Source organism: Sorex fumeus, unplaced genomic scaffold (assembly GCF_029834395.1).
Source record: "Sorex fumeus unplaced genomic scaffold, SorFum_2.1 ptg000035l, whole genome shotgun sequence".
NCBI lineage: Eukaryota > Metazoa > Chordata > Mammalia > Eulipotyphla > Soricidae > Sorex > Sorex fumeus.
Genome location: NW_026606092.1, coordinates 20,853,566 through 20,925,654, shown reverse-complemented (window position 1 = coordinate 20,925,654; position 72,089 = coordinate 20,853,566).

The following is a 72,089-nucleotide window of genomic DNA, read 5'->3' as shown; positions in this document are numbered from 1 at the left end:
TGGATTAATGCATAGTCCTTTCACTTTTCTGCTCCAAGCTGCTGGGTTCTGCATTAAGTCCTTGTGCTTCTGGGGCTGTGGCCGTGCTGGAGAGCCGCTCGTGGGGGGCAACTGGTGACCTCGGTAGGGCGTGAAGGACGGACCGGAACGCCCCCCTTCCCATGAGGTTTTAGTTGCCCCCACACCCCCGGCTCATACCTGCTGTCCACTAGGCTCCCATATGGCCGCCATCTTTCCTTCCAGAGGGAGGAGGGCGGAAGGGAGCAACACCCTTTCCCCTCTGGCAGACTTGATGGCCTGGATTAATGCATAGTCCGTTCACTTTTCTGCTCCAAGCTGCTGGGTTCTGCATTAAGTCCTTGTGCTTCTGGGGCTGTGGCTGTGCTGGAGAGCCGCTCTTGTGGGGCAACTGGTGGCCACAGTAGGGCGTGAATGACAGACCGGAACGCCCCCCTTCCCATGAGGTTTTAGTCGCCCCCACACCCCCAGCTCGTACCTGCTGTCCACAAGGCTCCCATGCGGCCGCCATCTTTCTTTCCAGAGAAGAGAGGGCGAATGGGACAACACCCTTTCCCCTCTGGGCAGACATGATGGCCTGGATTAACACTTAGTCCATTCACTTTTCTGCTCCAAGCTGCTGGGTTCTGCATTAAGTCCTTGTGTTTCTGGGGCTGTGGCCGTGCTCCAAACTTAATTCTGATTTTCAGGGAGAAAGGTTGGGTGGTTTACTTCCCATTGATCACTTTGTATATAGAGAGATGTCGCGCGGCTGCTTATGCGGCCGCGCGGTTTCGAGGAAAAGTCCTAGTTTCCGCATACTCGAGCTGCGCTTGTAGAGGCTTCTGGTCACTGGGGTTCCATCTGGGGGAGGCGGGATGCGGTACCTACCCCATCTGGGACTTCCCGGTGATCTCGGCTCTTTTTGGAACCTGTTTTTTTTTTTTCCTCCAGGATCTGATCTGTGGTTACCACCCTCCATGTGGTCCTTCTTTTTGGCTGTATGTCTAAGTAGGTTTTATGAATATGTTTAAACTCCTAAATTTAATGTTAATCTATGGATACATTATTTATATTTTGATTTATTTTATTCTGTGATAGTTCTAGTTTTTAAAAATCAACTCTGAGACCTTGGACTCCAAGCTCAATGTATCTGGGGACAGAGATACTCTGCCTGCTCCCACCAAACACAGGTGACAAAGGGATAAAAACCAGGGCCCCACCCTAGCCTTCCCTGTCTGCTTCCACCAACCTCCTGCGACCCAGGGATTGAATTACACACAGAAGACCCACCCTACGAGTACCAGATAAATACCTCACCAGCAGACCTCCACAACCTCCACTACCTAGCTACTACCTCGCTCCAGGACACTTTCCAGACATTAAGTGTCATAAGACACTTAATACCCATCTTCTAGGATTGCCGCACCACATTTGATAGGGTTCAAATATGGTTTGAACCATGGGACACCTACAAAGACGATTAGAGGCCACCCCAAAAGACTCTATCCCTCTCAGAGAGCCTGGCAAGCTACTGAGAGTACCCGGCCTGCACAGCAGAGCCTGGCAAGCTATCCGTGGCATATTCCATATGCCAAAAACAGTAAATACAAAAGGTCTCATTCCCCTGATCCTGAAGGAGTGACCAATATGGTAGCATTGAGAAGAATGTAGAAGGAGAGGCTGATAAAATCTCAAGGCTGAACTAGGTAGCCAAAATGAAGAAAGACAAAAATGATTGTCTGTACTTTCAATGCATGTATGCTGGCATCAGATGCATCCATCGAGGACCTGATGGTACAAGCATGAAAGATCAAGCAAGAAATCATTGGTCTGACTTAGAAAAGAAGGCATAAATAACATTATGTTGTTTTCGACACTGGAGAAAAACTGTTCCTCGAAACATGCGAGAAAAAGAAAAGAGGTGTTGGAAGTGTCGGTGTCCTTATCAACACAAACTTAGCCATGAGCATTGATTCATTCGAATGCCTAACAACCCGAATTGAACGAATACACTTGAATAGATGTGGGTCACTGCCAGAAATTTCTGTCTTCGTTGTCTACACACCAACATTCAATTATGATGAAGGAGATATTGAGAAGTTCTACATGGAGCGGGGGAAGGTTTTTAAAGAAGACCACACTTTTACAAGATCATGTAGAAGGTGATTTTAATGCCAAGATAGAACCAAGATTAGCTGAAAAACTCCACATCAGGACCCATGGCCTAGAATGGAATGAAAATGTGAGAGACTGTCTGAGTTCATCATGTCGACCAAGACCATCCATGGTAACTCACAGTTCCAGAAGGTTGAATCTAAACGTTGAACATGGGAGTCTCCTGGTGGATGGTTCCACAATGAAATTGACCACATCATAATCAATAGATGTTCTTCCCTGACAGATGTGTCTGTTGTCCCAAAATTCCAAATGGGATCTCCTTCGTGCAAAATTCTACTTCACAGAATGGGGAGAAAGGGCTGCAAAGATTAAGAACAGAACTCCCAGAACGACCAGAAATTGGGAGCTCTTTGGCACTATTTCGGCAACATGGAAAAATGCTGTCATTGACAATATTACAAGGAATACGATCAACTGGTTCAGCACCTACATGATTGTGCAAGGAACGCCAAGGGAGAGATAGCCATAAAAAAATTGCCTGTCTTCGAAAACTCTCGAGCTCATTCGCCAATGTGGCTTGGTGCATGCTTCAGGCAACCACAAGCAAACGTCTGAGCTCACAAAGCAGTGCAGAGATGTGATAAAGGAGGACCTCAAAGAGAGAAAAGCAGAAGTGCTGGTAAAAAGTGCGGCAGAAGCCAGGAAAAACATTTGTAATGCCCACCTGCCCTTCACCAACTACAAGACCAAGATGACTTCCCTCTGACGTCCTGATGGAGTTATCACATCTTCCAGAAGGGCAATGGAGAAGATTATTCATGACTTCTACTCAGATCTCTTTGATAGCCCTGTCCGTGTCCACCTGCCCACGTACCAAATTCCTCAGGGTGGATATGTCCTTCCCAATGTTCTCCCTTTTGAAATCTGACACGCCGTTTCATCAGTAAAGAAACAAAGAGCACCTGGCCCAGGCAAGGTCAAAACTGAACACCTGAAGAACCTGCCATCAGTACTCATCAATACACTGGCTTGACTCTTCACATGCCTGTCTGAATGCAAGGTTCTGTCCCAATGGAAAACAGCAGGACTGTACTTCTGTACAAGAAGGGAGACATCCACAACATTGGCAACTATAACCTGATCTGCCTCTTGTCTGTCATCTGCAAGCTGTTCACTCTAGTCGACCTGAATAGGATTGGCAGAACACTAGATGAAGGGCAACCATGTGAGCATGCCGGGTTCCGCAAAGGATTCAGCACAATGGACCATATCCACACGATAAAAAGCTCATTGAGGTTTCCCGGAAGTTCAAGATGCTGCTTTGTCTAACATTCATTGATTTAAAGAAGGCCCTTGATTCTGCTGAGATGGAAGTGGTCATTAAAGCCCTAGCCAAACAGGGCGTTCAAACTCAATACATCAGGATCCTCCATGAATTATATTACTGATTCCCTATCAGGATCTCACCATTCTACAAAGATTGATCATTGATGTCAAGAGAGGGATTAGGCAGGGTGATACCATTTCTTTTTTTTTTTTTATAATTTATTTCTTTATTGAATCACTGTGGGAAAAGTTACAGAGTTTTCGGGTTTAGGTCTCAGTCATGTAAATATCAAACACATTTCCCTTTACCAGTACTTATTTTTAACCGCGAACCCCAATAGAACCCCATCTCCTACCACTCCCAATTCCTGTGAGGCAGATGAGTTCTAGTTAATACTCTATCTACTTTGACTAGATACATTATTTCGATAGAAGATGCACCATTATTGTTTAGAGTTTACGACCCCCCCCACCCCCAATCAGACATGCTGAGACAGCGTTGTGAAATGATTTGCTTTCTACAGCTGGGTTCAAGAATTAAATGTTGGTTTTGGATTTCTGCTATTTTACCTATTAACCCTGGAAGTATTTCTATTAAAAGTTAGATAGTTAAGAGATTGGTTTCTGTGCTCTGGAGTCGTGGCCATGCCGGAGAGCTGCTCGTGGGGGGCAGCTGGTGAACTCGGTCAGGCGTGAAGGACGGCCCAGAATGCCCCCCTTCCCATGAGGTCCCTGCCGCCCCCACCCGAGGCTCAAACCTGCTGTCCACAAGGCTCCCGTGCGGCCGCCATCTTTCTTTCCAGAGAGGATTGGGCGAATGGGGCAACACCCTTTCCCCTCCGGGCAGGCATGCTGGCGCGGTTAAACACATAGTCCATTTGCTTTTCTCAGGGTGTTACCATTTCATCGAAACTCTTTAGTGCCACCCTTGAGAACATCATGCAATGACTGGAATGGGAAGGAATGGGAGTGAAGATAGACGGACGGCAACTAGACTACCTCCACTTTGCTGATGACATCATTCTAATAACATCAAACATTAGCCAAGCGGCACAAATGCTGGCAGTTTTTGACCTTGAGTGTAGAAAGTTCAGACTACAGCTGAAGCTCACAAAGACAATGTTTATGAGAAACAGTCTTGTTCCTGATGCTCCATTCACTCTCAATGGAACATTCATCTCCAAATGCAACAGTTATGTGTACCTAGGTTGAGAAATCAACATGATGAATGACCTGGCACCTGAGTTGTGCAGGAGGAAGAGAGCAGCTTGGAATGCCTTCAAGAGCTTTAAATAAATAGCTAAGAGGACAAAGAACCTTCGGCTCCGGGCACATCTCTTCGATTCCACTGATCTTCCTGCATTAAGATATGCTTCAGAGACCTGGGTCTTGCAAAAACAGGATGAGAATGCTATTTGGGTCTCCCAAAGAGGAATTGAAAGAGCTATGCTTGGAGTATCACGCTTCACTAAAGTGAGAGAAGGAATCCGGAGTTCCGACCTCCACCAGTGATTGAGAATCAGGGATGCTTTTTTGTTTGCCAAGGTGTCAAAAATCAGACGGACTGGACATGTAATGGATTTTGAAGATGACCCTGGACTAGAGCCGTCACTGACTGGATTCCATGGGATGTCAAAAGACTGAAAGGCCGCCCACCTATGAGATGGTCAGAGTTCTTCGTCAAGACCCTTAATGATTGGTTTGAGGCTCTTCATGTTCCTAGAACTAACAGACACCATCGCCTACACTAGCATATGACAGGGACGAATGGAGACGTTACTGGCACCCACTCAAGCAAATTCATGAGTAATGGGACATCAAGTGATCAAAACTCAACTAATCTTGTTATCTTATTTTGTCATACTAAATAAGTTGAAGCCTGTGGCATTGATGCACAAAACTACTGCACCTCAATACTACCAATGTTTTCATGACCTTACACCAGTGTCTCTATTTCACCCATAGCATATATACCCCATACCCCCACTGTTTTTTCATTTTTTTTGTAATCCAAAGTCAAAATTCCAATATTGTTTAATACTGTCTATTCCATTGTCTCATCTTTCCACATTTCAAAGATGAATAAGATCATGCAATATTTGTTCTTCTACCTCTACTTATTCAGTTAAAATGATACCCTCCAGTTCTATAGACATTGCTGTGTACTGTGTGATTCCTTTATTTCTTATAGCTGTATAGTATTCCATCATGTATATTTACCACAACATGAGATTTATGTCAGATTAACATAAATGCAATATTCTTTCACAAAATGAACTCTAATTAGCATAAAATAGAGTTCATTTTGTGAAAGAATATTGCATTAGTTATTTCATCATCAATGGTAGGGGAGGAGGACTCAGCCTGCTGAGTTATGACTAGTAGAACTGCAGAGGTTCAGAATTCAACTGCAGGGAGCCATGTGAGTGTTTCCCTGCTTAGTGAGAGATCACTGGAGTCCTGAAAACTTGAGTGTCCCTAAGGTCTTGTCCCTCCTCCTGCTTAATCTACAACCATGCTGCCAACTGCTGGAGGGTGTGGCTAGAGCTACCCCCTTACTACTCCTACTCTGTTAGTATGAAAGTCTTTTGAATAACTACCTTCAAAATGATAATAATTGGATGGATTATTTGGTCTCCTGGTATTGAGTAGACCTAAGTTTTTTAAGATATATAGTTGAATTCCAGTTTCATTTAAAGTAATTTTTTTCTTAATCTAGTCCATCATTCCAACATTGATTTATAAAACAACAATAATCTAAAAGTCAATTCTAAAAATAGCAATGTCAGTTATTTTAATTTTTAAAAATGTATTCAGTATAGCCTTTGCTATTTCAATCTCTGACAAGGTTAGACCTCTCAAGCACTTCAAAATGACACTCATTCGGCAAGTTCTATCCTGTTTTGGAAACTTAAATAATGATTTTGACCCTCCCCCGCCTTTTATTCTTACCAACTCACACATCTGTGGCCCATTCACATTTTATCCTAGAGGTATAATATTATAACTAAACTCAATAAAATGCTATAATAATATTTTACCATATATAGATTTTTAATTTCTTCATTCTTCTCTACATAACTTTAGTGGTGTTTAAATTAGGATGTTTTTCTCCATAATTTTCCAATTTTCTTAGTTTTCCCATTTACCTTCTTTTATTTTTATATTTTTACATTCCTCATTACTTATATCAGGGTTTAAAATATATTTTATTTTGCAACACTTAAAATATAACTATAAATATGGACTGGAGCGATAGCATAGCAGAGAGTTTGCCTTGCACGTGATTGACCCAGATTCGATTCCTCTATCCCTCTAGGAGAGCCCGGCAAGCTACCAAGAGTATCCTGCCCACACGGCAAAGCCTGGCAAGCTCCCTGGGGCATATTCGATATGCCAAAAACAGTAAAAACAAGTCTCACAATGGAGACGTTACTGGTGACCGCTTGAACAAATCGATGAACAATGGGAGGACAGTGCTACAGTGCTGTAATTATACCATGTATTCCTGATAAGTGAGACTTCTTAAGGTGTGAATTCAAGAGACTAATAATAAAATCACACCTTAACTACTGTACTGTTGATATTATTTTTACCTCTATTGTTTTAAAGTATCAGTTGTTAGATGAAGGAAAATGCACATTTATTTCCAGATGTTTTAATATTTGGATCTCTACGAATAATTTTGGTACCATACTAAGTGGTTCTCACCATGAATTGTGTTAGATAGATCAGGTTGAAGCACAACGCATGACCTCATCATTATAACAATAGTTTGAGTAGTTAAGAAACCCAAGGACCAACAAGTGAGAATTTAATTCTCCGTCAAGATTGCCAGCTGTTTCTTCGTGTTTGGAGACCAAGATGAAGACCTCAAGAATCGGTGGCAGATTGTCAAAGCAATGATGCAGAAGGCCACTATTACCAATACGAGCCACTAGAGGTACAATTGTGTTTCCTGAGATTACAAAATCCTAGGTGATCTCATTCTAATCTAGGGTATAATTAGTTTGTGAACATTTCTGAAATTCAAAATTGTTCCAGAAGAATTATATGAATATATTCTAAATGAAACAGTGTCTATCCCTATGAAAGAAAATTGGAATAGAAAAATCATTTGCACAGTTTTCTTGCTGGCTCAAATATTCCTAATTTGATTCGTGGGTTACATGGTAGAATTGGTAGGGGACACACTGAAAAAAACATTTGGTTAATAAAGTTTTTTTTTCTTTAAAGGGATTTACTTTGGAGATGAATGTCTTTATGTCATTTTCTTCTGGCAAAATTAACATGGTATAAACATATCCTATTTTTTGTTTTCAAATTTTCTTCCTTTCAAAGCAGTTTTAAAGATCATTAAAGTAATTTGAAACTTAAATTATATGCAGATCTGTTTAAGCCTGACATATTTATGCTAATTCTAGGAGAGAGATATTATCACACTTATTTATCTTACCTTAGTATCTTTTAGTGAATTAGCCCCTTTTATTAAAAAAACCATTCCTTCCAAAATGACAAAACCCTTGCTTAAGGTGAATAGATGTTAAAATAACTTTTGTATAAGCACTAGAATTATACATATTATTCCTTACCTTATGCTCCTAAAATAGTTTTTCTAGAATCTACTAGATGATTCAGTATGTGGTTCTAACAGAATGGTTATATAGGAGGCAATATTGGAAATAAACTTGCAACTGCACAGAATGAGCTCAAACACTAATACTCAGTGTTTTTAGCTATCTTAGAAGAAAAATTATGGATTATTCAGGTAAAATATAAATACATTAATATTGAGGTGGTTGAGAGAATTACATATGATGAACTCCACACATTTATTGATGTACTGCCTAATGTTCAAGCATTCATGAAATATAAATATTTGCAATCAGAATGCTTTTCAGGTCCTGAGTTGGTCTGGCTTACTGTGGTCTCTCAGAGTTCGTAAAACATAAATAAAGGTGAGAGGGAGATAAGTAAGAGTGAGAGTTTATAAGAAGCTTCTGCACCTCCAAAGAAACAGTGACCAAAATACAAAGACTGTATACAGAATGGGAAAGGATATTCGCCGAATACACATATGACAAGGGGTTAATATCAAGGATATATAAAGTACTGGTTGAACTCCAAAAAGAAAACATGCAACCCCATCAAAAAATGGGGCAATGATATGAACAGAAACTTTCTCAAAGAAGAAATCCGAATGGCAAAAAAGCACATGAGAAAATGCTCTATATTACTAATTATCAGGGAGATGCAGATCAAAACCACAATGAGATACCATCTCACACCTCAGAGACTGGCCCACATCCAAAAGAACAAAAGCAACCATTGCTGGCGCTGATGTGGCGAGAAAGGGACACTCCTTCACTGTTGGTGGGAATGCCGACTGGTTCAGCCCTTTTGGAAAACAGTATGGACTATTCTCAAAAATTTAGAAATTGAGCTCCCATTTGACTAGGAATATCACTCCTGGGAATATATTCCAGAGAGGCAAAAACGTATAGTTGAAGTGACATCTGCACTTGTTTGTTCATTGCAGCACTCTTTACAATAGCCAGAATCTGGAAAATAACTTGAGTTCCCAAGAACAGATGACTGGTTAAAGAAACTTTGGTACATCTACACAATGGAGTACTATGTAGCTGTTAGAAAAGATGAAGTCATGAAATTTACATACAAGTGGTACTACATGGAAAGTATCATGCTAAGCGAAATGAGTCACAAAGAGAGGGATAGACATAGAAAGATAGCATTCATCTGGGGTATATAAAGTAACAATTTAGGATATTAATACTCAAGAATAGCCGCGATCAGTACCAGGAGGATTACTCCATAGCTTAGAGGCCAGCCGGGCATTCTAGGGGAAAGGGCAGCTCAGATAGAGAAGGAAGCACCAAATAAAGGGTGTCTGGAGGATCCTCCCAGGAGGGGAGATGCATGTTGAAAGTAGACTATGGACTGAACATGATTGCCACTCAATGCCTCTTTTGTAGACCACAACACCCAAAAGGAGAGAGAGAACAAAAGGGAATGCCCTGCCACAGAGGCAGGGTGGGATGAGGGGGGGTGGATGGGTGTGGGAGGGATGCTGGGATCCATGGTGGTGGAAAATGGGCACTGGTGGAGGGATGGGTATTTGATCATTGTATAATCGAAACCCAAGCACAAAAAATTTTAAATCTACAACTGTACCTCATGGTGTTTCACTAATAAAAATTTTAAAAAAAAGAATGAGCGTTTAAGAATTAAATTTTGGGCACCAGTTTGGTCCTGCTGCGCAGGCCTCTGTGCACCTCTGAGTATAGCCTGGAAGTTCCCCTAAATGTTTGGGGGGGCTCCGGTGGTATCAGCACCAAAAAATCCATAAATAGGGAATATTCAGACCCTAGCAGTGAACTGTGCTGTCATTAGACCAAGTATGGCAGAGAGTGCCTGAGTTCCTTAAAGCACTGCTAGTGGGGTTCCCCATCCTGATACCAAACCAAACCAAAGAGAGAAGGTTCAAAGAATCTGAGGATGCTCCCAAGCAAAAGCAAACAACCTCAAACAAAAGAAAAGACAAATAAACTATGATGTAATGAGGCCAAGTCAGTGTGGGATACCCAAGTATGAAGTAGCTAGAGAATTTACGATTATTTGATTTACTTCCTCTAAGATGGCTTTCACTGTGCAATATTAGAAAATTACTGATTCATGTGCTACTCTGCTTCTTCAAACCTGTTTCAATCAGTTAAATTTCTTAATTAACCTGCAGGGCTGGGTTTATTGTATTTTGTTATTAGCATAGACTGTATTTTGGGAAGGTTTTGTAAAAAAGAAAAAACCTACTGGTAGATGAATGTTTAATAAATGTTTTACATATGTAGAGTTTCATATCTTCATTTAGAACACACAGGATCTTGTGTACAAATTCCTCCCTGCATTTTATTGCTCTAATCTTCATATAACACAGTGTCTCTTTCAGCTGTACTGCAGCAAGATTCTTTTTTGGGGCGGGGAGGGTCACACCTGGCAGTGCACAGGGGTTACTCTTGGCTCATGCACTCAGAAATTACTCCTGGCTGTGCTGGGGGACCATATGGGATGCTGAGAATTGCCCTAGGATCGGCTGCGTGCAAGACAAACGCCTTACCCCCTGTGCTATCGCTCCAGCCCCAGCAGCAAGCTTCTTACTTAGTGAATGCTGTAATGAAAGAACAGAGGAGTAAAGTGACCTGACTAAATGTCTAGATTTGAAATTGGAATCTAGTAGACATGATTTCAGATTCTGCGGTATGCAGCTTCTTTTTTTTTTTTTTTCAAATTTTGTTAATAGGACCACACCTAGTTTGTGCTCAGAGCTTATGTCTGTCTCTGCCCTCAAGGATTATTTCTGGCAGGTTGGTGTACTATAAGGAGTGCTGGGATTGAATCTGGGAAAGCCGCATGCAGGGAAAGAGCCTTACTGACTGTACTATCTCTCTAGCCTTCTTTTTATAATTGCTATGTACATTAGATAGGTATGAAAAAAGATCCCTCTAAATGTGTTCAGAATAAAAAATCTTATATTAAATTCCATTTCAAAATGCATTTGATATGTACAAGTGGTACGCTTTCCAGACACTCGGCCAAGCCTCATGCATGAGTAAGTCCCACAGAGTCCAGGTAATGCGGAATTTTGTGACCATGGACTCTGGGCTCAATGGGACCCAGAAGCAGAGATCCTTTGCCTGCTTCCCCCAATCTGCAGCGACCCATGGCTCACACCCATAAAATACTCCCTGCCAATGCCAGATAATCTCCTCATCGGCTGACCTCCACTACCCAATGGCCGCCTCACTTCAGGCTGCTTTCTGGACCACGTGGCCAAATCATAAGACACTTCCTATCCATTTTCAATAATTACCACACCGTATTCAATGGGTTTCAAATATGGTATTAACCATATGGTTCACCACCTCATAGTAGCGGGGGCGGGGGGTGGCAATGGTGCCGATTGGCAAAGAGTGAACCAAAAGGTGCTTCAGATCATTAAAACATGCCATTCAAATAAAAACTTGCATTTGGTAGAGTACAAGCACCTATAGGGTGATTAGAGGCCTCCCTAAAAGCCTTTATCCCTCTCAGAGAGCCCAGCAAGCTACCAAGTGTATCTTGCCCCCACGGCAGAGTCTGGAAAGCTACCCATGTGTATTTGATATGCAAAAAATAGTAACAATATTGGGCCTTATTCCCCTGACCCTGAAAGAGCCCCTAACACAGCAGCGTTAAGAAGGAAGAGCAAGGAGAGGCTGATAAAAATCTCAGGGCCAAACTAGGCTGCCAAAACGAAGGAGGATTAAAATGATTGCCTGTACTTTCAATGCATATACCATAACATCAGAAGCATCCATTGAGGACCTGATGGTGCAAGCACAAAAGATCAAGTACAACATCATTGGTCTGACCGAGATGAGAAGGCAACGACCACATCATGCCACTTTTGACACTGGAGAAGAACTGTTTCTCAGAACATGCAACAATAGAGGCATTGGTGGTGTCAGAGACCTTGTCAACATGAACTTGGCCATGGGCATTGATTCAATTGAATGCCTAACAACCTGAATTGAATGCTTACACTTGAACAGATGCGGTTCATTGCAGAAAGTTTCTATCTTCATTGTCTACGCAATGATATCTAACTACAATGAAGAAGAAATTGAGAACTTGTACATGGAGCTGGAGAAGTTCTCTAAAGAAGACCACACCTTCTACAAGATCATTGTTGGTGATTTTAGGGCTAAGAAAGAACTGAGAAGATCGCCCAAAGAACTCCACACTGGGATCCATGGCCTAGAATGGAACGAACAGGATGAGAGACTGTCTGAGTTCATCAAGTCAACCAAGACCATCCATGGTAACTCACAGTTCCAGAAGGCCGAATCTAAACGTTGGACATGGGAGTCTCCCGGTGGAAAGTACCACAATGAAATTCACCACATCATATTTAATCGACAGTTTTGCCTGACCGATGTCGCTGTTGTCGCAAAATTCCAAACGGGATTGGACCACCGTCTCCTTCATGCAAAATTCTACTTCACAGAGCGAGGAGAAAGGGCTGCAAAGTTTAAGAGAAGAAGTCCCAGAAAGACCACCAACTGGGAACTCTTTGGCACTATTGTGGCTACATGGGAAGATGCCAATGAGGAGTACGATCAACAAGTCCAGCACCTCCATGATTGAGTGAGGAATGCCCAGAGAGAGAAAGCCACAAAAAGACACTTATCTTCAGAAACTCTTGAGCTCATTAATCAACCTGCCTTGGCTCTAGCCTCAGGAAATCACAAGAATATTAGCAAAGCAAATGCAAAGCATATTAGCAAAGCAAATCCAAACTTGCAAAGCAGTCTAGAGAAGCAATAAAGGAAGACCTCAAAGAAAGAAGAGCAGAAGTGTTGGCCAATGTGGCAGAAGATGGGAAAAGTATTCGCAATGCCTGCCTGTGCTTTGCCAACTACAAGACCAAGATGACTGCCATCCGATGTCCTGACAGATCTATCACATATTCCGGAAGGGCAATGGAGAAGATTATCCATGACTTCTACTCGGATCTCTTCGATAGTCACGTCCACCTGCCCACATACCATATTCCACAGAATGGATATGTCATTCTCAATGTTCTCCCTTCCGAAATCTGACACACCATTTTGTCAATAAAGAGGCGAACAGTACTCGGCCCAGACAAGGTCAGACCTGAACACCTGCAGAAGCTGCCATTAGTACTCATCAATACACTGGTTCAGATCTTCACATGCTACCTGTCTGAATGCAAGGTTCTGTCCCAATGGAAAACCAGCTGGACCATTCTGATGTACAAGAAGGGAGACATCCATGACATCAGCAGCGATCTCCCGATCTACCTGTTGTCCATCGTCTGCAAGCTGTTCACTCGTGTCGTCCTGAATAGGATAAGCAGAACACTAGACAAAGGACAACCATGGGAGCAAGCCATATTCCAAAAAGAATTCAGCACGATCTCCTCATGCTTATTGAGGTTTCTTGGGAGTTCAAGATGCCGATCTGTCTAATGTTCATTGATTTAAAGAAGGCCTTTAATTCTGTTGAGATTGATGTAGTCATCAAAGCCCTAGCCAAACAAGGCGTTCAAACTTACTACTTCAAGATCCTCCACGAGCTGTATTACAGATTCACTACCAGGATCTCACCATTCTATAGGGAAGTGATCATCAACATTAAGAGATAGGTTTGGCAAGGCGAAACCATTTCACCAAAACTCTTCAGTTCCACCCTCGAGAATGTCATGTGACAACTGGAATGGGAAGGAATGGCAGTGAAGATAGATGATTAGTAACCACACCACCTCTGCTTTGCTGATGACTTCGTTCTAATAACACCAAACATTAGCCAAGGGGCACAAATGCTGGCCATCTTTAACCCTGAATGTGGAAAGGTCAAACTGCAGCTGAATAACACTAAGACAATGTTTATGAGAAATGAACTAGTTCGTGACTTTTCATTCGCTCTCAATGGAACGAACATCTCTGAATGCAACAGTTATGTGTACCTAGGTGGAGAACTCAACATGATGAATGCCCTGTCACCTCAGTTGTGCAGGAGGAAGAGAGCGACTTGGAATGCCTTTATGAGCATCAAATAAATAGCTAAGAGGATGAAGAACCTCTGGCTCTGAGCACATCTCTTCGATTCCACTGCTTTTCCTGCATTATCATATGCCCCAGAAACCTGAGCTGTAGGAAAACAGGATGAGAATGCTATTTGGGTATCCCAAAGAGGAATCAAAAGAGCTATGCTTGGAGTATCATGCTTTACTCAAGTAAGGGAAGGAATCCGAACTCCATTGACGATCAAGAATCAAGGAGCTGTCTCATTTGCCAAGGAGTCAAAAATCATAAGTGCCAGACACATAATGCAATTTGAAGACGACCGCTGGATTAGAGCCTTTACCGACTGGATTCCATGGGATGTCAAAAGAACGCATGGCCACCTACCCACAAAATAGTCAAAACCCTGAACAAATAGTTTGAGGCTCTTTGTGTTTCTGGAGCAAGGAGACACTACCGGGCTACACTAGCATGTGACAGAAATGAATGGAGATGTTACCGGCACCTGCTTGAGCAAATTGTTAAGTAAAGGGATGTCAAGTGATCAAGTGATCAAGTGATGTATAAACAACTTGAAAAAATTAAGGTAATCTTCACAGTTATTAGGCACAAGTGTTTGACTATAAATTCCTCTCACCGGAAGTTTAAAACTTACTGAGTTTTCTTCACAGTCCAAATTCTGCCCCCTGAATTATTTCTAAGTTCTTTTTCTATTTTCATTTTATAATTTAAGTCATTCTTGATTGCTCAGTACTAAGGGAATGCTTTATGTCTTTGGGTGCCATCTTGCATGGGTCCATAAGTATATCTGGATGTGACCCCAAACCACACCTCAGTGTGAAAACTGCCTTAATATCATTGCACAGACTCTGTCTTCCTAGTAAATGTAAGTCTCTTTTTCTGTGCATTTTGTGCCTGAAAATGAATGAACACAAATTTCTTATTTCTAGATTTTAAAAGTGACAGAAAAATAGTAGTTAACTTCTTAAAAGACTTCTATATTTTGAATATATTAACATTTCTGGGATTGTTATTAGTTAAGTAATAATTTCTGATTTCAGTAGTCTCATTTTCATTTATGTTAACAGGATATTGAAATGATAAGGCTGAATTGCTGGAAAACATAGGTCAGTGTACTTGGCTGTTAAGCTTGTAAGAAAATAATTCTGATTAATGTGTTGAATGGCATTATGTATAACAAAAATACAAAAAATGATGCAGGTGATTTAGGTTGGATTAGTACCTTAAAGCTATATTTTAGTCCCTCACTGTAGACATGGGTTTTTTCCTCTGCTTAATAAGTTACAAGTCTGATACAAAATGAAAATTTCCTTTTAAGATTGTAGAAAATAGCATAAGTTAGTTTAGTTTTATCGGAATTGTAGTAGCAACTTTTGATTCTTGGGTAGTTTGAGAATGGAATTGCCTCAGTCCATTTTGTTGTGTTATTTGTATTTTCAGCATCATATAGATTTCATATGACTCAGTGCATTCTGAATTTCTGTTTTTCCCATCCATGATAAAAAAAACTACACAAACTCATAAATACCCTAAGAAGATACTATAAGTAGTATCACGGAACTAGGGTATCAATATACTAAATAATGGGACCTTTCAGGAAATTTGTTTCTTCAGAAAAACACATTGTCATTCATTGTGATCACTGTTTCAAATAATCATTAATTTTTATCATTCTCAAATTGGGTTGAAGCAAAAGCACAGCAGGTAGGGTGTTTGCCTTGCACGCAGCTGACTCAGGTTCGATTCTTCTGTCCCTCTTGGAGAGCCCGGACAATATTCTGTGAAGCTGCAATTGATAGAATAAATAAGCAACTGATGGGATAAATCACTGTTACCAATAACTAGTTTTGTAATCTATAGTGAAAACCTTCTGTCTAATATTTTTAGAGCAAATGAGTTGTCATGCTGAATATATTCTATAAGATTACAAGTTATTTAAAAACACCTATGCTGTATTTAAGACCCTTCAAAAAAAAAAAACAACAATACCAGGTCAGGTTAATGCATTGTCTAATGCACTAATCATATATCTTACTATGTCAAAAATAAATATTTTGAAGTAAATTTAAAGCTGAGAGTAGAACTATTATTACTAAATATTGTTTAAAGGACAATTAAATTTACAAAAATAAATTTTATGAAAATTTCACAATTCAGTTATTTCACTTACCATAATAACAAAATAAGATTAACTGACCCCAAAACCAATTAACATCATAGCAATTCTTCTCTAATTGACTGAATAACTTGGATGACCACTATGTCAAGTAGGCCAATTGTATGCTAGAATGTTTTTAAATTCACAGACTTCACTTACTTCTATGCCAAAATATTTGTATTTGATAGAGTGGGGACTCAGATAAGTTTTGATTTCATGTTATGTGTGATTTGATTTAGCATTTGTGGTTGATGAATGGCTGACATTTTAAAAATATGTAGAATATGTAATTTATATTGTCGAATACTAGTATGGCCACCCCAGCTTTTTTGAGGGAGCTGTTTGCTTGCATGATTGTTTTTCATCCTTTAACTTTGAGTCTGTGTTTGCTCTGACTGTTTGTAAGTCTACAACTGTACCTCATGGTGTTTCACTAATAAAGATTAAAAAATAAAAAAAGAAAGAAATCAACAGCCCAAATATTGTGGACTACTTTATAAAAAAATAAATAAATAATTTTTAGTCCACAACTGTACCTCATGGTGTTTCACTAATAAAAATTTTAAAAGGTATGTAGAATACTAGCTAATCATGCCAATTTTAAAAAACATTTGTTTTAATTGCAAAGGTCAAAATGATATTTTACATTATTCTTTAATCATACATTTCTTTACCCACAGTTTTCTTTATTAGTGATGGTATAATAAATGAGCAGGATAATAGTAGGACAGGAATTCAACAGAATAAAAGTTAGGTGTCTTACAATTCACTTCCTGGTTTTCTTACAAATCCGATTTTTTTTTTCTGAATTTCCTTGCAATGTTCAAGTAACTCTTCTGGGATATATTGTCTGTGAAGTTAAACTCAAGAGGGTTAGGTGTATGTATGTCTCATATTAATTAAAGCATGTGAAAATAGTTTACTATCACCCCAAAGTTATGTTTACATTTATTTAAACCTGCAGACAGATAAATGAAAACTCATTTATTTAGGCGTCAATTCTCCTGCTTGTCTTCCAACCTGATACACCAAATCCATCCCCCCATTTCCACTTGTAGACATTTACTGACCTTTCACTTCATTCCTAAATCTTGTCCAAATACTCCTATCCATGCTTCAGAGAGACCTCCACTAACTGCATTATATAACACTTACCAGATTATGTGAATAGGATATGTCCCTGCTTGTCCCCTCCACTAGACTGTCAACTCCTTGAAAGCAGTGGCAAAACAGTTTTTATTTTTGTATTCAAGATTGCCAGCAATAACTCATGGCATAAGGCTGATGTTCCTATGCACCTACACATTTCCCAAACTGATCTAAAACTTGGAGACACTATGGTGACTACTATTTTAAATAAATATTCTCATTAAAAATATTATTCCTTTTGGCTGGTTGGCAATTTATAATATATATGACTTGGCAATTTCTAATTGGAAATCTTTTAATTTCTTAACGAACTGAATATAATTTATATCTAGCAGAAAGCCATAAGAGAGTATTTTTTTCTGCTTCTAATATCACTAGGAATATTTTTGCAAAACATAAAAATTCTTTGCAACTTTTTCCTTTTAAAGTTCAGCTGAGCAGTTTATGGAATGGCACCCTGCCAAATGGTGATCCATTTTCTCAAAAACATCGTTTGAGACCATGCCAAGCAGGCACACTAAGCTTATCTACTGCATCATAGCATGGTCACATAATTCGTGCAAAATTATGTTTGACATTAAATTATAAACCCTTAGCATAATAATAAAAAAATAAATAACTCTAAAAGCAAATTAAAAAGATGTTTTCACTGGAGCAGGTTATTAGCCCACTGGAAACTTGATCTGTAGTAGTCAATCCATGGGCAGGCTTCCATTTCTGGAGGGTTTGAAGTTTCTCCCTGTGAGAGAAAAGTCTCTAATTCATGAAAGGAAAATTAGCTAATAAAATAATTTTTTCCTCCTGAACTGCTCTGTTGATGAAAACATGTCCACTGCAATCATAGAAATGAGTGACTTTTTAAATAAAGTTGGTCGTGTTGTCATAAACAGAAAGATCGTAAGGTTATTGCCAGTCTCTGCCAGAAGAAAGAGTAGCCAGCTGTGTCCTTATTTTCCTTTTTTTCACTGCAGTATTCATACAGTCTTTTCTTGGGACTGCAGTAACACAAATGAAAGTTTGTCAGAGAGAATATGGGTTGTCTCTCTATGAGTTTGTGCTTTTCAAACCCCATTCATTAGTAAAACAAGCACATCCTCCAAAACTTAAAATATATTTCCACTTGATTATATCAAGTATTTCAATCTTATTACTATTTTCAAGTTTGGATTGGCTTTCTCAGTTGTTGACAGCCCTAAAATTATAGATGGAGATGCTGTCTAAATGGTCATTCCCTGGTTCTGATCTACACATCTGGTTCAAGTACTATTCACTGCAATCTATGTGGCTTTTTGCAGAGATCAAATGATTACCATAGGTAACTCTCATTCTGGATAAAACACAACAACCATGCAATAACAACAAAATTTATCTCTAGTTTATTTATGAGGATCACATTTTAATTGGTTTTCATGTAATATTTTTCTCATTTATCTGTAGTTAAAAATGATTTTTGTTGCTCTTGTGGAGAAAACTATTTTTGCATCTGTATAAATGTTTATGAAGGATAACTTATATTCCTTCATCAAAGCATCAACAAGATTTCTTTTTGTCCTTTAATAGAATGAGAAAATAAAGCCCCACAAATCAGACGGCATCTGTAGGAAAGATACAAGACTACATTTTACCCAAGATAACATTTCAAAATGATTGCCAGGTAACCTGCAAAACTGTAATGTGTTTTGCTGCCAAATTCATTTTAGCGTTGGGAATTAATTTTCCAATGTGTTTTTGGAAGCAAGAGGTGAATTAATTATTGCAGGCTCTATGATATCATTGGAAGTCTGAAGTAGACAGTGATTCAGATGAACATGAAACTGGTAATATAATTGGACTTAGTTCCTTTATCTTTCAAGGGCTCTTTTACATGACAACACAATATTCACACCGCTCCAAGGGATACCTTTGGCACTTCTACAATTCTAATTTCTTGCCACAGGCTGCTATTCATTGTTGATTCTTGGAACCCAAGCCCAGTGGAGGGGGATGGAACTGAGCTTGTTGTCCGGCTGCCTTCCTTAAGTCCAAGGTCCCTTGTTAGTTTCAGGAGCTTTAGCAAAAGTTTGCCTAGGAGAGCAACTGCTCCTCTTAGATTGAGGAATGCAAACCTTCTCTTGGAATGTCAATGGGATTCCTCACTCTGGAGGGGTCTGAGCGTGAGGGCCCAGGCTGGGATAGATCATGCTGTCTCCTGGAGGAGCTGCACATTTAAATCCGGGATGCACAACAACATTAGAACAGAACAGGAACAGAAGACAGAATCAGGTGGTTTAAATCTTCCTAACAGGCGAGTTTGGAACGCTGTCAAGTAATACTTGTTTGCCCTTGATATTAGAGCTCCAAAAGACTGTTTGAGCAGCGAAAATAAGACCCAGGTCCAGAGAGAGGAATGAAATCACAGTAGCTTGAAAGGCAGTGCAATCTGTCTCTTCTAGCAATTACTTTTCCTCGGTTTTCCCCTCAATTTTCTGGTGTATATATTGTTCTTGTCTTTTCTCTTTTTTGATCCCACCCACAGCCCCACCATTTTATGTTTTTCAGAACAGAGCAAGATCAGGAAGCATTTTAATGTTTATCTGATAGTATTTAAGTGGTTCACGTTCTGACAAAAGGTTTTCTTTTATTCCATTTTTTCCTTTTCATACTCATTGGGTGTAAAAAGTGACTTCAATGAATAAGACAGAGATCATTAACAAAAAATAATGCTTTCAATAGCAGATGGTTTTTATAGGTCAACAAAGTTGCTCAGCTCCAAGTCGACTTGGTCAAAGGCTCAAGGGTTATGAGTTAGGGACACTTACATTTTGACTTTTTGAGATCCAGATTGAACATATCTATTCTGGCTGAATTTTATTACTACATAATAAAATAAGATCCAAGGTACTTAAACTATTTTTAATAAGGACTACCCACATATTTTTTAAAAGTCATTCTGTGGTGCTTCCTCTCTCTTTGTCACATTTTAATGAGTTTTGGAGAAAAAATAACATTAAGACCATATCTATATAGCATTACTATAATGATGGTGGCATAAAATATTTCTATCAACAGTCATCAAATGTTTATCAAATATGAAAGAAATAATTAGGAGGTTCTCTTTTTTTTTGCTGCTAATTTCAGCAGATTTGCTGCTAATCTGGTCAGATTAACTAGGTTCTTGCTTCAGGATTAAGGCATGTATAGCTGGTTTCAAAAGTGAACTAAAATCACTTATAAACTATTACTTTTAGTTGTTAAATATTTTTATTCCTTGATCACTTGTTTATTTTAACTCTTTGAACAAAATGTTCCCTTAAAGAAAACAGCAAACAAGTAGCAAACTCCTAATTGCCAGTTCTACTATTCGACAATATTACTATTGTCATTTTCACTACAAAATCCTACAAACTAGGATACACATTTATTTACATTAAGTAAAGGTTTTTAATACATACAGACTCATTTAAAGAACACTATCATCTACAGAGTTGAGTCTTATGTTTGTAATACCACATTGACTTTAACCTACTTTAAACTACATGCTATCTGTTGCAGAATTCTTTTTACTCTAAAAGTAAAATGGACAATTTAGGCCAGATCATGGGTAAAATCTAGATTTTTTTTTAAATTAGGTTACTGCATTGAGAAAAAAATGACCACTGGACTTTTTCAATGGAAAGCAAGATGGTTCTTCATCAGCCATTCTGCATGCAGTGATTTGAAGTTGCATTAATTTTGTATAGAAAAAAATTACATGTCTCTTCCCAAACCAGCACACATAGCAGAGCACACTAGCTATGTCTTTTCCTAGCATATGGTATTCATCATTAGCAGTAGCGGCAGCAGCCACCTCTTTTAGTTGACTGGTGGAAAATAGAGCTCCAACTCAAATCTCTGTCTGCTCACCATAGCTTTTTCCAGTTAAATTGGTACCACAATCTGTATGGTTTCATCACTCCATTGGCAGTTTAATATAAACATCTGTTTCCAGTCTTTTATATCCTATCTGAGATTTATTCAGTCCCTCTGAGTTATCTGTCCTTTTTCTCCTTCCCCATTTATTTCCCTTGACTTTTAAATGAAGTTTTATTTTCCAATATTTCCTTGATCTTTTGCTCAGATGTGTGCATCATTAAATGTATTTAATTAGCTTTTTTCCCTTCTGGAATCTGAGCTGTTGTATATAATCTGTTCCCTCCCAATGTGTTATGAAGCTCTTACACCTCCCCATGCAATTTTCCTTGGAATTAAGGTAGCAAGATTTTAGGTTACAGTAAAGCAGGCTATTATTTTGTTGTGATGGGCAAACCAGGAAGAATGTTGTACAAGTTAAACAATTTTATTAAAATTTACCTTTTTTATTTTCACTTCAAACGAAGGAATTTGAATTTTCTAGTACTGAGGATTCGTATATTTTGTTGTTTTGTTTATTCAATTTATAATGTTGAAAGAAAGGATATTTTCTTCAAGGTAGTAAACAATGGTAGCAGCTAAGACCCTGCATCAAAGACAGTAGACTCTTTAACTCAACGATTGGTTAGATGTCAGTAAATGTCCAGTCCTGAGGTCATTGTTATGAAATCAAATAACAAGTTCTCATTTTCCCATCTCCTTGTTATTTTAGGAACTGTTCATAAAGATTGGGGCCACGCAAGTCACCAAGTATAGGGAAATGGCAGAATTCTGTAAACAATTGGCAGCAGAACTTTGTTCTTATTGTCCCATTAAGCTTAATATGAGGTGTTAAATTTAATGAAATGTGGTGAGTGAAGTGTTATTTTCCTATTGGTTACTGTAACAGTCATTAACAAGTAGGACACAACTAGTTCTGAAAATAGAAGACAGTATCCATGACAACAGAGTTCAGCTTTCCCATTTTCAGCAAATGGGACAGCAATTACTTAATATTTTCTTGATTTATTAATTTCCTTATAAGTGGAAACAACATGAAGACTCTTGAACTGAACAGTTAATAATCCAAATTACCTAAAAATTTTAGCTGTATCATTTGTATAATCATTAAGTCATCTACTCATTTCTATAAACATCTGTTGCGATTCCATTATTCTATATGTACATGTTAAGAGCACAGAAATAAGAGAGATGTAGTTTCTTCCCCCAAGTTGTTCATGACCTAATTAATATAATGGTTCTCAAAGAAGGGTCTCTGAACAGGCAGCATCAGCATCCCTGGGAAAATACAGAAACATAGATTTTTCTAGGTGCATCCTACAATGCCCATGAACTTTGTTTCAAATACTTCTCTTGCTTATAAAGTTTGAGAACTTGAAGCTAGATGGATTTCAAGTTTTTCAACTAATGGTATCTTGAATAATATAGAAAATGAAAATAAGTTAAGAGAGTTGTAATTATAAAATTCAGATGTTACATAAATATTTATCTTTTGTATTTTGGGCCAAGCAGCATAAGCACTATGGACTTTGGGCCAAGCAGCATAAGCACTATGGACCAGCCTCACAAGATTGTAAACTAAGGGTATAGCTCAGTATTATAGCATTGACTGTGCTGTGCATATTGATTAAAATGCTATTAAAAATTAAAATGATAAATGAAAACTTTTGAGGTTACATTGGTTTTTATATACCTCCTTAGTTGGTATAATTTTTTTATTATTATTTATTTATTGAATCACCGTGAGAATGGTTACAAAGCTTTCAGGTTTAAGTCTCGGTCATACAATGATCAAACACCCATCCCTTCACAAATGCATATTTTCCACCACCAAGAACCCCAATTACCCCTGTCCAACCCCTCCCCCCCATGCTTGTCAGGCAGATGGTTTCCACTGAACTCTCTCTCTACTTTGATTACATTCATTATTTCGACAAAAGATGAACCATTATTATTTTATGCACCCCCAAAATTAAGCTTGCTGAAAAGGCATCGTGAAATAATTTGTTTTCTATTGCTGATTATCAAGACCACATGATTTTGCGGCCACGTGATTTTTGATTTCTGATTTTTTACTAGTTATGTCTGGAGGGATTTCTGCCAAAAGCTGCATAGTTCCGAGATTGGTTTGTGTGCCTCTGGGTCTATGACTGTGCCGGAGAGCAGCTGCTCGTGGGGGCAACTTGTGGTCTTGGTGGGGCAAGAAGGTCCTGCCGGTTTTGCCTCCCATCCGATGAAGCTGCAGTTGCCCCATCACATACCTGGCTGTCAAATAAGCTCTCTGATGCAGCGGCCACCGTTCCGCTGGGTGCAGGGATGGGGGGAGGCGGAAGAGACAGACACCCTTTTCCTCCCAGGGGGGCCTGGTGCCATAGCTTAATGCATAGTCCATTCACATTTCTGCCAAAAGCTACTGGGTTCCGGATTAGGTTGTGTGCCTCTGGGGCCATGGCCGTGTCAGAGAGCTGCTCGTGGGGGGCAATTCGTGGTCTAGGTGGGGCAAGAAGGACCTAGTTGGTATAATTTTTTTTATGAATGTTAAGAATAAGAATTTTCTAAGATGCTTGAAAGAAGGGTCCTTGTCTTGTTTATTTTAAAATCTTGTGTCCACTACAATGCTATTCAGATTAATGTTCAATAAATGTCCAGCCTTCTCCTTTTTTAAATCTTAAAAGAAATCACATCCTTTTCCTTTATTTCTTTTGCAAAATGAGGGTGAAGGTAGAGATTGTGAGATAGTGAGAAGTTGTGAATTGAGCTGGCTTCTAATCTGAATATTTCATTATTCAACTTGAAAGATAGTGTTTGTAAATATAAACACATTCTCATATGTGTGCTTATATACACATATATGTATGATCTTATTTTAATTTATAATTGAAAGTATATTTTTCTTTATTTCCATTTCTTGCAAAAGCTCCTAACATCCCTAGGACTTCCAAAATAATATGAGAACAACAAAGTTGTCTTTTTTTTCTTTTTGGGCACACCCTATGATGTTCAGGGGTTACACCTGGCTCTGCACTCAGGAATTACTCCTGGCGGTGCTCAGGGGACTGTACAGGATGCTGGGAATTGAACCCCAGTAGGCCGCTGCAAATGCCCTAACTGCTGTGCTATTGCTCCAGCCCTCAAAGTTGTTTATTTTATTTTTATTTTTTTAGAAGGTGACTTTTTAGGAAGCATCTAAAAAATGGTATTGATGCTAGAGGAAATGGTCGTTTGGTTAAAGAGCTGGAACATTCAACACATCAATCCACCTGGTCATCAGGCAGGAAATGTGGAAATACGCTAGAGGTCAAATCAACTGACAGTAGCCGATAATATAATCGGGTCTATGCATGAAGCTTTCATAAAAATCTCCAAAGTACAGCCATTTGGAGAGCTTCCAAACTGGTGACCATATGAAGGTGCCATGTGCTTTTCTTATACTGTTCTGGATCTCTTTGGTCTGGTTACTGCAGAGTTAGATCTCTTAATAAATAGGCATCCCAATAAATACGATATGTACCTGATTTGCAGGACTTGCTCTAGTTAGATAACCAAACACACAGAGAAGCTTGTGGGAATGGCTGATTTATATCCGGAGCATCAGTGACAACCTGGAATTGTCATGGTTTCTGAAACTGAGGTAGGAAAGTGATCTGTAGGAGTTAAAGAAGACTTTAACCTGTGGAATCTGATGCTATTTCTGCATAGATAATACCAGATTTGAGTTAAATTGTAAGATATACAGCTAGTACACAAGAATTGCTTTATGGGATGGGAGTAGCTCCATGCTTCTTTCCTCTCAGGTTAGGATTGAATGAAGAATATAATAGATGGGGAAAGAAGGAATTAGGAATATACTTATTTATCTCTCTCTATATGAATATATATTTATATATATCTCTACAGGCTGGAGTGATAGCACAGCAGGTAGGGCATCTGTCTTGCACCCTGCCGACCTGGGTTCTATTCCTCCACCCCTCTCGGAGAGCTTGGCAAGCTACTGAGACTATCCCACCCACATGGAAAAGCCTGGCAAGCTACCTGTGACATATATGATATGCCAAAAACAGTACCAACAAGTATCACAATGGAGATATGCTGGTGCCTGCTCGAGCAAATCGATGAAGAATGAGAGGACAGTGCTACAGTGCTATATATTTCCACACATGTATATTGTTCATGTAACATTTTCACTCTACATGTTTATTTATTCTATTTATTATTAAGCCATGACTCCTACTTATGGTTGTACCTTTGCTTTTTTTAAATTTTTATTAGTGACAAATCAAGAGGTATAGTTGTAGACTTACAAATTTTTGTGCTTGGGTTTCAATTATACAATGATTAAGTACCCATCCGTCCACCAGTGTCTATTTTCCACCACCATGTATCCCAGTATCCTTCCCGCCTGCCATACTCCCCATCCCACCTTACCTTTGCTTTTCTATGAAATCATGGCCTTGAGTCTTTGCCCAATCAGAACTGCATGTGAAATCTTCCTAGTCATCTCTCTATACCCAGAACTGTTTTGAACACTCCACGGGTTAACTCACCACTTTTTTTCTCTTAGGAACCCATCTGATCTGTGAAGCATTCCACTGACAGTAATCACCTACTATTTTGTGCTATTATATTCTCATCTTTCCCTTCCCTTCATTCTGCCTATTTTGAGTGTATTAATGAAGATGAGTGTCCCACACTCTGCTTTAAAATTGTAACTGGTGCCTTTCTTTATAAACTCATGAAATAATTATTTTATAGATAGATATATCAGATATCAGGTAAAACCATTTTTAATAGTATGATACCAACACAAAAAGTGAATTTAGTAAAGATAAAATGATATTGTAGCTCCTTAGTTTAGTATAAATACAGAAATTTCCTCCCTCCCTCCCTCCCTCCTTCCTTTTCCTTCCTTCCTTCCTTCCTTCCTTCCTTCCTTCCTTCCTTCCTTCCTTCCTTCCTTCCTTCCTTCCTCCCTTCTTCCTAATTTTGATGTTTGGGTCACATTAATAGTGCATGGGAATTGTTCCTGGCATTGTGGTAAGGGATCCCTCTTGGTAGGAAATCATCCCTAAGTGGATCATGAAGTGATCGCATAAAGTGCTGAGATCATGCATGAAGTGATCACATGAAATGCTGGGATCAGCTCTTACCTGCAAAATATGTACATTACCCAGTTTTCTTCAGCCTTTTTACACCTATTGAACACTGCCTGTTTTTTCTTTTGAGGTAACTTTCTAATTTCAAAAATCTCTCACCACTTTTACTCTGATGACTTTGTCACTATCATACATATAGATAGTCTTCCTGGATAAATTAATTTTAATGTTTTCTTGGGGATCTACAAAAATCAGAGTTTGAGGCAAGGACTTGGAGGCAAACTGTGTATTTGGGCGATTACCATCTGAGGGCAGGAATGAAGGAGCAGAACTAGAAACAACTGATTTTGTCAGGTTGCTATTGAAGTTCCTCTAACGGAAAATGGAATTTTTGCCTTAAAACCTCTGAAACTCCTCTGTAATCACAAAATTTGTCCAAAAGACAGGTTGTTGAGTAATTTCTTTACCATGTTTCATTCTTTAATGGTTGGAGGATACTTTTTTTGTGGCACAATCTAACGCTTACGGGCTACTCCTGGGCAGGGATGAAGTGGATTCCCAGAATTTCTGAAATCACTCAAGTGGGAAATGCTTTAGTGTCATGCTAGCTGCGAGATGGCAGGGAACTGTGTGTCATAGCTGCAGCAGAAATAAAAGATGGGACATCAAACTGGGTGTTAGGAATGACTCCACTGTGAATGCTTTTATGTCTTAGCTTTAATTTTTACCCTTCTGTTCCCCAATTGTTATCACTGAATCCTCTCCATATAGTTAACTAACACTGACTAATCCCTTAAATTTTCGTTCTGGTATTGGATCTGCCAGAAATTTTTCCCTGCTCATGAATGTTATCTAGGAATCTTTCTTCTGAACTTGCAGGGTGGTGCATGCTACACATCATAATAAGTATATTTTATTGCTTTGCTTCTGCATCTAGAATAAAAGCAGCATGAGGTGAGGGTGGGAGCTATATATTATTTGTCTTTGATTTATTTATTGTTTAAGGCTTGGATGTTATAGGACTTGAATCATTATTTGATGAATAAGTGAATGCAAGAACGAACAGAAGAAAATGAATATTCTAGACCAATATTTATAAAGCACTATTTACTATCAAGTTGTCTCATCAAAAATCAATGTATTCTACTGATGAACAGTGACTAAATTCTTTAATTGACTTTCCAGGGTTTCTATAATGTAATCACAACTGCTTTTTCTAACTTGATTTCCCATTACTCCCATTATTTATTTTTACTCCCAGCACACTGCTCATTCATTATATTTTAATGAAACCTTCTATTTCTCCATATGCAGGCTATAGACATGTTATGCTCATATTTAAAAGAATATGTTTGACTGTTTTTAAAACATAATTTGACACATAGTTTAACCCCTCTATCCATAAAAAGAAAAAAGATGCTCTGATAACTAAATTGTGGTGGTCATTTTTTTCTCTTTTGAATTGTTGCTTCCCTTCTTTGAGGAGGAAGACAATAATTCCCAGAAACGGTACCATGTGTTTGTCATCTGACTTCATTGAATCTCTTTAATTAGATTTTTTTCATTCCCTCACAAATTCAAATTCTTTATCTTCTATATCTTCTACACACCTTGAAATATGATTTCCATTCATAGTATATAATGCAATGCCTAGCAGTGACTTTGACATATGTTACCAAATAGATAGAGCATTCAGGCATTTACTTAATCATCAGCCACTTCAAACACTCTCTTAGACTCTAGATAGGCAGATTAGAACTGCATGCCATAAAAAACAACAGCCATGACTCACCAATGGGGAAAAACAGATAAACATTTTCCCCAAAATCAGCAATAAGAAAGGAAGAATCCTTTAGAAGTGTTCAAAAAAAATGAGACCATAGAAAGATGAATTATCTGATGAAACAATTCAAGATTACCTCCTAGAACAGTAAAGATTTTCTAATATAAAAGCAAGCAGAAAATATGCTAACCTCAAAAAATTTTTAAAACATTACTGATATTTGTTTTTTGATTTTTCCCCTTAAAAATACATTTACTTGATTTCAAGGTGTTTTAATAAGAAAAAGTGAGATATGTTTAAATGAATGTAAAACATAGCATTATTGATTATGGCTATTGCATTTGGTAAATTATAAATATTTAAAGGATAGGCCTCATACTTTAGAAAGTGGTAACGCACTTTCTTTTGTTTTCTTTTGTAGAGGCAAACTGACAGAAGAGTTTTAGAGATGAGTGAAGATTAGTTTTATAATTCCTCTATATACTCTCATTTTCTTTTCTCTGCTACAAAGCATTATTTTCTCTAAAATAAGGAAATATCCCATCATTAACAGTATTAAAGTCACAGAAGCACAATCAATAAGAATTTAAACAAAATACAAAAAAAAAGAAAATATTAAAAACCATTTTTCTTACATTTATCTCCTTTGAAAGGGAATCATAAAGTATAAACATGATCATAATGACACTTAAATGTTTTATTTCATATATATAACCTAATATTAGACTAAATAGAAAATAATATTACACAAATTGAAACAGATATTGGTTACATCAATTAATAAAGCTAAATTAAAAGATTATATTGAATGATAGGGAAATAATTTGTTAATATTTAGTGGGCTTTTATAAACTTCAGAGAATTCTGAACTTTCAATACAAGAGTTCTTGAGTTAATTTTGTGCATTTACTTGTTTTCAATATGATAAATAAGACTTCATTTGCTGTATTTTTAAAGAAAAAATATAAAAGCATTAAAAAAAATCTCTTCCTCCCCTTCTTGGCTACCTTTCCTCTAATTCTTCTAATATTAATACAATGTTGCTGACTATGTTATGTTGTTAGTAGGTTGTGTCAAATCAAGAGAATAATTGGACATTAAGATTCATCTCTGAATACATTAATTAGATGATTTCTTTATTTCTGTCTTAAGTTACTAATGATTTCCTCTCCATAGCTAAGGAAACTCTGTAAGACCTCATTATCCTTTTGGGATTCTATAGCTACTTTAAGATTATTTTTGGTGAATGTGGTTGTTCTGGTAACAGTAGAGACTATATTAAGTTCCAAAAATTAAAATTTCAAAAAAAGATACTGTTTATGTTGTTTTTGTTTTAAACGTGGGCCCTTAAGGGGGTTATTTCTTTGCAGATGGAATATGTGCTACTTATAATTATGCCTATAGAGAGGCATGAGGTTCATGAATACTAATCTACTCATGAGGATGATGTTTGAAAAATCACATTTTTCTCTAAATCCTAGGATACTACCAGTATCTTCCCTACATGCAGAAGATGAGGACCATGATTCTCAACTCAGATTATGTGCCTCCATGCACTGACAACATATTATGAACAGCTTCCTAGTCTTCTTCATATCTATATTCCTCTAGCCTTGTCCAGAGCTGAATTTTTGGGGCACTCAAAACTTATATACTATAAGCTAATGAATGAAACAAATTATTTAACCTTTTTGAGTACAAAGGTGATAAGCATAAAATTATCATCTGAAGACATCCTCTCATAACTTTCTATGAACTTTAGGTTTTTTTGCCATATGGTGAAAACTTTTCAAAAATTAATTCAGTAAGCATTTCCAGAGAATTTATTTCATCACAATATCTCCAAGTGCTGTAGCTTGGTGACAATTCCTATGAAGTTTCGGTTTTTAAATGACAAATTAATCATCAGATGCTTTATATTCTTCATCACACCAATACAGGTGGAATTTATCAAATTATAAGCAGATGCAACAAGATGCAATGAAAAGCTGAAGGGCAATCAAGATGGAGTTCAGAGAGAAAAATTACAGGAGAGAAACTCCAAAGACACTCAGCCTCATTAACCACTTAGCTTGTTGGGCATGTGATAATTGTATAATTTTTTTTTCCCTGCCTCACTTAGGCCATGGGCTGGAGCGATAGCACAGCGGGTAGGGCGTTTGCCTTACAAGTGGCCAACATCGCTGACCCGAGTTCGATTCCTCCGCCCCTCTCGGAGAGCCCGGCAAGCTACTGAGAGTATCTTGCCACACGGCAAAGCCTGGCAAGCTACCAGTGACGTATTCGATATGCCAAGCACAGTAACAATTGTCACAATGAGACGTTACTGGGCCCGCTCGAGCAAATCGATGAACAACGGGAGGACAGTGACAGTGACACTTAGGCCACATGCACTGAAGCCATCTTCTTGTTGCCACAATGGAATTAGCCTCAGAACATTTTAAGCATAACTTACTTTATTTCCTTCGAATTAGGTAACAACATTTAGTGAGTTTTGAACTACAAAACATTCTGTGTTTCCAAGTAGAGCCAAATCTTGATATCACGTATTTTGAATATGGCCAAGAAAACATATATGCACATGATATGGCTATCATTTGACATTGTACCACAAAAAGGAATAACTGCGTGTTCCTTCCAGAAACAGCATTGGATAATGTGGGAGATAGCTTCTTTTGAAATGCTCTCTCCATCAACAATAAAAGGAGGCTGGTTCCATTACCTTTCAGGGTTTGTTTTGTTGTCAAATTACATAACTTAGAATACATAGTTAAATGCACATTTTATGCACATAATTTTTTTCAATATAGAGAAGTTTTCAAAAAAAGGCAATTAGAAAAAAGTATTCTTTTAACATTTTTTTTAGTGTACTAGAGACTTTTACTGTTTCAACATGCTGAACAATAACTGTAGAATCTTTGTCCTCCTTTAAGTTGTAACCACTATGCATAAATCATAATTATGGATTTCTTTCAGAATATACCTATACTATTTTATTTACCAGGTTGTTTGGAGATTAAAATACAAACAAAGATAGCAAAGCAAACTATAATCTGACTACTAAATAAATCTTTTCAAGAAGTATTATCGACTATATAATATATTCTAAACACCATGTGGATTCCTGGGTCTAGAAATAACGATGCAAGCAAACTTAGATCTTTAATTAGGAATTGGGTAGATGCTCTTTTAGGAAAGACAAACAAATACAATAAATGCGTGTAGTGATATGTTTAGATAATAATAGTGGCAGTAAAACAGAAATGCAATGAATGTTTCTCTCTCAGTCTCTGGGTGTGTGTGTGTGTGTGTGTGTGTGTGTGTGTGTGTGTTATGTATGTGTCTGTCTGTTTGGAAGAGAGTTGGGGTTTTTTATTCTTGATTATTGTAAGTAATGCTTTCATGGACATGGCAATTCATTGACCTTTTCAAATTAGTGTTTTAATATTTTTCAGATAGCAGGATATGTGATAGCTAGATTATGTGGAAATTATACTCTGAATTTTTAAAAAAACAAACATTTGCACTATTTTCCACATAGTTTCAACAATTTACTTCCCTTTCATGATGTCTATTTATTGATTGGTTCACTCAGATAAGGATTCAGTAAGGTTCACATTACTATACTTCTTATTCTATAAGAGGGATGTTTATTCCTATTTCTCCTGAAATAAATGATTTGGTCATACAGTTATTCTGAAAAGTCTGGAGATTCCTAAAGTCAAAAGCTAACTTGCTCTTACATACCCTTTACTTCTTCTAATAGGTAATTAGATCTAGAATCCCTTAACTAAATAAGCAGCCACAGCTTTTCTGAAAGTAGTTTGCAACAGGGATCTAGTGTCATATCTAGTGGCTTATCCACTCTGTGACTCCACAGGTGTGCATTGAAAGAGTAGCGAGAAGTGCCAGGCAAGGGAATGATTATGAAAGTTTGTATTATTAGGGTGCCTGCTGTAGTCAGAGGGTGCTAGTCCAGTGATCTCTGAAAAATCTTAGGTGTAACCTCTCACACTTATTATGACTTCCCTCTCTCTTGATTGAAGGCACCCATGAAAGCAGATACTTGCACAATCTATATTCCAAAACTGCAACTAAAATCATGGAGGGGCAGAGCGTCCAGATTTAAAAGCTATCTGCTACAATTTCATCTTCTTTTTTTGTGATAATTTTTTAAAGGTTAGACCACTTCATAGAAAGTTCAGTGTATGTTTTAATTTTGTGAGGCATATAGTGACTATTCTTTCCATTTTAAATGAATCTTAGCTTCTTAATAAGCAAAGCAGTGTTTTATAGCCCCTCTACAACTTTTCAGTAAGATTTTTTTCCTTTTCGGATCACACCCAGCGATGCTCAGGGGTTACTCCTGGCTTTTCACTAGGAATTACTGCTGGAGGAGGTGCTTAGGAGGCCCATATGGGATGCCAGGAATCCAACCTGGGTTGGTCACGTGCAAGGCAAACACCCTACCTGCTGTACTTTTGCTCCGGCCCTCAGTACAGTTTTTCTATTTATTAATGATTGTTGCTTACATCTATCACTTCTCTTAGTACTGAAAAATGGTGATTTATTTTCTTTTTCTCCTTCCTTCCTTCCTTCCTTCCTTCCTTCCTTCCTTCCTTCCTTCCTTCCTTTCTTTTTTCTTTCTTTCCTCCTTTCTTTTCTCTCTTTGACAATGTGCTCAGGGGTCACTCCTGGCAGTATTCTGGAATCAAGAGGTACCAGATGTTGGACATAGGTCCCCCAAGTGATGATTTTTTTATTGTTATTTTTGTATTTACTTACTGTGATACTTCAAAAAACAACTTTTATTAACCTCTAAGTACCTAAAGATCCCTCCTCATTCTTCTAAATGCTAATTTGTGAGCTGGGGATGTGGCTCAAGTGGTTTGCATTTATTAGACCTTGGGCTTGATTTTTGGCAAAGACACTGCCAGGTATGGCAACAATGACAACAAATGACTAAATTGCAAAGTAATGTGTCGGTGCCACTCATAACCTTTAATGAGAGCTATTGTACCTTATTTCTTTTCCTAAGCATTAGGCAGCATTTCCATACTATTTTTAAAATGTGGAGATAGTCTTCCATTAAGTGTACATGCTAGTGCACTTGACCCAGATACAGTTCTTGGCACTTAATGGTCTCTGAAGCATCTATAGGCACAGCCCTGAGACCTGTGAGCTCTGGTGCGCCTGAAAATCTCCACCCCATAGCACTGCTGTTGTCCTAGCAGCTCAGGGTCTGAGCAGCATTGCATCCTCATGCTCTTGGTGAACTGCCAGCCAGGTTGGCCCAGAATCATTGATGGAGCCCCCAGACATCCTGAGCACCTCTTGGGAGCTCCTCTACCCGTACAAAATAAAGTGGTAAAGCCAGAGTAGGAAAGAGTTAAGTTACTTGTTTTGCATACAGCTGGTCCTGGTTTAATCCCCAGAACCACTTGTGGTTCCCCAAGTACCTCCATAAGTGGTCCCTGAGCACAAAGATCCAAAAAATCCCAAGATGTGGTCCCAAACCCAAACCAGGGTGTGGCCCAAAACTAATAAAAAATGTTATGGATTGGATAGTTTTTAGACTTTTTTACATTATTAAAAAGTTATCAGTCACTCAGACTTTGTAAAGGAAAGTAGAAGTTGAACAGATAAATAACTCAAGAGGACAGCAAAGAAAGGAAAGATCACCTTTTTCTAGCATAGATGGGCCAAGGAGAGAAAGCAGGCAATAATCTCAGTATTGAAAAATACCAAAAAAAGTTTCTTGCATAAATCAAGATGTTTTAAACCCCAACTTTCTGCTAACCAGGTGGATTCTGAAACTCATGATTCTCAAAATAGGAAGCCAGATCCTTTTCAGTCCTGCTTTCCTAAAATGTTTTATAAAGAAAAGTTAAAACTTGTAAGCAGTGATGCCAACTTAAATTGCAAGCCAACTTGTCTCACAGCTAAATATGGTGACCAGCTTACCCTGGCTTGTCTGGGATTCTCCTAGTTTACAGCAATGAAAATTCCTCATCTCTGACACTACCTCAAGTCCTAGGAAAACTGGAAGGGTTGGTCAGTCTAGTAAAAGAAATCCTTTAACAACATATTTCTAGTCAATGTTCAGTTTTAGAATTGAATAATATTAATGCAATTTCCTCCGTTTGCTGGCCTGTCCTATTATTTTCCCCTTTTATTCTCCTCTGTGACCACCAGCACATGTTTATAAGGGACTATGGAGGAAACACTGTGTTCTATATTCAGGGAACAGAGAAAGTGAGGTCACCAGGCCACAAGGGGATCAAAACATTGCTGTTAGCTTCACTAACACCTGTTTTAAGTTAATCTGAAAATGACGGTTGGGAATAATGATTTCTGCATAATTGTTTTTGCTATTTGTATTAGTTATATCTTTCTGGGAAAATACTCTTCTAAAATAGTATGTTCTCTTAGACTTGAAACTTAGTTAATTTCTTTGCTAAAGACAGACCCTCCCTTTTGTTTTACTCCACTTTATATATCAGTGGATTCTATGATGCTATAGACAACTATGATAAACATAGAATTTTATATTTTCATGCAATCAAGTAACCCCAACTGGCTATTATTCTGGCACAAAAGAGTGTTTTCACTACCTAAATACCCATTTATGGGATCAAAGTATCCTTCTGTGAACTCACTGTACTCTTTGTCTAGTTTTCATTTTTATATGCACTTTTATTCAGATCTGAAGTAAGGCTACCTCACAAATGGATTTCTTCCATCTATAAAAAACTTGCCAAATATTAGAATTTTATTCCTTTGGGTCAAGCATACTCATAGGTGGGATGTAGAGAATGACTTAGCTGCTTCTCAGAATCTCTAATTCACTGGCAAGAATTTTCAACTGTGACTTCAACTAGGAAAAATTTAGCAAAAGTCATGTTAGAAATGTGTAGATAAGTGTTAGGGCCCGTTATATATACAACTGTAAAGCAAGTTGTTTTCTATAAAATAAAGACACCATCCATGTAGGTAACTTCTGATAATAACTTACAAAATACTTAGGAAACTCATTAAATGCAAGTACATGTAGTAATATCACAAGTGTTGTTTTTCAAAATCAGTAATATTACAAATGATAGTATTCAACATCAGTGTAATTTAAGAGAAAAAACTTAATCTATTTATCATATTTTAACATTTATATTTGATTTTGTTGATACAAATATTAATATTGTTTTTTTAAAAAACAAAGTTATTACTTATATTTGGAGTAAGATGATTTTTGATTCCCAGCTTGAGAGTCATGGGCAAACCGGCACTATTCTTTGAATGTAGGTCTCATTTTTAAATGGGTCATGGAGATGAGTGTTCAGTTGGCCTTATAAATTCTTTATCAAGACTAAATGAGTTAACATAGGAAAAAGGGAGTTGCAAATAATAAATCAGTTACCTCACTCCTGTGAAAATGGATTGAATTATAAACAGCAATAACAGAAAGCATTGGAAAAGGTGTGGAGAAAAAGGAGCTCTTTTGTACTATTGGTATACATTGGCTCAAACCATTTGGGAAATATATGGAGTTTACTGAAGAAGCTAGAGTTATCATATAATCCAACAGCTTCACTTCTGTATATCTATTCAAAGGATCAAAATTTACATTTATTTCCATGTTTACTTTATGAGCTAAAATATGGAAGCAAACTAAGGAACTGTTAGTGATGATTGGATAAAAAAATGTGGCATATAATGGAATTTCACCCAAATTCGATTTCTCCGCCTCTCTTGGAGAGCCTAGCAAGCTACTGAGAGTATTGCTCCTGCACGGCAAAGTCTGGCAAGCTACCCATGATGTATTTGATATGCCAAACATAGTAACAACTAAGTCTCACAATGGAGATGTTACTGGGCCCACTCGAGAAAATCGATGAACAACGGGAGGACAGTGACAGTTACAGTGACATTAAAGTATAGCACTGTTGTCCCATTATACATCGATTTGCTAGAGCAGCCACCAGTAATGTCTCCATTGTGACACTTGCTGTTACTGTTTTTGGCATATCGAATATGCCACGGGGAGCTTGCCAGGCCCTGCCATGTGGGCAGGATATTCTTGGTAGCTTGTCGTGGTATTTCACTAAAAAAAAGAAGAAAAGTATTTATTTTACCTTAGTATGCAATAAAAAGTTAAAGAAAAACTCATGAAAAGACAAAAAAAAAACGGATTCACTGTAGAAATAAGGTTATTGACTGAGGAGAAAGAGGTAGAATAGAGAGGGAGACAGATTTGGGACATGATAATAGATCACATTATTAATTTTAAAAGATAATTTATATTTTGGTTTTCTTCATAGATTAAAAAAAAAGGTCCTTTTATAAATAACACCAATGACTCTTAAGCAAACTGGAATAGAAGTAACTGTAGAGAAAAAGAATAAAGCAGTGAACTCCAACCAAAACTTGGTTATGATTATAGAGCTGATATTTTCTAGGATTTAGGGGGCAATTTTAATTTTTTATGTAGTTTTACGAAATCCAAGCAAAATAAAATATATGCAAAAGCATATATAATAACTGACATAAGTAGACATTATTATAAGTATATTATTCTTTAATCATTAGATCACATTTATATCTTTCTAGGAAAATAATGCAGAATTTTTCTATATTTTTCTTTATCTGGATTTCAGATTCTGGCTGGAGTTTTCGAATTCTCTAAAGATATTCTCTGTTTTTGTACTGAACTATTTTGGTAGAAGAAACAGACCTTGTTTATTACCAATAATATAAATTTTTCTGCACAAATTATTATTTTTATTGTTTTAAGCATATTTCCAGGGAGGTTTTCATCCTGGATTAAACTAGTTGTCTAAATAGATTGATACTTACCCTGAAGTCACTGAAATATTATTTTAATGACACACTCAAAATAAAAGTTTTGATGAGGTTTTGACAGATGAAATGAATAAAAGTTTTGAAGCTAAAAATAAATGTATATGACAATTTTTACCACCAAAATTACAGATCCAAATGTCCTATTATGTTTTTCTAATTTAAATAATGTCTATGGCAAAAATTTAGCAATATATTTTTGTCAGATTTTATTATGCACAGATGATAATTATAATACACTTCTGAGTAGCCATTTATGAACTTGATATATATCTCTTGATATTTGTTATAAGTGCTTCCAGTCACATTTGCTTTCTTTAGATTTAAATGCGTCAGAGGAAACAAACCATGCTTCTCAGTAACAAAGAGAGAACCCAGGAAGGGTTAGTGTCTTTTCCCTCACAGGTGATGGAGTTTGTATAAAGAATGCTTTGGATAATGGCTGGCTTGTCTTCTGAACAGATGGTGATGGCCTTGTTGCTAGGATAAGGCCTCAAGAATTTAGTTTTTTAATTCCACATTATTTGCCTCAGTGCCATGAATATCCCTAGGTTTCCTGAGGCAAAAAGAGAAAGAAAAAAAGGAAAGAAAACCCAAAAACAACCTCCACCTCAACAAAAGCTCAAGAAAACTCACACAGGAAGAATGACAGCAAAAAGAGGTGAAAATAGGGAAGAGAGTGAGTGAGAAAAACAGAAAGACCTAGTGAGAAAGGGGGGAGACAGGGAAACAGAGACAGAGAAGAGAGGAGAGAGAGAGAGAGAGAGAGAGAGAGAGAGAGAGAGAGAGAGAGAGAGAGAGAGAGAGAGAGAGAGAGAGAATCTGAACTGGAGAAAATGTCTGCTAGCTGTATGCAGTCACCTGGGTTTGAAAGGCAGGCTGAAGGAAAATTGGTTTGGCAGAAGAACTGGGCCTTTGATGCTTTTGATACCACAGAGAAAAATACCCATTTCTTCCTATTTGAAGTCTGTTGACTTTCCTAATTAAGATAAACATGTTTCTGAAGGAGTAAGCTCTTGCAGCATGACATTTATAAAAACAACTATATATACACAAAAGAATGTTTGCCAAGATTTGGAGCTGATGGTGGTCTTAAGAATCATTTTATAGAAATATTTTTAAATAGTTGCTGTATCTAAAAGTGAAAGACTTTCATTCCCTCTAGTCAATTAAATATCTAATTTCAACTCTAGAAGATAATGACTGAAGTATTTTTTATAAATGAACGAACAGTTAGAAAATGGTTAAACACATAGCCCCAAAGCATGAAAAATATATTCATTGAACAGCTTTTTTCTTTTATCGTTAATTTACTTCAGAGATTTTCCTCTAGTGTAATTTTCAATAAAATGCTGTTATTTTGAAGTCTCCTTTATTGAATATAAGACCGATGTATGTGATTATAGGCCAATAGCCTAAAGAATGTGGCGATTCTGAACACTCAGCTGTGAGAAAGGGTCTAACTAAACGTTGCAGCGAAATTACCTGGCAGTACTGTCAGATCATCTTGCTGAATTAGTCTTTTCACTGAAATCATTTATTATGTTGCTTGACTTTCCCCACTATACTCTCTCTCTCTGTGTTTCTGTGTCTCTTACAACTATCTATCTGTCTCTGTCTCTGTCTCTTACACACCTTATAACCCTTATACCTTGCATAAATCACTTTTCTTGGTACTATCTGAATGCAACTTTATTAATTCAATAATTGACCACAGAATATTATGAATATTATTGACCCTTTCCCCTTGTCTTCCACTTAACCTGTGCTTTATTCTAACATGTGCTCGCTGGGCCCCAACATTTTGGTGCAGCAAAGATCAGGTAACTGGAAGATTTATGCCACACTCAACGTAATAATATAGTACTAGAGCTGTTGCTGAGATCTGTATCAGTTAGGATATGGGCATAACTCATGTATATTTTCTTGCATTTTAAAATATCAATTACAGGACTAGAAAGTTAGTCTAGGGGTACAGCACTTACCTTGTGTGCAGGGCAATTTCAGTTCAAATCTCTGGGACTTCATGGGTCCCCTGAGCACCACCAGAGTTCACTTCCGAGCAGAAAACCAGGAATAGACCCTGAGCACTGCCAGGGTTCATTTCAGCACACAATGCCAGGAATAGCTGTGTGGGACACCCCCCCCAAAAAAAAACAAAACAGAACTAATACAGTCTTCCAATTACAATATAGATTTGTGTGAATTGGTTTGAAGGAAAATTGTGTCGAGGTTTCTCTTTTCCACTTCTCTTCTGCCTTTTGCATTTATGACCCTTAGTGATGCTTTTCCCTGGATGAATCATTGAGTGCTATAGGAATTCTTCTTGTAAAATGACTCAACATTGGAGTTTTTTAAATATCTACCCACATCAGTTACCTGTTTGGCGTTGCCCTCCCTTTGGTCCTTTATCTGTACTTTCTCATTTATTTAATTCAAGGCAATGTGTTAGTTACTCATTAATGGTTTCTTAGATAATACCTTTGCATTCTGGCAAGATTTTTAATGATCTACACAAATAATGGCTAGTGATTAGAATTCTAAATGCTACAGAAAAATAAGTAAGAAGAAGATGGGGAAAATAGAACTGATATTTTTGGCAGAGTTGTTCTTCATATCTCTCCTGTAGACTGCTGTCTTTTCTATGAAATGTCTGACCAGGCCTGTTTTAAAGAATTTTCGCCATATTCAAGTATGTATGTGTCTGAAGATGTGACAGACACCATAGTCTGGCTTTTTATTTCTACTGGCCAAAACCTGCTATAAACTGTGTTCTCTCTAAACAGACACACACACACACACACACACACACACACACACACACACACACACACACTTCATTGCAGTGACTGAATATTTTGCAATTGCCCAATTACTAAACTAGTTATTTAGCCAAATTCACTCGAAAAATTATTTCCAAAATTAATTGCATGGGGATGCAGGCATATTTTATCTCAGATTAATTTCTTCCAAAGTTTGAACTAGAAACATTGGTTCTTCACAGAACACATGTCCTAAAACATGTTTCTTTCCTCAAAGATGTGCAGGGATGAGTTTTTCCTGTTTGAGCAAATCATGAGTGAATATCGGATCTGTTCCCTTATATTTGCTATTTTAATTGAACAGAGCAGCAACATTGTTTTTATATAAAATCACAGATATTCCAATGAATTTTGAGCTAAAATTTCTTTTAAATTATAATTGGTTTTTTGTTTTAGAGTATTTTGCTCTGATACTATTTCACATTATTTCCAACATTTCAAAGATGCACATGTCTCTCTCTTTATGCTTTGTATTTGAACAGCCAGATTTTAAAAAACACACAAAAACTTGCTTGTTTTAGGGTTGCCAGATCACCAGAAGCTGTCTTTTAACAACTGTGAAGTCCTGTTGACTATGGTCTTAAATCTCCCCTTCCTCTTTTAAATATCTAGAATTCATGCTGGCAGCAGATTTTAAAATGCTGATTTATGATGACATCCACTTAACAATTTCATGATCTGAATGACCAGAAATGCAATTTTAAAACCAAAATGGAAAAGTGAACTGTTGTCTAGCTGTTGCTATGAAAATCAGATTGTGTTTTGTGAAACAAGATACTTTTGATGGAGGCATGTCAATTGACCAAACTTAGCATAAACATCAGGTAAATAAATTTGAGATATTTGTAAGAGGAAAACATCAAGATTTAAAAAAAAAGTTGTTTGTTCTTTCGTTAACCATAACACTGTAGCACTGTAGCACTGTCCTCTCATTGTTCATAGATTTGCTCGAGCAGACGCCAGTAATGTCTCACAACAAATTGAGTCACAAATTGTTGTTACTTTTTTTGATATATCGAATAAGTCACGGGTAGCTTGCCAGGCTTTGCCGTGCAGGCAAGATACTCTCAGTAGCTTGCCGGGCTCTCCGAGAGGGGTGGAGGAATCAAACCCAGGTCGGCCTCATGCAAGGCAAACGCCCTACCCACTGTGCTATCACTCTAGCCCATATTTTAAAAAATATATAAATCTTGTAACTTCTTGATTTTAATGAAGTATACCTTTTGAGATATTAAAAACCTGTCTGATATGGGGAAGTATCATTGATATCATTAGATGATTTCCTTTAACGTCAAAAGTTCGGAACATTTACAATGAAGTTCAGCTATTGTACTATCTTGCTTTGTGGGTAAGTCATATAGAAAAGAACATATTGTGAAAATATTCCTGCTCCTTTTTGGTGAGCACATTATCTATTTGCTTAGGTGAAATTTTTTATTACCCAGGAGACTTATCCCTGCTTATTATATTCCTCAGACTGTGTTCAAATTGTGTAACTGTTCTGTCTTAAGTGAGTTAAAATGTGTGAAGATTTTTCAGGGATCTTCAAATGGAGAATAGTGTATTTACTACATAGCACTGGTATGGTTATATTATACACAGCCAAATAAATTAAAAAGGAATATTTTGTTGTTGCTGTTGTTCTTGATTTTGGGGGGACACCCTACTGTGCTCATGGATTAATCCTGACTCTGCACTCAGAGTTAGCTGTGCTTTTGACAGTCCATATGAGATTTTTGGAATAAATCTACATTGGGTGCATGCAATGTAAGCACCCTATCCAATCTATTATCTCTCTGTACCATCTCTGTACTGTACAAATAAAACATTATTTATTTGATCACAGACCATTATGGTTTAAGAAAAGGAGTTTACATTTATGTAAAAATATAAAAATTATCTTGCCCGCATGGCAAAGCCTGGCAAGCTTCCCATGACATATTCAATATGCCAAACACAACAAGTCTCACAATGTTACTGGACCCACTAGAGCAAATCGATGAACAACGGGAGGACAGTGACAGCGACAGTGATTAAAATTATAGGTTAGAGATGAGGACATTACTTGGATTATCTGACTTCATATCAGTGTATCAATTATTCTTGGTATCCCCCAAAGTGCTTTGCCTTATACCTTACACAGAATGAAATAATGGATCAGTGTGATGGAGAGTAAGTGGTTAATTCTACTTATAATTCATTCTTTCCAAATACACAAAAAGGATCAGATTTAGGAGAACTGGAAGTAAGAGACGGGGATTGGGATGAAAGGTCAATGAGAAATATAGCATTTTATCCCAAACTTTAATTATTATTTACAGGCTATTGACTAACTAAAAAGAGGGAAGGAGATAAAGACAAGAGAAAGAGATGTTTTCTCTACTATTTGCAATTTATTTATTTTGTTTTTTTGGGGGGTCACACTCAGCAGTGCTCAGTACTTACTCCTGAATCTGTGCTCAGGGATTAATCCTGACAAACTTGTGGAACCTTATGAAATATCACAGATCAAATGAGTCTGCTACATGCAAAGCAAGTGTCCTACATAATGTTCTACCTCTCTGGTCCCTGCCATCTTAGTCATTGAGTATAGGATCTGAGACTATTTGGGGGGGGCATACTCTATCAAACCAAATTTTTTTGGTATGACTAAATAAGTTAATTTCTCTATTAACCCCTTTCAAATGTGTGATGTGCAGATACCTTGTACTATTCAACAAGTTGCTAAATTGTGTGATCTGTATAATTTATTTTGCTGCACACTAAACCTTTAAAGTTTAGTAATGTTTATCTTTTGTTTTTTGCTAGTGGAGTTAAGATCCTCAAGGCATCTCTTATTCATGAAATTTATGAAAAACTGTACCTTTTTTTTTATATTATAGTGGTAGATCTTCCATTTAGATCTTTAATTTTTTTTCTCTTCTTTTAAAATTTTTTAATTTTTATTAGTGAGATACCATGATATACAGTTGTAGACTTACAAATTTTTGTGCTTGGGTTTCAATTATACAATGATCAAATACCGATCTTTAATTTTTTAAAATTTATTTTTATATACTAAATTTGCTCGAGCGGGCCTAGTAACGTCTCCATTGGAGACTTTGTTGTTACTGTGTCTGGCATATCGAATACTCTCGGTAGCTTGCCGGCCTCTCCGAGAGGGGCGGAGGAATCGAACTTGGGTCAGCCATGTTGACTGCGTGCAAGGCAGACGCCCTACCCACTGTGCTATCGCTCCATACTATATACTAAATTAAAGTCTAGCCTAGCTCCATTCTTTTGCCTCTGTTTAGTCTTTCCAACAATATTTATTGAAGAAACTCCTTTCTCCTTGTATAGAATTAGAACTTTTGTTATAAAATAAATATTTGGGACTATTTATGGGCTATCAATTATATGTTATTGATTTATATATTTAATTTTATTCTGTATTTATATTAAATGTATTTATATTAAAAGTAGTTTTCGTTGCCATCACTTTGAAGCACAGTTTTAAGTATAGTAACATGATGAGTTAATACAGTAACCTCCATTAAGTCCCTTTCTTTTCCTTTTATTGTTGCTATCATTATTTTGATATCTCAAAGTCAAAGTGCAGAGGTTCATATATGTTGTTTGAGGTGCCCATACACTTGATTTTGATGTTTGATATTTGACTATATTGATTCTCCTCTATGTTCATGAATTGACTTTTCATCACTTAATATCTTGGTCTATATCATTTAATGTGTTGTAATTTCAGTTGCAAGAGAATTTTATCTCTTTTGTTAAATGTATTCATGGGTATCTTATTCTCTTGGGTGAAATTTCAAATGGGATTACTTTCTATTTATTTCCCCATTTATTTATTGTTTTAATTGAATCACGGAGATATACACATTTACAAAGTTGTTCATGATCGGATTTTAGTCATATAATGTTTCAACACCCAACTCTTCATCCGTGTACTTTTCCCACTACCAATGGTCCCAGTTTCCCTGCTCCCCTCCACCCCAATCCATCACCTGCCACTATGGCAGGCACTCTTTATCCCTCTCTCTTTGTCTCTGTCTGTCTGTCTACCTTTCCCGCTCTTTTCTTTTGGTCCTTATAGTTTACAATACAGATAATGAAAGGTTATTAGGAATATCTCTTTACCTGTGCTATTCGCCCCCCACACACTGCTGTGACAAGCTTCCATTGATCTGTCCTCCTGGCCCCTGCTTACACTTACCTAGGATATTAGTCTCAAACTATATATATAAACAAACAAACAAACACATATATATATATATATATATCCCACAAATGAGTGCAGTATTTATATACCTGTCTCTTTAATTCTGATCTCATTTCACTCAACATGATTCTATCCTATCCATGTCAATCCAATTATAAGCAAATTTCATGACTTCATTTTTTCTAACAACTGCATAGTATTCCACTGTGTAGAGATACCATAGTTTATCCAGTCATCTTTTCTTGGTACTTGGGTTGTTTCCAGATTCTGGCTATTGTGAATAGTGCTGCAATGAATATCAAAGTAAAGATGACATTTCTGCTATGTATTTTTAGGCCTCCAGTGTATATCCCCAAAAGTGGTTTTCCTGGGTCAAAGGGGAGCTCAATTTGTATTTTTTGGGGAATGCACATATTGTTTTCCAAATAGGCTGGACCATTTGGAATTCCCACCAGCAATTAATGAGGGTCCCTTTCTCCTGCATCTGTACCAGCACTGGTTGCTCATGTTCTTTTGGATGTGTTCCAGTCTCTGTGGCACTATATGATATCTCATTGTTGTTTTGAATTGCATCTCCCTATGATTAGTTACAGAGAGCATTTTCTCATGTGTCTTCTGGCCATTTAAATTTTTCTTTGAGGAAGATTCTGTTCATTACTTCTCCCCATTTTTTGATTGGGTTGCATTTTTTTTCTTGTGAAGTTCTAACTGAGTGTTATATAATGTTATATTAACACTTTATGACATGGGTATTGGGTAAATATGTTTTTCCATTCTGTATGCTGTTTTTGTATCCAAGACACCATTTCTTTTGAGGTGCAGAAGCGTCTTAGTTTCATATAATCCCATTTGTTTATCTTTGCTTCCACTTCTTGGTCACTGGTGTTTTATCTTTGAAGATGCCTTAAGCTTCAAAGTCATGGAGAATTTTGCCGATGTTTTCTTCGATGTACTTATGGATTCAGGTCTGATATTGAAGACTTTAACTAGTCTTTTTTTTTTTTTGCTTTTTGGGTAACACTCAGCGATGGTCAGGGGTTACTCCTGGCTTTGCACTCAGGAATTATTGCTGGTGGTGCTTGGGGGACCATATGGGATACTGGGAATCGAACCCGGGTCAGCTACGTGCAAAGCAAACACCCTACCCACTGTACTATCGCTCCAGTCCCAGACGTCTTTGACCATTTTGATTTTTTTGTTCACGTCTTTAGTAAAAAAAGGCCTGAGTTCCATATATATATATATATATATATATATATATATATATATACCCAGTTTTCCCAGTACTACTTGTTGGAGAAGATTTCTTTGTTTGACTTCATACTTCTTTATTCCTTATCAAAGATTGCATGCTCATATGTATCTGAGGATCTGTGTCAGAATACTCAACTTTATCCCATTGGTCTGCATGTCAGTTTTTGTTCTAATACCATGCTGTTTTAATTACTACCGCTTTCTAGTATAGTTTGAAGTTGAGAAAGGTTATGCCTTCCACATACTTTTCCCCAAGGATTGCTTTAGCTATTTGTGGAAGGTTATTTTTCTACATAAATGTCAGGAGTATTTGGTCTATTTATTTGAAAAAAAAGTCATGGGTATCCTTAGAGGGAACTCTTTGAATCTGTATAATGCTTTGGTGGGTAATGCCATTTTGACAATGTTAATTCTCCCAATCTATGAGCAGGGAATGCTCTCGATTTCATTGTGTCCTCTTTTATTTCTCGGAGTAGCATTTTATACTTTTCTTTAATAGATCCTTTACCTTCTTAGTTAAGATAATTACAAGGTACTTAATTTTTTGAGAAACAATTTGAATGGGAATGTTATTTTAGTATTTCTTTCTTGTCATTCATTATTTGGGTATAGTAAAACCATGGACTTATAGGTATTGATTTTATAGCCTGCTACTCTACTATATAATTCCGTTGTTTCTAGGGGATTTTTGGTAGAGTATTTTAGGATTCTCTGGGCTGGAGCGATAGCACAGCGGGTAGGGCGTTAGCCTTACAAGCGGCCAACATGGCCGACCCGAGTTCGATTCCTCCGCCCCTCTTGGAGAGCCCGGCAAGCTACCGAGAGTATTCGATATGCCAAATACAGTAACAACAAAGTCTCCAATGGAGACGTTACTGGGCCCGCTCGAGCAAATCGACGATCAACGGGAGGGCCTTTACCTTTACCTTTATTTAGGATTCTCTAAGTATAGTATCATGTCATCTGCAAATAGTGAGAGCTTGACTTTATTTCCTATCTCGATTCTTTTGGTATCTTTATCTTGCCTGATATCTATGGCAAGCACCTCTAGTACTATATTGAATAAAAGTGGTGAGAGTAGGCAAACTTGTCTTGTGCCTGATCTTAGAAGGAAGGGTTTTAGTTTTCCCCATTGAGGATCATGCTGGCTGTGGGCTAATGCAGATGGCTTTGACATATTTAAGGAAGTTCCTCAATTCCCATTTTGTTGAGAGTTTTTATCATGAACAGTTGTTGGATCTTGTCAAAAGCTTTTTCTGCATCTATTGATGTGATCATATGGATTTTATCATTTGTTTTGTTGATATGGTGTATTATGTTGATTGACTTGTGAGTGTTAAACCATCCTTGCATCCCTGGCATGAATCTTACTTGGTCATGGTGTATAATATTTTTGATCAGTTGTTGAATTCTATTTGCTAGTATTTTGTTAAGGATATTTTCATCTGTTTTCATCATGGATGTCAGTCTATAATTACTTTTTTCCTTTTTTTATGGTGTCTCTGTCTGCTTTGGGTATCAGGGTGATATTTGCCTCAAAGAAATTGGGAGTGTTACTGTTTTTTTAATTTCCTGGAAAATCTCAAAGAAAATTGACAGTGAAAATTGTTTCAACCCTTTAAAGTCTGGTTTAAAGGGTTGAAACAATTCGCTAGTGAATCTGTTTGAGTCTAGGTTTTTGTTTTTGGGAAGACTTTTGATTACCATTTCAATTTCCTTGACAGTGATAGGTCTGTTCAGGTGTTCCAAATCTTCTTGGTAATGCCTTGGGAAGTTATAGCAGTACAGAAATATATCCATTTCTTCTTCTCTTGTTTCATGTGGGATTACTTTCTCTCTACTTCTTCTTGTTCATTACTTGTATATTGGAATGCAAAAAATATTTGTATATTGATTATTATATCCAATCTGCTATGTTCATTATTTATGATAGGCTTTCAATAGAATCTGTGGGATATATGCTTGTATAGGTATATATGTTATCATAATTCATGTCATCTGTCTATGTAGTGATAATTTCACTTATTTTTGGGTGATTTTACTCCTTTTTATTTATGTTGCCCAGTTTCTCCAGTGAAGACCTCTACTACTAGGATAAACAGAAATGAAGAAAGTATAAGTATTGTTTGATTTATTTCTGATTTTAAAGAAAAGGTTAGTTTTTCATCACTTAATGTAATTGATATTAGCCATAGGTTTATAAATAATAAATACTTATTATGTTGAATAGTTTCTTCCATTTCACTTTTGGTGCCAAAAATTTAAGCCAGTATTTTATAGATTCTAGAGATGTACTCTAACACTGTGTCACATTCCTGGTTCTCTTTCCTCATTTTCATTGAGTTGTTTTTTTCTTCCCATAGTGTAGTACTGAATTTTGTCAAATGCTTTATCAACACCCATACATATTATCCATATGATTTTTGCCTTTTGAATTCATAATATAATGTATTATATTGCTTTGTGCACGTTGAATCAGCCTTTACATCTTTGGAACAAGCCTCACTTGTGTGACGTATGATCCCTTTGTTAAATTCGGTTTGTTAATATTTTGTGAGTTTTTTATTTCTATCCTCATCAAAGAAACAGATCTTTAAGGCATGTGTGTATGTGTGTGTGTGTGTGTGTGTGTGTGTGTGTGTGTGTGTGTGTGATGTGCTCTAGTTTTGCTGAAAGGGTAATGTTGGTCTCATAAAATTTATTTCTAAACATTCCGTCCATTTTTTTTCTTTGAAGATTCTGAGAAGAGACTTGAGGTTTTAAAAGTCTGGCAACTTTTGGTTAGTACACTAATTTGTACTAATGGTTTATTTGGATTTTACACTTTTTGTCCAGTAGTGTTGGACGGTTATATTTACATAAAATTTTATTAATTTATTATAAGTTGTTAAAATGTTGGCATATAGTTATATTTGTAGCTTAAACATTCATTTCTTTCTGATTCTGTCTCAGAATGTTTTTTCTTCTTTATATTTTCTTTTCTTTCTTTTTTTTGATGATTAATTGCTAAATGCATATAAGCTTTCTTGTTCTAGTTGAGGACAACCATATGCACCATTAGTGAGTGCCATACTCAATAACACATGATGGGAAGATTCTTCTGTTCTTAAAATAAGCTCTATTAATGATTGAAAAATTGGCTTCAAGGCTATGAATTCTAGAATTTTTGACTGTCCATGAAGCTCTTGCATAGTTCTTTCAACTCTGAATGATAATTTATCTGGTTAGAGTATTTGTAATAAGGTGTTCATTTTATCGAATTTTTGTGGTATGTCCTTCCATATTCTTTAGCTCATTGGGTTTCTTTTAATAGATCTGCTGTACATCTTATGGACTTCCCTTTGTATATAAGATCCTTTGTTGATCGTGCTGCATTTAATATTCTGTCTCATTTTTTGATTTTGTTATTTTGAATATAATGTGTCTTGAGATTTTCCTATTTGGTCTTATTTTCACTGGGACCCTTTGAGCTTCTTGCATTTTGGTGTCTTTAATCAACAACTTTCTTCGTCAATGTCGTCAACGATGGCATCTTCCCATGTTGCAGCAATAGTGCCAAAGAGCTCCCAGTTGGTGGTTTTTCTGGGACTTCTCTTCATAAACTTTGCAGCCCTTCTCCCCCACTCCGTGAAGTAGAATTAGCACGGAACATTAAGAATGAGACTGTTTCTCATAAACATTGTCTTTGTGAGATTCATTGTCGTCCAAAATTTCCACACTCACAATAGAAGTTGGCTAGCATTTGTGCTGCTGGCTGATGTTTGGTGTTATTAGAACAATGTCATCAGCGAAGCGGAGGTGGTACAGTTGCTGCCTGTCTATCTTCACTCCCATTCCTTCCCATTCCAGTCATCACATGACGTTCTTGAAGGTAGTACTGAAGAGTTTCGGTGAAATGGTATCACCCTGCCGAACCCCTCTCTTTACATGGATGATCACTTGCTTGTAGAATGGTGAGATCCTGGTGGTGAATTCTTAATACAGGTCATGGAGGATCCTGATGTATTGAGATTGAAGACCCTGTTTGGCTAGGGTTTTGATGACTGCTTTAGTCTCAACAGAACCATAGGCCTTCTTTAAATCAATGAACGTTAGACAGAGTGGCATCTTGATCTCCCGAGAAACCTCAATGAGCTTGGTTATCATGTGGATATAGTCAACTGTGCTGAATTCTTTTTGGAACCTGGCTTGCTCGCATGGTTGTCCTTCATCTAGTGTTCTGCCAATCCTATTCAGAATGACTCGAGTGAGTAGCTTGTAGACAACAGACAACAGGCAGACCAGGTGATAGTTGCCAATGTCATGAATGTCTCCCTTCTTGTACAGTAGAATGGTCCTGCTGGTTTTCCATTGGGACAGAACCTTGCATTCAGACAGGTAGTGTGTGAAGAGCTGAGTCAGTGTATTGATGAGTATTGACGGTAGGTTTTTTTAGGTTTTTGGGTCTGACCTTGTCTGACCAGGTTTTGTACACTTCTTTATGAACAAAATGGTGTTCAGATTTTGGAAGGAGAACGAGTTTATTTGGATCATCTGGTTGGCTATGCGTATATCCCCTTCCTCTTGTTCCTAAATTATATAAATGAAAATGTTAGGGACAGAGAGAAAAGAAGTGAGAAATATGAAGAGGTCTTTGAGGTAACAGAAGAAATGGCCAGGAGCTTTGGACACATTGGTGGTATGAAAATGTAGTATATGTTACTTTTTTGTTAAACTTGTTTTTTTTAGGACTTTGTAGCACCCTTTTTTAATATTTTGTCTCTAACACTTTATATGTCTTGAGTGTGTATCTATTTGTGTTTATTTTGTTTGAGACCTTTTTTCAAATTTTTTTTATTAGTGAAACACCATGATGTACAGTTATAGACTTATAAATTTTTGTGCTTGGGTTTCAGTTATACAATGATCAAGTACCCATCCCTCCACCAGTGCCCATCCTCCAACACCACAGGTCCCAGCATCCCACCCACTCCCTATCCCCCCGTCCCACCCTGCCTCTGTGGCAGGGCATTCCCCCTTGTTCTCTCTCTCTTCTTTGGGTACTGTGTTTTGCAAGAAAGGCATTGAGTGGCAATCATGTTTGGTCTATAGACTACTTTTAGCATGCTTCTCCCACCCTGGGAGGGTCCTCACAACATCCTTTATTTGGTGCTCTCTTCTCTATCTAAGCTTCCTTTTCACCTAGCACATGTGGCTGACCTTCAAGTCATGGGGCAAAATTCCTGGTACTAATCTCAGCCATTCCTGGGTGTTAGTCTCCCTTTATGTTGCTTTATGTTCCCCAGATGAATGCAATCTTTTTGATTCTTATACTTGAATGATTAGTTTTTTTTCATAATTATGGTGGTTCCAAGCTATTATTACTCAAATAGTTTAACATTATTACCACACCGTATTTGATAGGCAGGGGTGGCAGTGGTGCCAACCTGCAAAGAGTGAACCAACAGGTGCTGCAGTTCATTACAACATGCCAGTCTACCAAAAGTTTGCATTCGGTAGACTAGAGGCACCTGCAATGGTGATTAGAGGCTTCCCTAAAAGCCGCTGAACCTCTTGGAGAGCCCGGCAAGCTACTAAGAATATTCTGCTCGAACGGCAGAGCCTGGCAAGCTACCTGTTATGTGTTTGATATTCCAAAATCAGTAACAATAATGGGCCTCATTTCTCTGACCCTGAAAGAGCCCCCAATACAGCAGCATTAAGAAGAAAGAGCAAGGATAGGCTGATAAAATCTCAGGGCCAAAGTAGGCTGCCAAAACGTTGTTTGTTTTGTTGGACCAAAATGACTGTATGTTCAATTCACGTATGCTGGCATCAGATGCATCCATCAAGGACCTGATGGAGCAAGTGCGGGAGATCAAGTACAACATCATTGTTCTGACCAAGACAAGAAGGCATCAACCACATCACAACTTTTTCGACACTGGAGAAGAACTTTTCCTCCAAACATGCGACAACTGAGGCATCAGTGGTGTCGGTGTCCTTGTCAACACAAACTTGGCCATGAGCATTGATTAATTTGAATGCCTGACAACCTGAATCAGATGTTTACTCTTGAATAGATGTGGCTCACTGCCGGCAGTTTCTATCTTCGTTGTCTATGCACCAACATCCAATAATGCTGAAGAGGAAATTGAGAAGTTCTTGAGAAGTTCTACATGGAGCTGGAAAAGTTCTCTAAAGATCACACCTTCTACAAGATCATTGTTGGTGATATTAATGCCAAGATAGGACCGAGAAGATCAGTGGAAGAACTCCACATCAGGACCCATGACCTAGAATGGAATGAACAGGGGAGAGACTGAGTTCATCATGTCTACCAAGACCATCCATGGTAACTCACAGTTCCAGAAAGCTGAATCTAGAAGTTGGACATGGGAGTATCCTGGTGGACAGTTCCACAATAAAATTGACCACATCATATTCAATCTACAGTTTTTCCTGATCGATGTTACTGTTGTTCCAAAACTTCAAACGGTATCGGACCACCGTCTCCTTCCTGAAAAATTCTAGTTCATGGAGCGGGGTGAAAGGGCTGCAAAGTGCAAGAAGAGAACTCCCAGAATGACCACCAACTGGGAGCTCTTTGGCACTATTGCAGCAGTATGGGAAGATGCCTCCATTGAAACATCAATGAGGAATATGACCAACTAGTTCAGCATCTCCATAACTGTGCAAGGAATGCTGACAGTGGGAAAGCCGACAAAAAAGACGCCTGTCTTCGCAAACTCTCAAGCTCATTCGCCAATGTGATTTGGCACGAGTCTCAGCCAATCATGAGCTAATGTCCCATCTCACAAAGCTGTGTATAGAAGCATTAAAAGAAGACCTCAAAGAAAGAAGAGCAGCAGTGCTGGGTGATACAGCAGAAGTCGGGAAAAGCATTTGCAACGTCTGCCTGTCCTTTCCCAACTACAAGACTAAGATGATGGCCCTCCAACATCCTGATGGATCCATTACATTCTTCTAGAAGGGCAATGGAGAACATTTTCCATGACTTCTACTTGGATCTCTTTGATAGCCACGTCTACCTGCCTACATACCAAATTCTGCAGGATAGATATGTTGTTCCCAATGTTCTCCCTTCCAAAATCTGACCTGCCATTTTGTTGGTAAAGAAGCATACAACACCTGGTCCAGACAAGGTCAGACCCAAACACCTGAAGAATTTGCCACCAGTACTCATCAATACACTGGCTTGGCTCTTCCCAAGCTATCTGTCTGAATGCAAGGTTCTGAAGCAATGGAAAAGCAGCAGGACCGTTCTGTTGTACAAGAAGGGAGACATCCACGACATCAGCAACTATTACCCAATCTGCCTGTTGTCCATCATTTACAAGTTGTTCACTTGATTCATCCTGAATAGAATAGGTAGAACGCTAGATGAAGAACAACCATCCGAGCAAGCCGGGCTCTGAAAAGGATTCAGCACGATCAAGCATATCCACACAGTGACCATGCTCAATGAGGGTTTGTGAGAGTTCTAGATGCTGCACTGTCTAAAGTTAATTGATTTTAAAAAGACCTTTGATTCTGTTTAGACTGAAGCAGTCATTGAAACCCTAGCCAAACAGGGCATTCAAACTTAATACATCAGGTTCCTCCGTGAGTTGTATTATGAATTTACCACCAGGATCTCACCGTTCTACAAAGAAGTGATCATCGATGTAAAGTGAGGGGTTTGGCAGAGTGATACTATTTCACCAAAACTCCTTAGTACCACCCTCAAGAACATCCGGCAATGACTGGAATGAGAAGAAATGGGAGTGAAGATAGACGGTCAGTAACTACACCACCTCTGCTTTGATGATAATATCATTCTAATAAGACAAAACATCAGCCAAGCAGCATGATGCTGGCTGGCTTTGACCATGAGTATGGAAAGGTTGGTCTACAGCTGAGTCTCACGAAGACTGTTCATAGGAAAAGGACTAGTCCCTGATGTTCCATTTGCTCTGAAGGGAATGAACATCTCTGAATGCAGGAGGAAGAGAGTCGCGTGGAACACCTTTAAAAGCATTGAAGAAGTTGTTAAGAGGATGAAGAACCTCTGGCTCTGGGCACATCTTTTTGACTCCACCATTATTCCTGTACTAACATATGCCTCAGAAACCTGGGCCCTACGAAAACAGTATCAGAACGCTATTCAGGTCACACGAAGAGGCATCAAAAGAGCTATGCTTGGAGTATCACACTTCAATCAAGTGAGACAAGGAATCTGGAGTTCCAACCTCCATGCAAAATCAAAGATCAGGGATCCGGCCTTGTTTGCCACTTAATCACTTAATCACTTAACTTCCCATTAGTCGTCGATTTGCTCGAGTGGGCGCCAGTAACGTCTCCATTTGTCCCTGTCGCATGCTAGTGTAGCCCAATGGCATCTGTTCGCTCTGGGAACATGAAGAGCCTCAAATCAATCATTCATGATCTTAATAAAGAAGTCTGACCATCTGGTAGGTGGGCGGCCACGCGGTCTTTTGACATCTCATGGAATCCAGTCGGTAACAGCTCTAGTCCAGCGGTCGTCTTTAAATTTCATTACATGACCAGCCCATCTGATTTTTGACATCTTGGCAAACGAGACAGAGTCCCTGATTTTTGATCGTCGACGGATGTCGGAACTCCAGATTCTTTCTCTCATTTGAGTGAAACGTGATATTCCAAGCATAGCTCTTTCTATTCTTCTTTGGGAGACCTAAATAGCGTTCTCATCCTGTTTGCGTAGGGTCCAGGTCTCTGAGGCATATGTTAATGCAGGAAGAACAGTGGAATCAAAGAGATGTGCCCGGAGCCGGAAGTTCTTCGTCCTCTTAGCTATTTCTTCGACCTTCTTGAAGGCGTTCCAAGCCGCTCTCTTCCTCCTGCGCAGCTCGGGTGCCAGGTCATTTGTCATGTTGACTTCTCGAACTAGGTACACATAGCTGTTGCATTCGGAGATGGTCATTCCGTTGAAAGCGAATGGGGCATCAGGAACGAGGCTGTTTCTCATAAACATTGTCTTCGTAAGATTCAGCTGTAGTCCTACCTTTCCACACTCACGGTCAAAGTTGGCCAGCATTTGTGCCGCTTGGCTGATGTTTGGTGTTATTAAAACAATGTCATCAGCAAAGCGGAGGTGGTGTAGTTGCCGACCATCTATCTTCACTCCCATTCCTTCCCATTCCTTGTTTGCCAAGGTGTTGGAAATCAGATGGGCTGGACATGTAATGCGATTAGGAGATGACTGCTGGAGTAGAGCAGCCATTATCAACTGGACTCCATGGGACGTCAAAAGAACACCTGATCACCCACCTATGAGATGGTCACATTTCTTCATTAAGGTTTTAAATAAATGGTTTGATGCTCTTACTGTTCCTGGAGCTAGCAGATGCCATTGGTCTACACTAGCACATTATAGGGACGAATGGAGACGTTGCTGGCGCCTGCTCGAGCAAATCAATGAACAACAGGATGACAAGTGATTACAAGTGATGAAAGTTCTCAGCTGTTATTACTTCAAATAGAGTTTTACACCTCTTCTTTGGAATTCCTCCAATGGAGATATTGTTCTCGATGTAATCTCATCAGGCTGTTGTTTTGCTTTCCGATTTTACAATTATTATTTTTTTCTATTTGCTGTTTTGTGTGCATGTTTTCCACTATCATACTTTCCAACTCACTGACTACATTGACTATATCTTCTTGTTTACTGTTAACACTCCATTGAAGTCTTTAACTTGATTATTGTTTTTTTTAAGTTCTTTATTTCTGTTTGAAACTTTAATGTTGTCAAGGGGCCACGTCTGGCAGTGCTCAGGCTTACTTCTGTCTTTGCTTTCAGAGACTGATCCTGGAAATGCTCCTGGAACCATAGAGGGTACCATGGTTTTTACCTGATTCAGTGGCTCAGAATGCAAGTGCATTATCCACCATACTATCTTTCTGGCCCTTGTTTGAAACTTTTTAATTTTCTATAACCTTATTATAAATTTTATATAACTTGCTGATTTTTATCTGATATATTTTTTTTTCATGTGGAATTTGGGCATTTATTTATTTATTTTTATAATTTATTTATTTATTGAATCACTGTGGGAAAAGTTACAGAGCTTTCGGGTTTAGGTCTCAGTCATGTAGATACCGAACACATTTCCCTTTACCAATACTCATTTTTAACCCCGAACCCCAATAGACCCCCACCTCCCACCCCTCCCAATTCTTGTGAGGCAGATGAGTTCTAGTTAATACTCTATCTTCTTTGACTAGATAGATTATTTCGATAGAAGATGCACAATTATTGTTTAGAGTTTACGACCCACCCCCCACAATCAGACATGCTGAAACATCGTTGTGAAATGATTTGCTTTCTACAACTTGGTTTAAGAATAGAATGATGTCACGCGGCCGCGATAGCGGCCTCGTGGTTTTGAATTTCTGTTATTTTACTTATTGGCCCTGGAAGAATTTCTATTAAAAGTTAGCTAGTTAAGAGATTGGTTTCTGTGCCCTGGAGTCGTGGCCGTGCCGGAGAGCCGCTCGTGGGGGGCAGCTGGCGACCTCGGTGGGGCGTAGGGGACGGCCCACAAAGCCCCCCTTCCCATGAGGTCCCCGCCGCTCCCCCGAGCCCGGCTCAAAGCTGCTTTCCACAAGGCTCCCGTGCGGCCGCCATCTTTCTTTCCAGAGAGGAGCGGGCGGGCCGGTCAACGCCCTTCCCCCTCCGGGCCGGCTTGGTGGCGCGGTTCAACACAAGTCCATTTGCTTTTCTGCTCCAAGCGGCTGGTTCTCTGTGCTAAGTCCTTGTGCCTCCGGGGCCGTGGCCGTGCCGGAGAGCCGCTCGTGGGGGGCAGCTGGCGACCTCGGTGGGGCGTGGGGGACGGCCCACAAAGCCCCCCTTCCCATGAGGTCCCCGCCGCTCCCCCGAGCCCGGCTCAAACCTGCTTTCCACAGGACTCCCGTGCGGCCGCCATCTTTCCTTCCACAGAGGAGCGAGCAGGCCAGTCAATGCCCTTCCCCCTCCGGGCCGGCTTGGTGGCGCGGTTCAACACAAGTCCATTTGCTTTTCTGCTCCAAGCGGCTGGTTCTCTGTGCTAAGTCCTTGTGCCTCCGGGGCCGTGGCCGTGCCGGAGAGCCGCTCGTGGGGGGCAGCTGGCGACCTCGGTGGGGCGTGGGGGACGGCCCACAAAGCCCCCCTTCCCATGAGGTCCCCGCCGCTCCCCTGAGCCCGGCTCAAACCTGCTTTCCACAGGGCTCCCGTGCAGCTGCCATCTTTCCTTCCAGAGAGGAGCGAGCGGGCCAGTCAACGCCCTTCCCCCTCCGGGCCGGCTTGGTGGCGCGGTTCAACACAAGTCCATTTGCTTTTCTGCTCCAAGCGGCTGGTTCTCTGTGCTAAGTCCTTGTGCCTCTGGGGGCCGTGGCCGTGCCGGAGAGCCGCTCGTGGGGGGCAGCTGGTGACCTCGGTGGGGCGTGGGGGACGGCCCACAAAGCCCCCCTTCCCATGAGGTCCCCGCCGCTCCCCCTAGCCCGGCTCAAACCTGCTTTCCACAAGGCTCCCGTGCGGCCGCCATCTTTCTTTCCAGAGAGCTATCTGATATATTTTGACATTAATTTAACTGTTGTTGTTTTAAACTCTTTTTAGGTAAGTAACTGATTTCTACCATATTTGAACTTTTTTTTTCCTTAAGCATTCCTATGCTCATGCTGTACTATTCACAAAAGCCCGAAATCTGGAAACAACCCAACGGTCTAAGAACAGATGATAGGATAAAGATACCATGGTATATAGACACAGTGGAGTACTCTTCTGCTATAAGATAAGTCAAAATCATGCAATTTGCTGCTACATGCATGGTGTTACAGTGTCATATGGGCGAAGTTAGAAAGCTAGGGACAGATAAAGAATGATCTCCTTCATACAAAGAAACATAGGAAATAAATGCCCAGAGGCAACTGAAGCTGAGAATTAGTCCTTAGTAGAAAGCTTACCAGTGAAGGAGGCATAGGAGGGACTTGTTGGGGAGGCACTGGGATAATAGTGGAAGGAAGTGGACATTTGTACAAGGTGTGGTGCTGGAATGTTTTATGAATGAAACTCTACTATAAACAGTATTGTACATTATGGCGAATAAAATAAAATTAATTTTTAAAAAAGTTCTATAGGTAAACAAAATATTTTTTTTTGCTAGCTGGTCTTGCTTATAAGAAATTCCATACATTAAAATCCATAATCTTGGCACTGTAGCACTGTCCTCCCATTGTTCATCAATTTGCTTGAGCGGGCACCAGTAACATCTCCATTGTGAGACTTGTTACTGTTTTTGGCATATCAAATACATTGATATGTATCGGGTAGCTTGTGAGGCTTTGTCATGTGGGTGGGAAACTCTTGGTAGTTTGCCAGGCTCTCTGAGAGGGGTGGAGGAACCGAACCCAGGTTGGGCATGTGCAAGGCAAACGCCTTACCTGCTGTGCTGTTGCTCTAACCCTTAATAAAAATAATCATAATACAAATAAATAAGTCATAAAAAACATCATTAAAGATCAATATGCAATTTTAATAAATGATACAAGAGATTTTTTTCTTAATTTATTTAAAATGATTGCACACAGCTACATTCACACATGCACACATGTACAAAAATGTGTTTTTGTGCCTACAACATGTGGAGTCTCATATTTGTCAATGACAGCACAATGAGGTACTTGGGTACAAAACTGTAATGGACTAAGGAAATGGTTTCAGATGTTAGCTTTATAAGAATAAAGACAATCAGAAATTATAAGCAAGGTTTCTATACTAAAGCTCAAACACCTTTAAAAAATGTTTTTATTACTCACTGTGAAATTACAAATTTATTCATGATTGGGTTTTATGCATGCGTTGTTTCAACACCAATCTCTTTACCAGTGTCCATATCCACCAATTTTTCCCCTCCCAGCCTTGCCTCCCATACATTAGTCTGCCACCATAAAGAGTCACTGTCACTGTCACTGTCCTCCCGTTGTTCATCGATTTGCTCGAGTGGGCCCAGTAACATCTCCATTGTGACAATTGTTACTGTGTTTTGCATACCGAATACGTCATGGGTAGCTTGCCAGGCTTTGCCGTGCAGGCAAGATACTGTTGGTGGCTTGCCAGGCTCTCCGAGAGGGGTGGAGGAATTGAACTCGGGTCGGCCATGTTGGTTGCTTGCAAGGTAAACGCTGTACCCACTGTACTATCACTCCAGTCCGCCATAAAGAGTCTATTTTAATAATATATACATTTTGCATGTGGCAACTATACTGTTGCCCATCGGGTTTTGTACAAAACACTTGACCACCTTTCAACACCACCTCCTCCTTCAGTTTAATCTCCCCTTGACATTGTCACTGTCATTGTCATTGCCCTTCCCTGCCCTACCTCCCAGCCTCTTCAGGTAGTATGCTCCTACTGACTCCAAGTTGTCATGTTCTTTGTTTCCATTGGAAAAAATACCAAAATCTTCTTTTTAAAAATGTTAGCAAGTTTTTTCCTACTAATAATTTCTTTACATAATTTCTCTAAATTATTGATAGAAAGGAACTGCTGACATGTTTTGAAATAAGGATTTTGGTAATTTTTTCCATTAAAGTTTTTTTTTGTCATTCTTGTTCTATTTTGGGGGGAACACCCAGTAGTTCTCAGGTCTTTCTCCTGGTGAAGTACTCAGGGATCACTCATGGTGGACTATGGGGACCATATAAGATGTTGGGGATGGTACTTGGATTGGCTGTGTGAAAGGCAAGTGCCCTACCTGCTGTGCTAGTACTTAAGCTCCAAAAGTTTTTTTTTTTTACAAGTGGTCAGTGTTCATTGAAAAACTAGTTTATGTGTGACTAATTCCTTTATTGTTGTTTGAATGGGAATAACTTTATTCTAATAAAATCTAGGTGCTAACCCTGTAGGTTAGAGGTTTCTTCATCTTTTCATTCAGTTTTTGAATACAATATATATATTATTTTTTATTGAATCACTGTGATACGGACAATTACAAAACTGTTCATGATTGAATTTCATTCATCCAATATTCTGACACCAATTCCTCCACCCATTTTCCAGCACCAGTGTCCCCAGGTTCCCTCCCATCACCCCCACCCCCTGTTTGGCTCTATAGCAGGCACTTTTCTTCTCTCTCTCTCCCAACCTTTCCCCCACCCCGTCCTTTTAAGCATTGTGGTTTGCAATATTGATACTGAAAGATTATCAAGAATATGCCTTAGCTACTTTTAACCCTCAGATCTTGTCCAGTGTGATCAACTTTGAATATATCTTTCCAGGCTCTTCTCACTTGTAGTTTTAAATAAGTGTGGTGTCATGGGCAAGGCATTTACCTTGCACATGGCAGACCCAGGTTCAATCCTCATCAATAAATATGATCTTCTAAGCACTGCTTGGAGTGATCCTTGAACAGAGAACTAGAAATGATTCCCAAGCACAGCTGGATAGTCCTAAAACTGAAAAAAGTAATTAGATTTATATTTTGTATCTCTTGTGTTTGGGCTGGAGCGATAGCACAGCGGGTAGGGCATTCACCTTACAAGCGGCCAACATGGCCGACCCGAGTTCGATTCCTCCGCCCTTCTCCCCTCTCGGAGAGCCCGGCAAGCTACCGAGAGTATTCGATATGCCAGACACAGTAACAACAAAGTCTCCAATGGAGACATTACTGGGTCCGCTTGAGCAAATCGACAATCAACGGGAGGGCCTTTACCTTTACCTTTACCTTACCTTGTGTTTGAGACTTTGCTTTGCTCTATTCTTAAGCAGTCTATCTCTTTGGTTCTTTCCATTTTGATTGCAATGTCTTTTTTCATTGTTTGGTTTTTGAATTTACTTTATTTCACATTTTTGAGCCACCAATTCAAGTTTTCCTCTTTACATCATTCTTCCCCTTTATCCTTCCTTTCTGGAATTTATGATTCAGAGATTTTCTGTCTTGCTATTCTCTAATATGTACATTAATGTTTATTAACTAAAAAATTTCTCTTTCTATTGCCTCTTCTTTATCAGTTGGCATCACTTGTCCTTGAGACTACTCATTTAACTTTTTGTTTCTATTATGATGTTGAGTACTGCTATTGTATTTGTTGGCACATTCACTTTTATTTGAGTTAGTTATTTTATTTTCACTGCAAATATTTATTTGCATTTATCAAATCCATCTTGCAATGATTTCCTTAGGTTTAGTGAGCATCATGAGGAGTATTGTTCTGATGTCATCTTTGGGGAGAGTAGATTGTTTAGATGTACTTGAAGTCTTTCTTGGGCTTGAAGTCTTTATTGGGCTTTTGTTCAGATCCAATGATGCTGTTGAATTCCTTTTTTTTCATTATTCACAGTGCTTTGTGGGATACAAGGGTGGAGTTTTGAGTTCTAGCTGGCCCAGCAGTGGTCTGGTTATACTGTTAACACTATTAGGGTCGTGTCTGTGCCTACTGATTCCTGGAAGCTAACGATGTCTTGTGAGTATTTCTTAGATGTTTGGAAGACCAAAGTTGTGATGTGTGTTTGTGTTGTATGTACCTGAATAACAATAGGGGATTTTTAGCTCCTATATCTGTATTTGTTAATAGCACCAAGGTAACTAAAGTGAGGCTTCCTTGTAAGGAATGAAAATATTCCATAGTTGGGGGCAAGTCAATAGCAGTAAATATATATATATTTGTAATATTTTATTATATAGAATATTTTACAATATTTTTAATGTTTTATATATAGAAAACATTAAAGTTTCAACTTAAATGGCTGTTCTTTTTGGTACCGAGTAGTATCTCAAAACAATTGAATGGTTATCTTTCCATCAAAGTTGGTTTTCTTGCTTTACTATGACTCAGCATGGCAGCCATTTGGTTGAGAGAAAAGCACAAGAACTAGAAAGCAAAAATGTTAATAAACAAAAATTTAATTAAGCAAATTAAAGGGAACCAAGACTTAAATCTGAAAAGAATTTAGGTAATTATTGTTAATTCTTGGGACTGACTGGAAACAAATGGATCAGAAGCTGATTTAAGACACTAAGAAAATCATAATGGCAATAAAATAATATTTTCAAGGTTATAAAACTCTATGTTTATAAAACCACACTCAGTTACTCAAAATTAGATAAGTAGGAAATCGACAATGATGGTTTTGACCTCTGAAAGTCAGCACATTCTTTTGTTTATTTTATGTATGACCATTAACTTTTTGACAAAGAACAATATCCCAGAGTGCATAATCTGGGTTATGGAGAACAATGGGATGTAGTATTTTAACTTAGAGCTTGAATTAGGGACTAGGACACTTACAAAACTCATGAATTATGATTCACGCTACCAACCCAGTAAGATTTTTTATCATTTCCATGGTTTCATGTAACTGTGCCTACCATTTTCTCTTTCTTTTTGCAGTTCTTATCAGACATTTTCTTTATTGATGTTTTACTAAATATGAGGAAGAAAAACTTGTCTTAGTTTATAGTTCACCACAAGAATCATCTCAAGTCTGAATAGGGAGAAATGCAGTATCACAGTGAACCCTTCAGTTTGAGTTGGATGAGTTAAGTCAATTCGAATGATTTGTTTTCAGGATAATAATAATAATAATAACAATAATGGAAAGAAATGTTTTCAGGATAATAATAATAATAATAACAATAATGGTGATTGGAAAGGCATACTATGGCAGAAACTACTACTTCTTCAAAACAAACAAAGAAAAAAACCCAATCTTTCATTAATTATGATTCCAGTTTTTATATTGTCCAGCCCTGCGTTTAAAAACCAAGCCATGGGGCTGGAGTGATAGTACAGTGGGTAGGGCATTTGCTTTACATGTGGTAGACTTGGGTTCCATCTCGGGCAACCCATATGGTTCCCCCAGGACTGCCAGGAGTAATTCCTGAGTGCAGAGCCAGGAGAAATCCCTAAGCATCTCTGGATGTGACACAAAAAGAAAAAAAAGTCAAGCCACTAGTATGTGAGCAGAAGAGATGCACATTTCACATCAGACTAGCCCATTAAAAGGCAGTATAATCTGTCTCATTTTTTTTTGTTTCTTTAGACACTACAGAGAAATGAAAGTATATGTTATTTGCTTTTCTTTCTCTGACTTATTTCACTACCATTCTACTCACTGGGTTTATTAAAATTACGTGAGATAGAATTGGTCAAGCTAAGTGAAGTGAGTCAGAAAGTTAAAGCTACATATTAGACAAGATGGCTCATATGTGAAGAACAAAGGAACAGAGTAAGAGATTAGACAATTCTTTTCATTTATTTATTTATTTATTGCTTTTTGGGTCATACCCGGCAATGTGGGCTGGAGCGATAGCACAGCGGGTAGGGCCTTTGCCTTGCAAGGGGCTAACATGGCCAACCCGAGCTCGATTCCTCTGGCCCTCTTGGAGAGCCTGGCAAGCTTCCAAGACTATCTTGCCCACACAGCAAAGCCTGGCAAGCTACCTGTGACGTATTCGATATGTCAAACACAGTAACAATTGCCACAATGCAGATGTTACTGGGCCCGCTCGAGCAAATTGATGAACAATGGGAGGACAGTGACAGTGACCCAGCAATGCACTTATAATGTAAATGCCAGTTACTCCTGGCTTTGCACTCAAGAATTACTCCTGACGGTTCTCACGGAACCACATGGGATTCTGGGAATTGAACCCCGGTCAGCCATGTGCAAGGCAAATGCCCTACCTGTTGTACTATCGCTCTAATCCCTAGACGATTCTTTTTTTTTTCCTTCAATTTTTATTAGTGAAACACCATGAGGTACAGTTGTAGACTTACAGATTTTTGTGCTTGGGTTTCAGTTATACAATGATCGCATACCCATCCCTCCACCAGTGCCCATTCACCACCACCAGTTCCAGTATCCCTCCCACCCCCTTCTCCCCATCCCCCATCCCACCCTACCACTGTGGCAGGGCATTCCCTTTTGTTATCTCTTTCCTTTTGAGTGTTGTGGTTTGCAAAAGAGATATTGAGTGGCAATCTTGTTTGGACTATACTCTCATCACGCATTTCCCATCCTGAGATGAACCTCCCAACACCCTTTATTCGGTGCTCCCTTCTCTGTCTGAGCTGCCTTTTCCCCTAGCGTGTGCGGTTGTCCTCAAAGCCAAGGAGTAATCCTCCTAGTACTTATCTCGGCTATTGTTGCATGTTAGTCTCCTATTTTGTTACTTTATGTTACCCAGATGAATGCAATCTTTCTTTCTGACTCATTTCACTTAGCATGATACTTTCCATGTAGTACCACTTGTATGTAAATTTCATGACTTCATCGTTTATGACAGTTACATAGTATTTCATTGTGTAGATGTACCAAAGCTTCTTTAACCAGTCATCTGTTCTCGGGCACTCAGTTTTTTTCCAGATTCTGGCAATTGTAAACAGTGCTGCACTGAACAGACAACTGCAGATGTCACTTCGACTATACTTTTTTGCCTCTCTGGGGTATATTCCCAGGAGTGGAATTGCTGGGTCAAATGGGAGCTCAATTTCTAGTTTTTTGAGAATCGTCCATACTGTTTTCCAGAAGGGCTGAACCAGTTGGCATTCCCACCAGCAGTGAAGGAGGGTCCCTTTCTCGCCACATCCGCACCAGCACAGGTTGCTTTTGTTCTTTTGGATGTGGGCCAGACTCTGTGGTGTGAAATGATATCTCATTGTGGTTTTGATCTGCATGTCCCTGATGATTAATGATGTAGAGCATTTTCTCATGTGTCTTTTAGTCATTCGAATTTCATCTTTGATGAAGTTTTTGTTCATTTTGTCGCCCCATTTTCTGATAGGGTTGGATGTTTTCTTCTTGTGGAGTTCAACCAGTACTTTGTATATCCTTGATATCAGCCCCTTGTCAGATGTGTATTTGGCGAATATCCTTTCCCATTCTGTGGGCTGTCTTTGTATTTTGGTCACTGTTTCTTTTGAGGTGCAGATGCTTCTTAGTTTAAGATAGTCCCATTTGTCTATCCCTGTTTTCACTTGCTTAGATAGTGGCGTGACATCTTTGAAGACACCATTAGCTTCAATATCATGGAGGGTTTTGCCGACTTTGTCTTCAATGTTCCTTATGGATTCCGGTCTGTTGTTGATGACTTTAATCCATTTTGATCTTACTTTTGTACATGGTGTTAGGCAGAGATCTGAGCCCATTTTTTGCATGCAGTCGTCCAGTTTTGCCAGCACCATTTGTTAAAGTCTTTCCTTACTCCACTTCACATTTCTTGCTCCTTTATCAAAGACTAGGTGATCATATGTTTGGGGTGAGATGTCAGTATATTCAACTCTGTTCCATTGGTCTGCTGTTCTGCCTTTGTTCCAGTACCATGCTGTTTTAATTATTACTGCTTTGTAGAAGAGTTTGAAGTTAGGGAGGTTGATTCCTCCCATTTTCTTTTTCCCAAGAATTGCTTTAGCTATATGTGAGGGCTTATTGTTCCATATAAATTTCAGGAGTGTTTGCTCCAGTTCTTTGAAGAATGTCATGTGTATCCTAATAGGGACCGCGTCGAATTTGTACAGTGCTTTGGGAAGTATTGCCATTTTGACAATGTTAACCCTCCCCATCCATGAACAGTGGATATTTTTCCATTTCCTTGTGTCCTCTTTTATTTCCTGAAGCAGCTTTTTGTAGTTTTCTTTGTACAGGTCCTTTACTTCTTTAGTTAAGTTAATTCCTAGGTAGTTGAATTTCTGGGGCACAGTTTTGAACGGGATTGTTTTCTTCATATCGTTTTCTTCTCTCTCACTATTTGCATATCGGAAAACCAGGGACTTTTGGGTATTGATTTTATAGCCTGCAACTTTACTATACAGATCTATTGTTTCTCGGAATTTCTTGGTAGGGGTTTCAGGGTTCTCTATGTATAGTATCATATCATCTGCGAATAGTGAGAGCTTGATTTCTTCCTTTCCTACTTGGATGCCCTTAATCTCTTTGTCTTGTCTAATCGCTATTGAAAGTACTTCCAGTACTATATTGAACAGTAGTGGAGAGAGTGGGTATCCTTGTCTGGTCCCTGATCTTAAGGGGAACGCTCTTAGTTTTTCTCCATTGAGGATGATGCTTGCTGTAGGTTTGTGGTAGATGGCTTTAACTGTATTGAGGAAAGTCCCCGCTATCCCCAATTTGGCGAGGGTTTTCATCATAAACGGGTGCTGGATCTTGTTAAATGCTTTCTCTGCATCTATTGATATGATCGTATGATTTTTATCTTTTCTTTTGTTGATATGATGGATTATGTTAATTGATTTCCGAATGTTAAACCATCCTTGCATCTCCTGGATGAATCCCACTTGGTCATTGTGTATGATATTTTTGATGAGTTGTTGAATTCTATTTGCTAGTATTTTGTTGATAATCTTTGCATCCGTGTTCATCAGGGATATAGGCCTGCAGTTTTCTTTTTTTTTTGTGGTGTCTTTGTTTCCTTTTGGTATTAGGGAAATAGGGGCTTCATAGAAACTGTTTGGGAGGATTTCTATTTTTTCTATTTCCTGGAAAAGCTTGAGAAGAACTGGTAATAGGTCTTCTTTAAATGTTTGGAAAAATTCGCTAGTGAATCCATCTGGACCTGGGCTTTTGTTTTGGGGAAGACTTTTGATTACAGTTTCAATTTCCTTGACGTTAATAGGTCTATTCAGGTACTCTATCTTCTTGATTCAGCTTCAGGAGATGATAGGAATCCAGGAATTTATCCATTTCTTCTAGGTTCTCTTGTTTTGTAGCATACAGACTTACAAAGTAGCCTCTGATGATCTTTTGAATTTCTTTGGTTTCTGTTGTGATATCCCCCTTCTCATTTCTTATTTGGTTTATTAGGGTTCTTTCTCTCTGTTTCTTTGTGAGTGTTGCTAGTGGTTTATCTATCTTATTTATTTTCTCGAAGAACCAACTCTTAGTTTTCTTGATCTTTTGGATTGTTTCTTTGTTTTCCATGTCATTGATTTCTGCTTTAAGTTTTATGATCTCTTTACTTCTGCCTACTTTGGGCTTCTTCTGTTGATCCTTTTCTAGGATCTTGAGCTGTGAAGTCAAGTTGTTTATGTGTATCCTTTCTTCCATCTTGAGATATGCTTGCAGAGCTATAAATTTTCCCCTTAATACGACTTTCGCTGCATCCCATAAATTCTGGTAACTTGTGTCTTCATTCTCATTTGTTTCCAGGTATCTTTTGATTTTGTTGTTGACTTCCTTCCTGATCCATTTGTTGCTCAGCATTGAGTTGTTTAATTTCCAGGTGTTTGATTTGGTTCTCCGTGTCTGTGTGTGATTCATTACTATTCTTAGTGCATCGTGGTCTGAAAAGATTGTTGGTAGTATTTCTATCTTCCTGATTCTACTGAGGTATGTTTTGTGGCCAAGCACATGGTCTATTTTGGAAAATGTTCCATGCACACTGGAGAAGAATGTGTATTCTTTCTTTTGGGGGCGTAAAGCCCTGTATAGGTCTATAAGTCAGTTCTCTTCTATTTCTCCTTTCAGAGCCAATGTTTCCTTGCTGAGTTTTGTTCTTGTTGATCTATACAGAGGTGATAGGGTGATGTTGAAGTCCCCAGCTACTATTGTGTTGCTAGTAATGTCCTCCTAAAAGTCTGTTAGCAGTTGTTTCAAGTATTTAGCTGTTCCCTAGTTAGGTGCGTATACATTTAAGAGTGTGATTTCTTCTTGTTGTAGGTCTTCCTTGATGAAGAGAAAGTGCTCTTCACTATCCCTTCTAATCTTTTTCAATGTGAAATTAATGTTGTCGGATACTAGTATGGCCACCCCAGCTTTTTTGATGGAGTTGTTTGCTTGCAGGATTATTTTCCATCCTTTTACTTTGAGTCTGTTTTTGCTCTGATTGTTCAGATGTGTTTCTTGTAGAAAGCAGAATGTTGGTTTCTGTTTCTGGATCCATTTTGCCACTCTGTGTCTCTTGATTGGTGCATTTAGGTTGTTGACATTAAGGGAAATTATTGGCATGGGATTTTGTGCCATGTTTCTGTAGGGGCTGGTTGTGTTTCTAAGTGTTTTCCTTCTTATCCTACAGGAGCCCCTTTAACCCTTCCTTTAGTTTTGGTTTTGCGTCTATGAAGTTCCTGAGCTGTTGTTTATCTACAAAATGGTGTATAGTTCTATCAAGTTTGAGTGAGAGTTTAGCTGGATAAAGTATTCTTGGTGAGGCATTCATTTCATTGAGTTTTTTCACTATATCCCACCATTGCCTTCGGGCTTGGAGGGTTTCCTCTGATAGGTCTGCTGTAAATCTAAGGGGTGCTCCTTTTAACGTGATTTCCTTCTTTGACCTTGCTCCTTGTAGTATTGTGTCTCTGTCCATAGCATCCATCGTTCTGAGTATGATATGCCTTGGAGTGTTTTTATTAGGGTCTCTTTTTGCTGGCACCCTTCTGGCTCCTTGGATCTGTATATCTGCATTCTTTAACTCTGGAAACTTTTCGGCAATGATTTCTTTGACTGTGACTTTTTCATTGGGATTGCCTCCCTGCCCTTCTGGTACTGCAATGATTCTAATGTTGTTCCTCTTGGCATCCTCCCCTAGTTCTCTGATTCTCCTAAGAGCCATTTTGAGATCTTTTTCCATCGCTTGTTTTTCCCTATGCGATTTCTGTTTTTCATCTTCAAGCTCACGGATCCTCTCTTCAGCTGCACTTATCCTATTGCTAAGGGCATTTACTGAGTTTTTACTTACATCTACTGAGTCTTTTATCTGTGACACTTCTTTCTGTAGCTTTTTTGTTTCTGTTCTCATTTCTTCGTGTATTTTCTCGACTAACCTTTCTATTGTTTCTTTCACTTCTTCTTTTAGTTTTCTGGCTATCTCTTCCATTGATTCTTTGAGTAGGTCCTTTAACATCCTCTGCATTTCGTCCCAGAGTTCTTTATCGGAGAGAGCATATTTGTATGCGACCCCAGTTGAGGGTTCGGGAATCTTTTCTTCATCTTCACCTTGTAGTGGAGATTCGCGTTGTTTCCTCATGTCATTTTGTTTGTCTAGTAGTAAACCAGCACTGTTCACTCTTATTCTGGGAAAGGATTCTGGATAAGGCCGGTGGGTGGTGGACACCCTTCTCTCTTTCTAGGGTCTGAGGATTTTTTCTGGCCTTTTTTCTCTGGCTATGGCAGGCATCTAGTGAAGGTTTTTCGGAGGTGTCCTATACAGCTTCTATTGCATATTGGTCTTTTGTTAGACTTGGAGTAGGCCAGTGGATTATTATTGTATTATAGTGTACGTGCCTAGAATCCCCCCCCCCCCCAGAATTAGATGGGAAGGGCTGGGGTGAGGGTCCAGAGTGCTGGGGGTGAGAAATATAACTGCTGCGGACTCCCTGGAAAAGGCCACTCCCACTTTAGGGGAGGCCACGCCCACTTGCGATGGAGACCACGCCCCTACAGTAATGACCACGCCCCCAGCAAGTCAAGATTCTAGTCCACAGACCTGTGGAGGGGGTTAGGGGGTGACGATTACATGGACCTGCGCTCCCTGCGGAAGTGGCTCAGGCTGCTGGAGGGGCTCCTGCCCAGGGCCTGCCGACAATTCTTAATGCGAACAAAATTTGGTAAATGATCAATCAAACTTGGACCTGAGGAGCCTAGAAGGAAGGACTGTGGGATAATGTTGGAGGGGTCGTGAATAATAAAGGGGAGACTGGTGTAGTAGCACTGTTGTTATTTTAAAAGGATGACTTCAATTACATTATAAACTACTGTCTCTCAATTAAAAAATTTTAAGTTGCAGCAAACTGCAAGACTTCATCTTTTCTTTTAATTATATAGTATTACATGGCATATATATATAAATATATATGTATATATATCACAATTTATCCATTCATTTATTGTTGGACATTTGGGTTGTTTCCATACATGGCTGTGTACTTAGCGGCAATAAATATTATAGTGTGCACTTTTAAAAAAGGCAGTATATTAACTTGTATTTTTTTCTCCTTGGACTGCTAGCTGCATTTTCCATGGTCAACTTGGAAATCAGGTGTTGAATGTGGCAGATATTACAAGAACTTAGATCCACCAGTGAGTAAAAAGGGAAAGGAACTACTGGTGTTTTTCCAGTCAGAACCTTTATTAAAATAACGGTAATTCTCTTACATTGTCACTGTTGCATATTTTCAAGTCTTTATAAAAATAATGTTCTCTGGACTATTATAACCTTAACATTGAATTTCTTCCCTGTACTTGCTGAGTTTTATAAATCATACTTCCTATACTATTCCTCCCATTGGCTCATGATCACTGAATGTTTCAGAGATTACTCAATTTATTGATGTTATATGCAAGGTGTTTTTTCGCCATTTTGAGTTTCATTCTATTCTCCTTTAGCTTGGTTTTAGTGGTAGTGGAATCTCTGTAATACCTAGATTAATGCACGATGTATAGGTAATATGGTTTCAAATAATCAAAGGAAAATGAGAAGATTTGTCTCCAAGAAGTTAAATTGGAGGAAATAGAGACTGAGTAAACATGTCATGTCTAATATATTTGTCTTTTCTGTTCCACCAACGTGGAAGTTATGATTCTTAAAAAGTTTATATCTACCCACGATGGGGGAAAAGGCAACTCAGATAGAGAAGGGAACACCAAGTAAAGGATGTTGGGAGGATCCTCCCAGGATGGGAGATGCATGCTGAAAGTAGACTATAGACCGAACATGATTGCCACCCAATGCCTCATTTGAAAACCACAGCACCCAAAAGGAGAGAGAACAAAAGGGAATGCCCTGCCACAGGGGCAGGGTGGGATGGGGAAAGGAAGGGGGCTGGGGGTGGGTGGGAGGGATATTGGGACCATTGGTGGTGGAGAATGGGCACTGGTGGAGGAATGGGTACTTGATCATTGTATAACTGAAATCCAAGCACAAAAATTTGTAGCTCTACAACAGTACCTCATGGTGTTCCACTAATAAAAAATTTTTTTAAAGTATATATCTATATTAGAGGGTATGTTCATTTTGTGTAAAAGGACTAAGATGTTTTTAGTTGTGCGGGAGTCAATCGTGGTTTTCAGATCTGACTAAAAGCTAATTTAGATTACCTTCCAGTAAATCTGATTGATAACTGCAGAATCAGTTACTACTAAGACCCAACAGTTTGGATTGACCATGATTGAATATCATCTACACAGTTTTAATTTAGCTGCTGCTTCATCTTGCTAGTATATTTTAATAGTTGTTTTTCATTCTTTTCACCTTTCATGCTGAAAAAAATTCTAGAAAGTAGCATATTAAAAAACCTGAGTGTTACTCATTTAAATAATTTATTTTTCAATCAGGGATATCAGTTGGATGATTAATACACTGCATTCATTTTCTCCTTTTAAGAAACCTGGAACAAACAGGCTTGCATGGTGTATATATAATTCATTTAGGTGTTGAAATCTGAGCCTACATTTGTAAGAGAAAAATTCAAACGAGCCATAATTAATATGTCACTTTAGGAGGAGCAGTGGGATGAGGGGGTGGCAATAAATGGATCTACCTGATGTTCTTGCAGCATATGTGTGGAAAGGAGAAATTAAAGTTAATGCACAATGAAAGGATCAGCTTTGCAAGCTTTTTCCTTTGAGTTCATGCCAAAGTAAATAGGTATATCTGCGGATATCTTTTCTGGAGGTGTGGAAAGTGTAGGTTAAGTGTGATGGACTGCAGCGCATTGCATGAGAGGAAATTTGAAGAGTGCATTAATCTGGAAGGCCAATCTTGTTTTTCTCAGTGCCACTGCCATTTACTGGGTGAAAGGTAAAAAGCTCTTTAACATTTCTAGTTCCCAATTTCATTCTTGAATAAAGAGAGCTAACAGCTGTCCCTTTTCTACTTCACCTATTACTATGAAGAGACATAATGATGGCAGAAATGCTATATAAACATGTATTGCTCCATGTATTCTATGAGGTTTTGACTCTATCATCGTTGTCCTGGAGATTAGTTTTTTGATATGGGGAAAAGGCTCTCTGGGGTTTCTTTCAGACTGATCTGCAATTATTTGCTCTGAGATTTCTATTATTATTTTCTATACACAAGAAAGGCTTCCACTCTATTATTGAGTTTAAATTTGTCTGAGCAATGCAAAATAGAAAATACCATCTTTATGCCTTTGAATTTACTTCAGAACCATCTCTTAAATATTTCAAGGGAAGAATCTTCTTCCCCAGACCTGACTCTGTTTGACTGTCTCATAGATTTCTTTCTTATCTAAAGCTATGGTTTTCTCAATGACTTGGCAATTCACCCAATAAAGTGGAAAGTAGTGTCAGTGGCTTTATTTTTCCAGTAGTATTATTTGAATATTCCCTGTTGGAGCAATAGCACAGCGGGTAGGGCATTCGCCTTACACGTGGCCAACATGGCCGACCTGAGTTCGATTCCTCTGCCCCTCTCGGAGAGCCCGGCAAGCTACCGAGAGTATTCGATATGCCAGACACAGTAACAACAAAGTCTCCAATGGAGACGTTACTGGGCCCGCTCGAGCAAATCGACGATCAACGGGAGGGCCTATATAAAGATACCAAATAAACCTAGAATTTAATTCCTAGTTTAACACACAAGATAAAAGCTTTGAGGAGAAAGAAAATGTATCTAGGTATTACAGTACTTACCACTACTGTTTTCCTAGGTTACTTTTCAAATCTGAAAAAGTAAGCAAAAAGCTTACTCTTCAAATCCTTAAGAATCTTGAAGAGTTAAAGTATACTTTGGGGCCTGGGTAGTTGGATTACACCTGGTTGTGTTCAGAAGTTACTTCTGGTGCTAATGAGTGATCATGGATGTGTTAGGGGGTCCATATACAGTACCAAGAAC